Source organism: Notolepis coatsorum, assembly GCF_963971535.1.
Source record: "Notolepis coatsorum genome assembly, chromosome: 1".
In the NCBI taxonomy this organism is placed as follows: Eukaryota; Metazoa; Chordata; class Actinopteri; order Aulopiformes; family Paralepididae; genus Notolepis; species Notolepis coatsorum.
In genome coordinates, this window is record NC_140165.1 from 307,250,243 (window position 1) to 307,317,555 (window position 67,313).

The following is a 67,313-nucleotide window of genomic DNA, read 5'->3' on the forward strand; positions in this document are numbered from 1 at the left end:
ATTTGTTTGGCTTTTCTTTTAGACATTGCAGCAATTCTCAGACCGGTCATGGTGCATTTGTATACATGGCCAATTAGTATTTGGTATGTTAGCAAAGACATCGTTTGTAAGGCCAAACCACTCTGGTTGCACTCTAGCGCACACACACACACACACACACACACACACACACACACACACACACACACACACACACACACACACACACACACACACACACACACACACTACTATACACTTAGCACATGACCAGATGTTTACGGATATTCCAGCAGAATATGAGATGATGCAACCAGAATATTATTATAGTGTAATTACTAATAATTATATTATTAATAAAAAATATCCTGTAGGGGAGACAGTGGCTCAGGAGGTAGAGCGGTCGTCTGGTAGTTGGAAGGTTCCCGGTTCGATTCCCGAGCAGCATGTCAAAGTGTCCTTGAGCAAGAAACATTTTTTTTGATCCCATTTTCTATATTTTCTCCCATCCCAATTTCGTATCATCCAATTCAACCCTCCCCTGTCACGAACGCTGTTTCTTGCCTCCCACAAGCCGGCTGCAATGTGGACTAAGTCATACATAGCACAAGTCCCCTCCGGTACTTGAGGTAACAGCAGTCACATCTTTTCACCTGCGCAGCTCGATCTCTCAGTGGCGAGGAGTAACGCGTGGGAGGCTCACGCTGCCCCCGACACTTCCTGATTCTACTGCGCAGGCGCACCAACCGACCTGTAGGAGTCGCTGTCCACAACGCCCGATCCCCACCCATCAGTTTCCCACCCCCTAATACGGCCAATGTGTATTAGTACGGACGACCAGCTAAACTGAAAGCAAATGTGGAGCGCTGGGCTCGAACAGGCAAGCCCAGCGTCTACAGATTTCGTGGCGAGCGCCTTGCCCACTACGCCACGTAGCCGCCCGCCTTGAGCAAGACACTTAAGCCCTAATTGCTCCCGTTGAGCAAGTTGGCACCTTGCATGGTCTCCTCTGCCGTCGGTGTGTGAATGTGTGAGGGAATTTGTGAATGTCAGAAATGTTAAAGCGCTTTGGATAAAAGAGAATATAAAATGCAGTCCATTTACCCCCCAAAAATATAGAACTGCTGCGTTATCTTCAAAACACAACTGTTACGATTGCAGGTAGGTTTAGAGTTCCAATGGTCGAAGAAGAAAGAGACGGAGAAGTGGTTTGCTCTTCAAAACATGTGTCCTCTTTATTGCGAGAACACAGAGCAGGATAGCAGAAGGACGCAAGGCGTCAACTGAGAACAGAACTAATAGGATCAGCACTCGTTCTGGGAAGTCTGCACGTAGGGATATCTGAAGCTCCAGCAGGGAGAAAGAGAACAAACCCAAACCCAACAACAGCGTGTAGTACTCCAGAAAGACAGGATTCCTAGTCCTAAGGTAGGACAGAAACCCAGAACGTTACAGTACCTCCCCCCGACGAACGGCACCTGACGTTCACCTAGGGGCCTCGGAATGCAGCCGCCGGAAATCATCGATCAGGCTGGGGTCTTAAGATATCCCTTTGAGGCACCCAAGAACGCTCTTCTACCCCGTATCCCTCCCAATCCACGAAGAACTGAAACCCCCTACCCCTCCGCCTACAACTCAGGATCCTCTGCACCGTATAGACAGGCTGACCATCAATAATGCGAGGCGGAGGGACCGCAGGAAGTGGCGGGGACAAGGGCGATGAGAGGAATGGCTTCAACAGGGACACATGAAACGTCGGATGAACCCTCATAGAGGCCGGAAGCCGCAGCCTGAAAGCCACAGGGTTCACCCGACAAACCACTTTAAAGCGGCCTATGAAGTGAGGAGCCAGCTTCCTGGATTCCACCCGGAGAGGGAGATCACGGGTGGAAAGCCAAACCCGCTGTCCAGGACGGAAAACCGGAGACGGATGACGCCAGTGGTTAGCCTGCCGCTGAGCCTTAACCGAGGCCTGCTGCAGCGTTGCACACACCCTGTTCCACGTCCTGCGACAGCAAGCCACATGTGCCTGGGCTGATGGCACCTCAGCCTCCTGCTCCTGTTCGGGAAACAGAGGAGGTTGAAAACCATATTGACACTGAAAGGGAGACATACCAGTAGAGGAGGAGAGGAGGGTATTATGCGCGTACTCAGCCCAGGCCAACCTCCTACTCCACGTCGCCGGACACCCAGCAACGTACTGTAGCACCTCAGGACACCCTCCAGATCCTGGTTGATGCGCTCCATCTGCCCGTTCGACTGCGGATGGAACCCAGACGACAGGCTGATGGAGGTGCCGAGGCCGGAGGCAAATGCCTTCCAGAACCTGGAGGCGAACTGAGGACCCCGGTTGGACACAATATCCACTGGAAGCCCGTGGACCCAAAAGACGTGCTGCACCACCAGGTCAGCCGTCTCCCGAGCCGAGGGAAGCTTGGGAAGGGGAATGAAGTGGGCCGCCTTGGAGAATCGGTCCACTACCACCAAGATGGCAGTGAACCCATCCGACAGGGGAAGGCCGGAGATAAAATCGCGGACACCGGGCAGGCCGCCACAAAGGAGCGCGTATCCCCCTCCTCTGTTGGCCACCAAAACCTCCTACGGATAAACTCCAGGGTCCTGGCGGCCCCAGGGTGGCCGGTGAGTGAAGAGGTATGTGCCCACTGCAGCAGGCGCAAGCGTGCAGCCTTGGGCACATACATTTGCCCCGGAGGACCCCCACTGGGATCGGGCTCCCGTGTCGGAGCCGATCTTACCACCCTATCTATGCCCCATGACACGGGTGCCAAAATCAAGGCCTGTGGAACAATAGGGTGGGGCTTCTCCTCTCGACCCGGAAGGTCAAACTGGCGTGACAGGGCGTCAGGTTAGACGTTCTTGGAACCGGGCCGAAAATGGAAATCGAGTGAAGAATAACGCCCACCTGGCCTCGCGAGCGTTAAGGCATTTAGCCCCTTGGATGTAAGCCAAGTTCTTATGATCAGTCCAAACAATGAAAGGATGTGCCGCACCCTCTAACCAATGTCTCCATTCCTCCAGTGCCAACTTGATCGCCAACAACTCCCGATTACCCACGTCGTAGTTACGCTCTGCCGAAGACAGCCAGCGTGAAAAAAAGGCGCAAGGATGCACCTTACCGTCCTTTAAAAAACTCTGAGAGATCACCCCTCCCACCGCGGTGTCAGAGGCATCCACCTCCACAATGAACGGAGTCTCTGCATCGTGGCGGATCAGTACAGGGGCGGAGGTAAATCGACGTTTGAGGTTGCAGAAGGCCGACTCTGCCCTAGGCGACCATTCAAAGCCAGGGAGAGAGGACTTAGTGAGAGCTGTTAAAGGATTGACTAAGGCGCTAAAATTGCTAATAAAACGCATGTAAAAATGTGCAAAGCCCAAAAACCGTTGGAACTCCTTGAGCGACGAAGGCCGTGGCCAATCCAAGACTGCACTCACCTTGGCTGGATCCATGCGAAGATCACCCTTCGTCAACACAAAGCCCAGGAAGGAAACGGTGTCAGTGTGAAACACACACTTCTCTGCCTTAACAAATAGTTGATGCTTAACACTTTAATCGCCGATGACGTGTTTAGACGTCATTCCTAGCCATGCTCATTCTGCCGAAGACGCCGTAACTCGTCTTTGATGTCAATATTTCAAAAATCTGTGATCGAAATCATATTTCTCCACTCAACTCTCTAGCGGTTCAAGAGCGCCATCTGGTGGCCGATCGGCAGATCGCCAACAGGAAGTGACTCGTCAAACAGGAAGTGCTCATCCATAAATCGTCCGGGCACTCGCGATCATTAGCAGGACTCTATCTCAACACACTGGATAATCAATCGCTCGCCCTAACTCAATAAACATCGTTATTTGGATGTATATAGTATTATACAACCTGGAAATGGTTCATCAGGATCAACATCCCATAATCGAAAACTGTCTACTCCACGCTGATCGTCCAACGGCGCGAGGAAGATACGGTGAGTTTCAACGTTATTTTCTAACGTATTCTATACTAACTGATCTGATGATCATATGACCCACACTAGATGAATGGTATAACGTTGCCCACGGAATTATAAACGCCCCCTCGCCCATCCGGTCAATATCAGATGATACGTAGTAACTTCTAGAAGTACCTCCAGTTGAAATTTTTCATCTGGCAACGATCGCTACCAAACTGTATTTGATCATCAATATAATGCATTTGGAGCTATAAATCAAGTTCTGGAGAAAGCTGCAGAAAACGATAAAAACATACTTATACTTTAGACCATATTTTAGTATGAATATGTGAATGAAAAAGTATATCGTTGCTACACCCTGAACAATGGATATAGGACATTGAATGGGCCATAATAATGGCAATTTAGCAATAGAATTTAAAAAGTTATAGCCCTGCAAAGAAGGGGAACTTCTCCATAGACAAATAGAGCTGGCTAGGGATGGTAAATTATGAATTTAACCATGGCGATCAAAGTGTTAAGGAGACATTGAAGCACCTCACGAACGTGCAGTTGGTGTTGCACCATATCGCGAGAAAAAATTTGGATGTCATCTAAGTACACAAAAACGGACACCCCAATTAAATCCTGCAGCACGTCGTTGACCAGGGCTTGGAAAACTGCCGAAGCATTAGCTAAACCAAAAGGCATGACTAAATACTCATAATGCCCGTTAGGCGTGTTAAATGCAGTTTTCCACTCGTCCCCCTCCCTAATCCTGACCAAATTGTATGCATTACGTAAGTCAAGTTTAGAAAAGACCTGTGCCCCCTGTAAGCACTCAAAGGCGGTGTCCATGAGAGGCAAAGGGTATCGGTTCTTGATGGAAACGTCGTTTAATCCCCTATAATCTATGCACGGCCGCTGACTCCCATCCTTCTTAGCAACAAAAAAGAAGCCAGCGCCTGCAGGGGATGTGGATGGTTGAATATGCCACGCGGACAGTGCCTCTCGAATATAAGTGTTCATGGACAGTCTCAGGGCGAGAGAGAGAAGTACCAGGTAGAAGATTAATGGGGAAGTCGTAAGGTCTATAAGGCGGTAGTGCATTAGCACGCGTCTTACTAAAAACGTCTGCCAGGTCAAAATAGACCGCAGGTACTCCTGCTAAATCGGGGTTGGGAGATAAGACAGAGTCTGCAACGTTCACCGTCATCCTGGAGAGAGACAAAAGAGGGGGGGGGGAGGGGCGGGTGAACTCTCGCCATCGTCAGTCTTGGCGCCGCTTCCCATGGAGAGTTCACCCGTAGCCCAATTAATATGAGGGTTATGCACAACAAGCCAAGGGTGATCTAGCACAATTACAGAGTGAGGAGACATGACAACATAAAATTGTAAACACTCCCACCCGCTACCTGCCACCTGAACACGCAGCTGCCCGGTGTGCTGGGTAATAATCCCATTACCAAGTGGTTGACCGTCCAAAGACCGAACTGGAATTGGTACCTCCAGTGTCTCCAACGGGACCCCCCACTCCAATGCCAAACCCACATGAATTTAATTGCCCGCTGCTCCTGAATCCACCAAAGCCCTGGTCGTCTTAAGAGAATGCCCCCACCCAAAAAAGTATGTGTGTCATCCATGACCGGAGAGAAATGCCCACCAGCTAACACTTTCCCTAGGTCTAGTGGGCCCCTCCGTTTCCCGAGAATCCCTGACAGTTAGCGAAGCGATGCCCCGTGTGGCCGCAGCGAAAGCAGCGTTTCTTGCTGACACGCCTCTGCCTCTCCGCGTCAGAGGCTCAGAGCGCCCAGTTGTATCGGCTCCTCAACTAGGCTCTCTCTCGTGTGATGGTATGCTGGTGGTTCGACACCAGAAGAAGGGCGGAAGAGTACCTGTGACGAAGCCTCCCTCTCGCGCTCCCTCTCCCGGTGCCAATTGCCAACTTTATGGCCAGGTTGATCAGATGGTCCAGGCGCTCGGGTAGCTCCCGTGTGGATAACTTGTCCTGCATCCGCACAGAGAGCCCCTGCAGAAAGAACACAGCAGGGAATCTCTGGCCAGGCCGCCTCTCGAGCTACAATTCAAAAATCAATGGCGTAATCTGCCACAGAGTGAATGCCCTGCCGGCAGGACGTAAGTCGACCGCCGACTTCATAAATGAAAATCACCCTGGAGGTATCGAATATGTGGCGCAACTCCAGGGTGAAGGCATCCACACTGCGGCAGATTACTGACACATTCTCCCACTCTGCTGTAGCCCAACTGAGAGCACAACCTGTGAGGAGGGTGATGATATAAGCTACCCGAGACACATCGGTGGGAAAAGTACAAGGCTGAAGTTGAAACACGAGAGAGCACTGAGTGACAAACTCACGACACCCCCCTGGAGCCCCTCCATATCGATCAGGCGTAGGCAGTAGTGGCTCTCGGGTTTCCTCACGACCCACAGGATACATCAGCCCTCCTTCCCCGCCGACCGGCGAGGCTCCCGACACCGATCCCATCGAAGATGCCGCACCGGCGGCTGTAGAGCGGGCGTCCTTAGCCGCAGCTAACGCTGAAGCAGCTGTCTCTTGCGAGACGACGGACAGGTCTCTCAAACGACTCAGCTCGATGCCTACAGCCATCTGGCGTTCGAGGAGAACCCTCAGCTGGTTCCGCTGAGCCACCATCTCCTCCCGAATTTCCTCTGTGGAACTCATCATTGGCTGGAGCTTCTGTTACGATTGCAGGTAGGTTTAGAGTTCCAATGGTCGAGGAAGAAAGAGATGGAGAAGTGGTTTGCTCTTCAAAACATGTGTGTCCTCTTTATTGCGAGAACACATAGAGCAGGATAGCAGAATACACAAAGGACGCAAGGCGTCAACTGAGAACAGAACTAATAGGATCAGCACTCGTTCTGGGAAGTCTGCATGTAGGGATATCTGAAGCTCCAGCAGGGAGAAAGAGAACAGGAGTCATTATAAGGCCACATTCCTGACATACGAAGGTATCAATTAGTGACAGCCAGAATGACAGCCAGTGACAGCATCCAGAGGTGACAGTCAATCAGTGCGAGACAGCAAACCAGAGGTGACATACAATTAGTGCAAAACCCAACAGGGTGTAGTACTCCAGAAAGACAGTAGGACAGAAACCCTGAATGTTACACACAACAACATCTCTTTAATAGTATATTGTAGTGATTGTACATAATTCACACAGATAACTGTTGTTGGGAACCTTGGTACCCCCCGAACGTTTTACCCGGTGGCACTTCCTACCACCGGAGCTATGCTCGAGTAACGTACTGTATGTAGCATGTTGTTTTACTAATGAATATTAAAGGTGTTACGTTCTGCTTTGAGACCGCCTCCGACTCCCATCTCTCAGCACAACAGTGGTGACCCTGACATTACTCTCGAAGAAGTTTCCGAGACCGATACGACGAACATGGCAAACGACGCCGTTTTTCTGAGACTGCCAGAGTTTTGGGAGCAGGCGGCAGCAGCGTGGTTTGCTCAAACGGAGGTCGCAATTCGCCCTGCGTGGAATTGTTGATGACGCCACAAAATATTTTCACGTAGTCTCGAGCCTTGACAGCACTATGGCGGCGAGGACGGTAGGGTTCATTACAGCTCCACCTGCCCAGAATAAGTATGAGGCGTTTAAGACGCACCTTCTCAACATTTTCGAGCTGTCGCAGTCAGAGTGGGCCCGACGCTTGTTAGCTATACGAGGCTTGGGGGACAGCAAGCCTTCGGAGCTCATGGAGATGATGCTAAACCTACTGGGCGCCGAACAGCCTAATTTCTTGTTTATAGAGCTGTTCCTCAGGCACATGCCGCCACAGGTGCAGACGGCACTCGCCAATACGGCGATTACTGATCCCCGTGCTTTGGCAAAGGAGGCGGACCGCTTCTACCTAGCCACTCGACGCGAGGATGGAGAGAGGCGCCCACCTTGCACTTTTGTCAGAGCGGGAAACGCCAACACCTGCGCCCAGTAGCGGCCGTGAGTGCAGGTACGTCAAACAGGCTACTGTTTATTAAGGACACACTCTCCGGTCGAAAATGTCTCTGCGACACCGGAGCGCAACGATAACCCTATACGAGGACCGTGGAACTGTGTTTTGGGGGCCAGCGGTTTAACTGTCAACGAGTCGGGCATGTTGCGGCGGTGTGTAGGGGAAAGAAGCGGTGTGTAAGGTGCGGTGAGGAACATGGATATGAGGAGTGTAACAATGGTGGGAACTTGAGGTGTTGTAATTGTGGGGGGGGCTCACAGTGCCGCGTTCGGTGGTTGTACAGTGCAGAAGCAGGCTCAGGAGGTGCTAAGGATTAGGGCGGTCCGCAATGTAACGTATGCCGAAGCATTGAAGTTGGTTCCTAGGGAGCAGGGGCCTGTGGGAGAGTTGAAGGAGGTGGGGGCTGGTTCTTCAGGGGGTGGGGTTGTTCATTGTAACCATAAGTGTGCTGCTGTGGCTCCTGATATGGTGCTGATAAATACATTTGATTTAGTGGCTTTTGTGGCGGCTGCCATAAATTGTATGGCCAATATTGAAAGGAAGGGGAAGAAGCTGGGCATTGTATTGGAAATGGCAGTAGAATATCTGGGAGTCACAGGCATTACAGTTGACGCCCTGACTGAAAGACTGAGTAGGCAGGATGGGGATATGGTGACGCAGCAGGCAGCTGATTAGCCTCGGGTATGTCCTTTATAATCCTTCAGTGGAATGCCCGGAGCCTTATTGCAAATGGACAGGAGTTGAAGAGAATTGTGGGGGAAACTAAAGTTAAGCCTGAGATCATTTACATACAAGAGACGTGGCTTAAACCGTGTCTTGATTTTGTAATCCCAGAGTATGAGTGTGTAAGAGAAGACCGTAAAGAAGGGACAGGAGGGGGATGTGCAATATTTGTTCGGGCAGGGGTGCAATATCAACGGGTGGCACTTACAACTCCACTGGAGTGTATGGCGGTGAGGGTGTGGGGGGAGCACGGTAGGTTGAATGTGGTTAATTTTTATAACCCATGTGTGGCACTTAGTGTGAGGGAATTGGAAAATGTAGTGGATGAGGTGGGGACTCCAGTGATATGGGTCGGGGATTTTAATGCACATAACCCACTGTGGGGGAGCAAAGACAGGGATACAAATGGGGAGGTGGTAGAAGAACTAATGGAGAGACGTGGGTTGGTGTGTATGAATGATGGGAGGCCAACTAGGTTTGATATCAGAACAGGGAGGGTGTCATGTATAGATTTAGTTATAGCATCGCCAGAGTTGGCGGAGCATCGCCAGAGTTGGCGGGGAAAGGGGGGTGGGGAACCATTGAAGATAATACATTAGGAACTGACCACTTTTTGATAGTGGTGGGCTTTGGTCAGGCATTGTTGGTAGAGGAAGATATGAGGCCAAGGCCACTAGATTATAGAAAAGCTAAATGGGACGAGTTTGCTGAGGGGTGTATAAGGGGACGGTTAATGGGGACAATAGACGAGTGGAACAATAGCCTATGTGGAATGATAAGGGATAATGTGAACCACTGTATCCCTAGGAAAAAAGCTGTAAAGGCGAAAGAGTGTTCCATGTTGGAATAAGGGGTGTGATGAGGCAGTGAGGGAAAGAAATAGAGCCTATAGGGTGCTAAGAAAGTTCCCAGGGACGGAGAATGCTATTACTGTACATGCAAGTACAACCGGTTGAGAGCAGTGGCCCGGAGAACCATAAAATCAGCTAAGAGAGAGTGTTGGAGGAGATACTGTGGAAGGCTGGGGAGGATACAACAGTAGGGGAGGTGTGGGCAGTAGTCCGGCGAATGTCAGGGGTTGTTAAGCGGAGAAGGGTATTAGGAAGAGGAACGAGGTATTAAAAGAGCAAATGTACAAGCTTGAGGTGAGCCAGGATAATGTGGATGCCAGTAATTTGTTCTTTTCATTGGATGAACTACGCAGAGCAATACAGAGGGGGGGTAAAACAGCGCCAGGGAAAGATGGCCTAGGGTATGAGGTGTATAAAAAATTGGGTGATGTTGGAAGAGATACTAGCGCTCATAAATACAGTGTGGGAGGAAGGAGTTATCCCGGTGGAATGGAAGCATGCTGTAGTCATCCCTATCCTTAAGTCAGGGAAGGAAGCCACTAAACCAGGTTCCTATAGGCCAATTGCACTCACGGCTGTTTTGTGTAAAATTATGGAGAGGATGGTGACAGATCGGCTTACATATAAGCTGGAGAAGCAGGGAAGGTTCACACCATTCCAGAGTGGATTTAGGGTAGGGAGGGGTACAATGGACGCTGTGCTGGCTCTTGACCTGGACATAAGGAAAGCTAAGTCTAACAAGGAAGGAGTAGTAGCTGTTTTTCTTGATATAGAAAAAGCGTATGACATGCTGTGGAAAGAGGGGTTGGGGGTTAAGTTGTTTAATGCTGGAATACGAGGGCGGATGCTGAACTGGATCAGAGCGTTCCTGCAAAACAGGATCATACAGGTCAGAGTAGGGGGAGCATATTCTCAGTTAGTGGGGATAGATAATGGTACTCCTCAAGGGAGTGTTATTAGCGCAGTGCTATTCAACATTATGATCAACGATATATATTCAAGTGTCACACTCCCAGGTCAGGTCAGACCCCGGAGAGAGAACGCCACAGCACTCCCAGGTCAGGTCAGACCTGGGAGAGAGAACAATGACATGATGTGAACATTGGTCCCCTACCTGCTGACATTGGTCCCATACCTCCTGACATTGGTTCCCTGCCTCCCTTGCCTCCCTCTAGTGGCCAGACTAGCCTGTTGGTACAGGCGGCCATCTTATTTTGGTTCCAAGTTATTGAATTAGTGTTTAATTATTTATTATCTTGGGCCATCCCTGTCTGTGTGTGATGTCGTCTCCCTGTCTGGTTGTTGTGTGATTAGGTTTTCATAGTGTGTTTATTTTGGTATTCTAGGTTTGCTCGTCACAATTAGTCAGTGTATTTAAGTGTGGATTTGTCATCACCTCCCTGTGGCGTCATTGTCTCATGTACCCTCCTTGCTTCCTCCAAGTCCTCGGTGTCCCCCTGCCCGTCGTGTCTCCTGTCGTCTCCCTTGCTTTGTTGTTTTGTATTGAGAAGTGTTTGTAAGTAGATTCAGTATTTTATTTGTATTGCACTTGGTTCTCAAGTAAACGTCCCTTCTCCAAGCATCGTTCCCTGTCTGCAATTGCGTTTTCACCCTCACAGCATGTCTAATCGTAACATTCAAGAGGTGGGCGCAGGGTTTGGGCTATTGTTGTTCGCTGATGATGGGGCAATTTGGAAAAGAGGGGGGGATTATTACGTTTTTAACAAGAAAGATACAACGGGCACAAGTGGTAGACTGGGCTGAGAAATGGGGGTTCAAAATGTCTGTGAAAAAGTCCAAGTTTGTTATTTTTACAAATAAAAGAAAGACTGGATGTCTGGGGCTCTCTATGTATGGCAAGCCAGTAGAGAGAGTCAAGGAGTTTAAGTTTCTAGGAGTGATTTTTGAAGAGAAGGTAACATGGAGGAAGCATATAGAAAAAACGGTGACTAAGTGTGAGAAGATTATAAATGTTATGCGATGTCTTGCTGGGAGCTCATGGGGAGCAGACAGAGACACTCAGCTAATGGTGTACAGAGCCATGATCCGTTCAGCCTTGGATTATGGGTGCTTGGCATATGGAGCTGCAGCCAAAACCAACCTGGCAAGGCTAGATAGGGTACAGGCAAAGGCTTTGAGAGTGTGTGGCGGGGCCTTTTGCTCAACTCCAATCCCAGCCTTACTGGTGGAGATGGGAGAGACCACATTAGCATTAAGGAGAAGGAAGCTAGCCTTGCACTATATAGCCAAGCTAAATGGGCATGAACAAGTTCACCCGGGCAGGCAGTTGTTGGAGGAGTGCTGGGAGTGGGGAGGAGGGGGTGGGAAAAGTGGGAGTTTTGTTTTCAGGATAAGAGTGGAGGAGGAGGAGGAGCTGGGATTGAGTGGGGTGAGGAGGGGGCACTGCGGTGGTATGGCCTGCTGTTCCACCATGGCTGCTACCAAAAGTGGAGGTGGACTTTATTATATCTGAGAGAATGAGGGAGGAGGGTGGAGGAGACCCAGAGGATTTGGTGAGGGAGAGGATGCAGGAGAACTGGGCAGGTCACTTGCAAATAATTATACACAGATGGGTCCATGGATCCAAACAGTAAAAGGGTTGGGTTCGCAATCCACATTCCCGCTCTGCGGGTCACCCAGAGCAGACGGCTGTCAAATGGGGTGTCAGTGTTTACATCAGAGGTAGTGGCCTTATTATGGGCAGTCAATTGGGTGGAAGAGGTGAGGCCGCAGCACTGCGCAGCAGGTGGTTATCTGCTCGGACTCGATGGCTGCACTGATGGCTCTGCAGGGTGGGAGGTCACGAGTTAGGCCGGATCTCATCTGCAAACTACTAACTGCGCTCTATAGAGCAGAACGGGCAGGAATTGAAGTGGGGTTTGCGGATTTTCTTTTAACATTAGTTAACTGTATGAGTTGTCAGGTTAGGCGTTTTTATACACATTTTTAGGATGTATCCTGTCTAGTGTACATGTCCATTTGTGTTTCTGTGCCTTTTTATGTTCCATGTATGGACCACAATGGAAACAAGCCTTGGCTTTATTGTGTTTTATCCATTTTTGACCAGCGTTGTTGACACTGTTATTGTCTTGTCTTTTAAAAATGTTTTTTTTTGTCCTACGATTTGTGTCAAAATAAAGTATTCAATCAATCAATCAATGGGTTCCAGCCCATGTGGGGGTGGAGGGCAACGAGGCAGCTGATTTGGCAGCCAAAGAGGCTCTGAGGAGGGAGGAGGTGGATGTGGGCTTAGCCTTGGGGGTATCAGAATACCGCAGTAAAATAAAGGCGGAGGTTACCAGGAGGTGGCAGAAGGAATGGGGAGGGAGAAAAGAGAGGACGGTTTTATTACAGCCTACAGAATAATGTTAGGGGAGGGAACGTCACCCTGGGGAATAACAGAAGAGAGCAGGTGATAATGACAAGGTTGAGGTTTGGACACTGTGGACTAGCGGGGGGACTGGCCCGCATTGGGAAGCATGGAAATGGACTGTGTGAATGTGGGGCAGAAGAAACGGTGCAACATGTGTTTATGGAATGTGCCAAATACGCATCAAAGAGGAGGGGGCTGTTCGCTGCAGTACTGGATGCAGGGCTGCCTTGCATCTCACTGAGGAGTATATTAGGACCTGAGGAACAGCAAAGGGCAGTGGTGAAAGCTGTCATGGAATTTCTTGTGGACACAGGCCTTCATCTTAAGGCCTCAGAATTAGTTTGGGGGGGTAGGATTTGAATTTATTTTCTTTTGTTGTGTTTAGGTTGTAGGTTTAATTTGATTAGGTTGGGTAGGGTGGTGATGTTAGGGTTGGGTATTTGGTTTTGTTTATTCTGGGGTTTATTGGTTTTTCTTTATTGTTTTCTTTTATTTGCCGGGTTCTTGCTTGATCTGCTCCAGTTGCTGGGTTGTACAGGAGGTGGCAGTATGCGCCTTCCTGTGGTTGCGACCCGCAATTAATTCCAAAGGAGAAGAAGAAGAAGATTGTAAAATAGATTGTGCAGTTAGGCAGCAATACGCCGACGGGCATCTAGTCTGCCGGAAAGCCACAAGAAGAAGAAGAAGAAGAAGAAGAAGAAGGTATCAGGGCAGCGAGGGGCGCTGAGAATCACACGCAGGTAGTGGCAGGAAGCGAAGAGCCTTCTTGTTACTACTAGCCGAGGAATCTGTGGCTAGTATCTGTTTCACCTAACACTATTGCTCCGTGATCATAGCCATTTATCTCTAAAGCTAACCACTATTTGTAAAAGCCACAACCACGTTACCATATTTGTAAATACTAATGTAAATCATTGTGTCGTTGTACATAGTGTATATAACGTTATAGCTAGCTTGCTAGCCGGCATTCTCGAAACTCCTAACTCCTGTATACGTTTGTCCTCACAAACAAAGTATTCTGCCAGGGAATTTATGGACACGACAGTAGTAGTAGTAGTAGTAGAAGAGGACCTGCCCATTTTACTCGTTCCCGAAACTCCTCTACATGCCCCGATTTAAAATGGTTCACGACAGTAGATGTAAGGGCCTAACTTGATTTTAACAAAAACAATAAATCTATAAAGCCCTGAAGGCTGATACCGACTAGAACATAATAGTTGACGCGTCTGATCCAAAGATAGAATGTCCACAAGGTCCGTTGCAATAACACCCCAAAATGGGTTTATTTACACTAAACAATAATTGATGCACAATTTTCATATAATATATGAAGTGAACGATACTACCTTGTACAACAACACATTACTATCTACAAACAAAATGAATTCACCAAACAATGGCTAAAAGGGTGAGTATATGAGTATATATATATATATGAGTATAAAAAGGATGAAACCATAATATGATGTCACTAATGGCTGTTTCGTCTACAAATAAATCTCTCCCTGCGCAGGACCATTTTTTAATTGAACTCAGCTCTGTCGTCTTTGTAAGTATCACGAATAACTTGAAACCTATAGATGATGTGATAATTACCTACACTCAGGCACGTGCACACATAGAGGCCAAGGGGTGCTTGAGCACCTGCCTTTTTGAGCCTCATCAAAAAAGTGCCCTTTTTGATTTTTTTTTTTTTTTTTTTTTTTTTGCCGTTACGCATATAGACTGCCCTTTCAACTGAAAACATTTCAGGATAGAATCAAAATATTAGGTAAAGAGAGAGAGATGCCCCATATTCCATTGCAGTTTGCACTGTGCCTCACTGGACCTATATATTTTATGCATAGCGTGGGTGGTGATGATGATGATGATGATGATGATAGAAACCGCTGTGGCCCATACAGTTGAATGCTGGTATTACACTCATTGAGGGACACGAAGAAGTCAAGTCCGATGGGATTTGGGAATCTCAAATACAAATCGGGATTGGAATAAAAAATGCATTTATATTAAACAATACAGAATATACAGCACTTCTTGGGGTCTGTAGGGTAAGCACTTATTCCCTCCCCCCTGAACATTTATGTGTCCTTCAAGGATAAGTGAGCTCCTGCACTGCTTATTATAGTTCAATATTCAATATTTGATCACCAAAACCCCCCAAAAAGCATAAAAAGGGGCCCCCCCACCCGAAGAGGGCCCTTAAAAAACGTGCTTGCGCGCTACGTGCGCTCGGTTAAGTGTAGTGCCCTTTTCAGCCTTTGAGCACCTGCCCCTCTAAAGTCCTGTGCACGTCCCTGCCTACACTCTCAGACTGCCAAAACAAATCCGGATTTACAAATTGAATTTTCTCAAATAAAGCCCTCCTCAAATCGGTGTACAAGGGGCAATAAAAAACAAAATTATATTCATCTTCCACCACTCCCAGATCACAGAGAACACACAACCGCTCCTCCTCAGGTTTACCTTGGAATCTACCCACTTCCACAGCCAATGGCAGGGTGCCAGACCTCAACTGGGCACACAGAGACCTCCGTCTTCTCTTTAAGTTTAACATTACATAAGGTTCAGTAAAATACTCATCTTTAATAACATATTTTCTAAGTTTAGGTTTTTTCCATATCTCCACCTTCCACTTATCCTGATGGATTGTTGATAATTCTGTTTTAATTATGTGAACCTTACACTGCAGATTGAATACTTAAGTCAGCAGAATAAAAAATGGGCATCTCTCTTGACCAGGGATGACCGTGTGCTCTGTCCCAGTTAAATATATTTTGCCATTTGGCAGCTGGACCAGGCGGTTCCATAACCTAACCATTTCACCTTTTTGCTTGACCAAGCATGAGTCCCAAGTAACCCATGTCCCCTTCTATAGCCCCTTTTGCTGTATATTTATGGACTCCCAAGAAGTATCTCATGGCACGGTTCTGGATAGCATTACATTCAGGTGCATCATCAAAACCCCATACTCCAGCAGCATAAAATAAAACAGAACCAACCATTGAATTAAATAGTTGTGTAAATGTTGAAAACCCAAGGTCAGTGCACACTTTCATTTGACTCAACACACCCCCTAGTGCCCTTCCTGCTGACTCAGACTGACAGTATTTTACTTCCTTCTATGAAGCTCATGTACTCATTAAAGATAAAACCAAGATATTTATAAGAATGTGTAAATCAGGGGCGTTGGTCCAAATTGAACCTTATCGTTACTCTGCTGTTCATGTTTTTTCCTGAAGTGCATAATCTGTGTTTTTTCTCTGCGCAAGTCTCCATTTCCTGCACCAAGAACTCATAATATTCAACATGTTTTGTAAATTTGCTTACTTTTCTGCAAACAGAACAATGTCATCAGCGTACAATAAAATACTTGGGATTATATTATCAATTGGAATACCAAGATTGGCTTGCTTAATTTCTTGCGCCAGGTCATTAACATAAAGGGCGAACAAAGTGGAAGAAAGCACATCTCCCTGTTTTACACCGAATGGGGTGGGGAACCAGCCGGTCCTAACATCATTCAGCTGCAGACAGGCAGATGGGGCCTTATACAGGCTTTTGATAGCCTTATAAAACAGACCATCAATACCAGAACAAATTCATTTATAATCCAAAAGCTCTCTATTAATCCAATCAAAGTCAACGAAACAAACAAATGTATTCTTGCCCTCGTCCAATCTGGCTCTCACCACCGATGATAAAACAAAGACATGATCAATACAAGCTCTCTTAGCCCTAAACCCATTCTGCTCATCCACCAACATTTCATTATATTCTAAGTATTTATTTAATCTATTACACTTTAGTATAATTTATAAACAGTATGTTCATGCAATCATGCTCTGCCCTCATTCCCTGTGCCTCTGTCCTACAATCCGATTGGTTCATTCGGTTGTGACCGTCTCATGATGTGTGAAATCAAGCAAGGCTAATGGTTTTTATAAAGTAAGCCATCGACCTGTTGAAGACTTGTTGGAAGGACATCCTCTCCAACACACACACACACACACACTCTCACACTCACTCCTTCATTCACATGCACCTTCCACTTGATGTCAGTCTTATAATAATAATAACTTTATTTATATATAGCACCATTCATACAGATTGCAGCTCAAAGTGCTTTACACAAAAAACGAAACAAAAGGATAAAAAATTAATTAAAAAATGATAATAAAATACAAGTACAAATAATAGAAATAAAGAAAAATAAGACAATAAAATAAAGATAATAATTAGTTTAAAAAGGTACATTTTGAGCTTTAATTTTCAGCCAGGTAAGATCTCCAAAATGCCTCCGACTGTAGGTTCTAACTTGTCTTTTGGAAGTCCCTTCCCACCCTCCGTCTCCGTGGGGTCCGTGTGGACACTGTGCCCTGCAGCGCCGGTGAGGACTTTCTCCTGGACGTCTCTAAGCCTCCTCATACTTCTGTCCTCTCACCTGCCGCAAAGCACAGCGGACAGGGCCGAGGAGAGGACGGACGCCGGGGACAGGGCGGCGTCTGACTCCGGCCCGCTGCGGTGTGCGAGTCTGGAAGACGCCGAGCTCCCGGCCCTCCGGTCGGAGGGGGACGTGGTGATAGGAGGGCTCTTCCCACTGCACTTCCTGACCTCTGAGCCGCAGAACAGCTACAGCAGAAAGCCCCGGCAGATGCCCTGCGGCGGGTGAGTGTGTTGATACAGAGTGGGATATCGGTTCTTATTAAAGCTACTGATATCATAGTCAACAGAAACTATAGCTCCTCCAGTTCTTTTGATGCCTGTGGCTCCAAAAAAAGGTATTGTGTTATCATCATGGTATCCGCCCGATTTGTGTGTTGGCTTATTTTGAAGGTATGAACCTGTAATTTCATATCGTGTACAATTATTTTTGAAGATCGCTCAATAAGACCTAAAGTCTTTGCCTGGTCACACATTTGCCACAACAGAAATAGCTTTTCCACTGATTATTCATTTAGTTTTTTTCTTGTTGTTTTCAAGCTGCACACATTCATACCATTAGCATACACTTCTTTTTGGTTAGCTTTTTTTTATCAAGGGGACCCCTCACCTTGGCAGTTTTAGTGCTACGTTCTACCCATTGACCCTATACAGGGTCACATATTGCCACATGTCCGTGACCTAAAATAGTTTCTTGCGACAGGTCACAGGATTGATCTGCATGAGTATTCCCATTCAATCTTGTTTGCTGCAGCTCAAAATGTATCTCCTTGCCCCACTTTGCCTTTTATGTTTTTATCCGTGTTTGTGTCTTGTATGTTTGTTTTTGTTTTGGTGCCATTTTGGCCAAGGTCTTGCTCGAAAAAGAGATCATTGATCTCAAGTGACTACCTGGTAAAATAAAGGTAAAATAATTCCATCCTGTTTGATTATGTATATCTCTATGTAAATGTGTTCAAGTTCAAGTTCTTTATTTGTCAAATACACAACAATACAGGGGCATTGCAGGTAATGACATTCATGTGTTTCAAGCTCAGACTCAACAGTGTACAATTAAGAAACAACAATGAATACAAGAATGGTAACAATAAGGAGTAGTAGTAAGATAAAATGAAATATAAAATGAGGTAAGATAAAATGATTTACAGAAAGTGTCTTGCGTATCGTGTATGTGCATTCACATGTTTATGTTTATGTTTATTAAAGGATCCCCATTAGAGACTCATAAAAGAGCCTCTAGTCTTCCTGGGGTCCTAGACAAAAAAAATACAATACAAATGTACAACAAAGAATACAAATAAAAATGTTAACAAAACACAAATTAAAAATTAATACAAATATACAAATTCACATTATAAAATCTAACATTCCAGTCAAACAAAAAAAAGATAAAATACACAGATAACAGTTACATACTTGACAAAACACAAATTAAAAATTAATACAAATATACAAATTCACATTATAAAATCTAACATTCCCGTCAAAAAAAAAAATATATATATATAATACACAATATATATATAATACACAGATAACAGTTACATACTTGACATGTTTGCAAGATATCTCTTAATATTTGTTTTGAAAGAAATTTTATTATGTATTGTGGATGAGATGTTTTTCGGCAGAGCATTCTAGAGTGCTATTGACCTATATATGCCAGTGAGTGAGAAAATTTGATTTTGGTGCTGATTTTGTTCTGATGTTACCAGAAGCGGCATGTGTTTGTGCAGGGCAGGGCAGGGCAGGGTGCAGGAGTGCAGGGTATGTTTGTGTGTGTGTGTGTGTTCCTCGGCTTGCTGTCCACCTCAGCCTCGAGCAATATCCATTCGACACTCATCACAGTATCCTTTATGAGAAGGTTGGTTGGTCTTCGCTGATGGAGAGGCGCAACACACACTGGTATTTGTTCATCGATTGTTAAGCTACCTCTACATCGTTATTGGAATGGAATTTTGGAACCTATGGTATGGAACCTGTTCTAATGACTGGCTGGTCCCCTGAGTTCGCTCGGAACAGGGTAAATCTGCATTTTGCTATGATGCCCCTCTAGCTCATGGAATGAACTCTCACTCCTTAACCCTCTGTTGTAGAATTTAAAACCTTGATCTCCAACCATTGGCAATCAAGTTGTATGTGTTTTAATTGATTTGTTATTCTTACTTTTGTCTCGCCTTGTCGTCTTATTACTATGATGTTATATGCTGTGTGATTTTATATGCCTTTTTCTGCTAATTGCTGTATGCACACCTGGTGTGACTGTAAATGAGGGAAACCTCAAGTTTCAAGTTTTGTTTTATTTGTCACATATAAGGTACAAGTGAAATGCTTGGTTCTGTATGACCCTCCTAAATGTGTGCTTCATACAGTAAAAAGTAAAAGAATAGACTAAACACTGTACAAAATATAGAATATACTAAATGTAAATGTACAAAATGAGGTTGAGAGGAAGTGCAAATCTTTTAGTAATAACGTGAATGTTAAAGGTGAATGTTTAAAGTGAGTGTGTGCATGTGGAGGTTGTGTGCAATGAGTATAGAATGGATGGGTTAGTGTTGCATAGAGTCCGCATTGAGCATCCTGATCGCCTGGGGATAGAAGCTCCTTTTGAGTCTCTCTATACCGGCCATGAGACTCCGGTAATGCTTCCCTGACCGTAGCAGTGCAAAGAGGGAGTTGTTTGGGTGGCTAGAGTCTTTTTTTTTGTTTTTTATCTTTCTTCCCCTCCTTTTTCCCGATTTTATCCCATCCCACCCTTCCTGGTTGTTGCGTACTTTCCCCTACTGTTGGTCCGGGAGACCGGAGACTGTCACATGCTTTCCTCCGACGCATTTGCAGCCTGGGGCAGGCCAACCTGACCGCGCAGGTTCTCACCAGGGAGAGTGTAGCGTGTGGGAGGCCACACTATCTCTCCTCAGTTCCAACCCTCGCTGAGCAGGCGCCCCGACCGAACTGTAGGGGTCGCTGTCCACAACGCCCAGGACCCACCCTTCAGCTTTCCCACCCCCTGATACAGCCAATTGTATCAGTGTGAGAGGCCAGCCAAGCTGATAGCAACGCCGGGAGCTGGATTCGAACAGGCGAATCCTAGTGTCTCCCGGTGTTGGTGACGAACGTAATCTCCGTGCGCCACCTGCCCCCCCCCTGGGTGGCTAGAGTCTTTGACTATTCTCTTAGCCTTGGCCCTGCAATGCCTGGTGTAAATGGAAGCTCACCTCCGACGGTGCGTTTGGCTCTCTGCAGTCTGCTGCGGTCGTGTGCGGTGCTATTCCCAAACCAGGAGGTGATGTTACCAGTCAGGATGCTCTCTATTGTGAGTAGAAGTTCTTTAGGATCTTCTGACTCACTTTGAACTTCCTTAGACGCCTAAGGAAGTAGAGGCGCTGCCGTGCCTTCTTCACCACACTGTCTATGTGTGTGTACTTGAAATTGTACCTCAGTTGCCTTTCGAGTTCAAATAAAGACTTGAAATTAAATGAAATCTGTTTATTGTACATTAATAACTGAATCTAATGACATCTTTTTCGTTTGCCATTTCCTCTCGTCCAGTTTCGACTACAGGGCCTTCCGCTGGATGATGACCATGGTGTTCGCGGTGGAGGAGATCAACAGCAACTCTAGCCTGCTGCCCGGTGTCAAACTGGGCTACCGGATCCTGGACAGCTGTGACCACGTCCACACGAGCCTGAGGGCCGCTCTCTCCTTGGTCACGAGCTCCACAGACGGGCGCGGCGAGGTGGAGGGAGGAAGGCAGGAGACAAAGGGGAGAACAGCTACACCCGAGTGTCTCAGGAGTCAGACGGAGGGGCGAGCCTCGAGGTCGGTAGGAGCCGAGACACGGACAAATAAAACCTGTCCGTGGGAGATGAAGGACAATAGAACGGTAACAGAACATGTGAGGATGACTGAGGACAGGACGGAGGAGTCTCCAGACGCTGGGACGCTCCCCTGGTGTCTGGCCGGTGCTCCTGTACCCGCTGTCATCGGCCTGGCCTCCTCTTCCCCTACGAGAGCCGTGGCTCACACTCTGGGCCCCTTCTATATCCCTGTGGTAAGGAAGTGATGGAGGGCCTGAATTCTCTTTAACTATGTGTTAAAAGTGGATTAATATGATATCCTCTCCCTGTGTTTCACTTTGGTCTCGTATTTAAAGCTTATATTTTTCTGGATACTTATTCAAAACACATCTAGATTACATTTGATTAGAATAGATTCAAATGTATTGTCATTACACAGCACAGTATACAGTACAGTACAACGAAAATAAGTTTGGCATCCAACCAGAGTGCAAATGTAGCAGTAAAGTGCAACAGTAATATACAATGTACAGGTGGTTAAACTGGGTACAAAATATACAAGTTAGTGAGTGTAGTGCTAAACAGATGTGTACAGGGTCGTAGTTTAATAAATAAAGACAGTATGACTACTACTGGCCAGCAGCGTAACTAGTAAGCAGGCACGTGCACACATAGAGACCAAGGGGTGCTTGAGCACCTGCCCTTTTGAGCCTCATAAAAAAAGTGCCATTTAAAAAAGAAAAAAAATATTTTTTATTTTATTTTATTTTTACCGTTACGCATATAGACTGCCCTTCCAAATGAAAAATTTCAGGATAGAATCAACATATTAGGTAAAGAGAGAGAGATGCCCCATATTCCATTGCAGTTTGCATGGCCTCCTCAGCGTGCCTCTCCGCGGACCTATATATTTTATGCATAGCGTGGGTGGTGATGATGATAGAAACCGCTGTGGTGCATACAGTTGAATGCTGGTATTACACTCATTGAGGGACACAAAGAAGTCAAGTCCGATGGGATTTGGGAATCTCAAATACAAATCGGGATTGGAATAAAAAATTTATTTATTAAACAATACAGAATATACAGTACTTCTTGGTCTGTAGGGTAAGCACTTATTCTCTCCCCCCTGAACATTTATGGAGATGTATGGGCCTTTTAAGTCAGTGATAAAAGTGTCTTTCAAGGATAAGTGAGCTCCTGCACTGATTATTATAGTTCAATATTTGATCACCAAAAGCCCCAAAAAAGCATAAAAAGGGGGCCCCCCCGCCCAAAAAGAGCCCTTAAAAATCGGGTTTGCACGCTACGCGTGCTCGTTTAAAACACACAGGTATAGTGCCCTTTTCAGCCTTTGAGCACCTGCCCCTCTAAAGTCCTGTGCACGTCCCTGCTAGTAAGTATAGGATATGTACAGATATATCTAGATGCACTAAGATCTTGAGTTGAAGGCTGTGTGTAAACTCAAACACGCACTTATGTGGGAATAAGCAGGTAATAGTGGTCAAGTGAATCGCTACGGTGAAACGATGAGGACTGTGGACATTTACGGTGTTTATTCACAGATAATTGTGTGTTTGGTTTTAGTCCATTGTTCTCTAGGCTGAATTTCACTATTTTGGTCTAGAAGTGCCAGTGAGATAAGTCTTAGACATTACAACTTGCAAAGAAAAAAGAATCCTTGAAAAAATGTCTGAATTTATATACGCGATTGGTCCATTCAGTTGTGACCATCTTATGGCCGAAGAGCAAAACCTCCTACAGTATCCTACGTTGTCACTCAGCTGAAAGAGTTGTACCCTTCCTGCTGTCATATGGACAGACAGACAGACAGACAGACAGACAGACAGACAGACAGACAGACAGACAGACAGACAGACAGACAGACAGACAGACAACGTGTAAGTCGCTTTGGATAAAAGCATCATCTAAATGACTAAAATCATGTTTTTTTAGGCAGATACATTTACATGAACATTTTAGTAAAATGTTCATGTAAATGTATCTGCCTAAAAAAACATCCTATCTGCACTTTGCAAGGCACTAATACCTGGTTGATATTGTTAACACATAACGAAAAACCCCATAAAAAACAGCGTATAATATCTTTAAAGAATTGCATTCTGCAAGAAAACAACCCTTTTTTTCCAGATAGGAGGTTTTGCTATTCGGCCGTCAATATGAAAGGAAAGCCATGCTTAATGTTTTTACAAGTATAATGTTTCCCTCCACCCTCAGGTGAGTTACTTTGCCACCTGCGCCTGTCTAACCGAAAAGCGCATCCACCCGTCGTTCTTGCGCACCGTCCCGAGCGACCTGTTTCAAGTACGGGGTCTCGTCGAGCTGGTCACCTACTTTGGCTGGCAGTGGGTGGGCACAGTAGGCACCCCGGTGAGACTGAAGATAACGTTGTGCTCGCTTTATAAAAAAAAAAATCAACCAAGCGTATTGATACGACGTACGTGGAAACATTTTATGTGTGTGTGTGTTTTTTTTTCAGGATGACTACAGCCGCTTTGCCATTCAGGCATTCTCCCAACAGTTAAGACAACATGGTGGCTGCCTGGCGTTCCATTTGACCATCCCCAAGTCGCCCACCGCCGCTGGGATACAAGACCTGGCTGACACGCTACAGAGCTCCAGGGCGCGGGTGGTGGTAGCCTTCGCCACGGAGGGACAGCTGCTGGGGTTGCTTGTAGAGGTGATCTCAAGTTTCAAGTTCATGTTCATGTTTTATTTGTCACATATAAGGTACAGTACATGTACATTACAGTGACACGCTTGGTTCTGTATGAGCCCCCTAAGATTGTGCTTCATACGGTAAAAAAATAAATAAAGACCAAACATACTGTAGCATCTGCTACTAACGACTCACCAACTCGGTTGTTGTTTGTCTCTCACTTATTTGTTTATTCAAACGTCTCAGGTATGGGTCTCAGGTACATAGACTGGGTGCATCACCTCTGCTTGCATTCGTAGACTGAACTTGAACTCCCCACAGGTCAGCCCTTGCGTGACCAATCACCTGCCAGCCCCAGGTTGGTAGAGCACAGAGTGACAGCCCGGCTGACCAATCACCTCGACCCTAGGGTCGCTACAACACTAACCTCGTTCCCAGTTTTATCTCCTCCGTGAGATAAAGCCTGGTAAATAACTACGGCCAAAAGTGTGTATGGGGTAGAATTTCCGGTGTATGTACTTCCCCTGGAAGCTGCCTCCGAACGGACCAAACTTTTCCCGAATCCTGTCGGCAAACAAGCTAGAACGTCCCGGTCATGTAGTAAGTTCTTCAGGCAAAGCCGTTGCAGTGGCTTAAATGAGGAAATATTGTGCACTTCACATGTTTCTATAATTGTTTTGTCGAAACCGGAAAGAATGTAGCCTGTACTTCCGTTTACACACTTTAGGAGGCATATCTTTACCAGCCTACTACAACACAAACTAAAGAACAAAATGCAACAAATACAATTTTTTTTAAATGAGATACTATACTGTCTTGTCTTTTACTAGCATGCACTTTGCTACTAATTAATCTTCCTTGCCTATATTACTACCTACACTACTATACTAATTATGTCTTTACTACTATGCACTCAAGACTGCATCACTCACGTTTCAACACTGTTTGACGAACATTGTTACTCAGCTGAAAGAGTTGTACCCTTCCTGTTTGACTTACAGAACTTTGGATAAAAGCGTCAGCTACAGTAAACGACTGAATGTAAATGTACTGGAATATCTCCATGATGAAAGTAATAAAGCGCACACGAGATGTTCAAATTAACTTTTTTTTTATTAATGTAAGTAGTACAAAACATACGTCTTCTTCAGGTTCAATCCTCTGAGAAATCTTGCATTGTTCTATGTTTTATATGACTTAAATACATTTAACACATTCCCGCCCGACCACGTATATATCCGTGTTTCGAATCCATCCGCTGAGGACCGACCACGGACATGTCCGTGGGAAGCTTGTTTTGGCTTTTATTCCATTTTAATAACATATTCAAGGTCGCCGAGCGGCACTGCAGATGTACCCTACTCTTTGAATTCGAAAAAGTGCATTACCGGCCAGATCCTCTTAGGGGCGCTATCTCGATAATGCAGTGTGCCAGAACGGTGCATTATTATTTTTTTTACTTTCAATGGAGTTTCCAGTTAGCTGGATCCTATATGTGCAGCCTGTAGCTTGGAATACCTTTTGGGACGCGGATTTCACTATGCAGTAAGGGAATATATCATCAGCCAATGGACATATCGATCTACCAGATGGCGATCGATAACTGGGAAATGTTCTGGGGGATCCAACCGGCTCACGGTAAGATCTTTTTCACGTAAATTACACGCTGATCAGGCCTTGTTATCATACTCAACCAGCCGATCAATGAATGTGGCTACTGAGGCTAACACGGTTATTGGTAATCAATAATCAGAAACGACCCCCCCCCCCCCCCTTTCATGCATTCATGGTTGATGATCGTACGGATCATATGCACTTTGAGTTTTAACTGTAGCTTCTGTATAACCGAAATGCCATTGGATATAACGTTAGTAGCTATTAGCCCTTTATCCAGCCTTCCAGGAAATATCCTAGCCGGAATCCCTTATAACGCTTATATTCAAGACGCTATAAAATGAGAACGAATTGATGAAAAAATTATTTTTTTAAGCCATTTTGAAGGGACGGTTTATGGTCTCAATTGACATGAGAATGGACAGATAGCAATACTATAAAATATAGATTTAGCTCTACAAACAGCCCCACGGAGTGATATTAGACGCATCCAAGTGGCCGGGAAAGTGTTAAAAAGTAAAATCTGAACACTGATGACTTTGATCTCGAGCACTATATTATTGGGAGACAGTACAGGAGAAACAGAAACTCTATATTATGCTTTTGGCCTTTGTACTCGCATGTCAGTGCTCTTTTGCCCAGCGGTGAAATATTTTGCCCAAAGAAAGCAACTAGTTTGCATTTGCTCACCCTGAGTCTGACTCTAACGTCTAGTTCATTCAGTGTTTTCACTGACATGGTGTTGCAGTCAGCGCCCGGATTCAGTTTGAAATTCACTGCTTTTCTGTTTATCCTCACTGTTTCATTCCATGGATTTTCCTTGAAGTTAGTCTCCATCAGTCTGATGTTTTTCCTGCTCCACTTGGACTGTGCCGATGAACATGTCCTCCTCATCACTCTCACTCTGCTCAATTGCATGCAGCTTTTTTTTTTATATTGGTGCTGTGGTGGGCCCTGCGCTCTACACACCTTGGCAAAGTGATTTTTCTTGTGGCATGATTTACATGTTTGCCCAATTACCGGACATGTCCTTGTTCCATGTCTGTAACCACATCTGTAGCAACTTGACTCATCTGGTTCAGTATGACCTGTGCTGCTATCTGCAACTTTAATGCCTTTTGGCCTGACTGTTGTCAGTCTGTTCACATCCACCTCTTCTGTCAGTGCTTTCACTTGACTGGTTGTGATCTCCCTCGCACGGCAAATATCCAAGGCTTTTGCTAGTGTCAGATCTGCTTCTCTTAACAGTCTGCCTCTTACTTGGTCATTAGTTATGCCACACACTATCCTGTCTCTTATCAGGGATTCGTTCAACTGACCAAATTCACAATCCTTGGCTTTATACTTTAAATCCGTGACATAGGCATCTATTGTTTCTGACTGTTTCTGTGCTCGTGTGGTGCTCGTGTGAAGAATGTGCCTTATATATGGCAAGTTTTTTCGGGGCTCACAATAGTCCTGAAATGTCTTCTTCAGTATGTCTATTTTGTCTTTTTCTTCTGCAGTAAAGACAAAAGTATTGCATACTTTAATCGCCTCTTCTCCGGCGACATGAAGAAACGTTGCACATAGCCTTGCAGACTCAATGGTATCGGAGGTTGAAACTGCGCCATCCTCTTATTCCAGTTTTACTTCTGACACCATGTTATATTGACAAGGCGTAACCCGAGGTTCAATAACATCCATTTATTGACTTGTTCGTATATCTGCATCCAGGCATGCGGCTTACGTATCTCTCACGTTACAACTCGTGTGTCGCCTTCCTGGTGCCACATCACAATAACTACGACATCACAGTGCAGAATTGCTGTGTAAATGCCCCCCATCACTTATGAATACGTATGAATACAATTACATATCATGAATAACAATCAAATTGTGCAAGTGACATTTATTTATTAGAATGCATTTTATATAAATATCATGGGTGTGTAAATTACATGTCTATGTTGTAATGTGTGCTATGAATAAAGACTTCTTCAAGCCCAGTTTAACGTCAATCTGTCCTTTTTTAAAACCGTTTCTCTGTTTTGTTGAATCCATTCCCCCTGTTTGTTTACCAGCTGGCTGAGAGGAACGTGACAGGGATCCAGTGGGTGGCCAGTGAAGCCTGGGTGACCGCCAGCCTGCTGACCTCTCCTCGCTTCCACCCTCTCCTGGAGGGAACACTCGGGTTCTCCTTCCCCGGAGTTAGGATTCCCGGTCTGAGAGAGTTCCTGTTGGGGGTCCGCCCCTCTTCGGGATCTGGGTTTGAGTTTATCAACATGTTCTGGGAAGAGCTTTTTGGCTGTAGGCTCGAATTCGGGGAAGGCAGTGAAGACACCACAAACCCTTTTGAAGCCAGCGGTGTATCCAAACCTGACCCCCGAACCATCTCTCAGTCCCGGCTTCCTCCTAACGGGGATGGAAACGGGACAATCCAGGAGCCAGCCAGTATACCTCTTGAGGGTGCCGGTCAAAGGCCTGTATGCACGGGCGCAGAGGATCTAAAGGTCACCAATAGCAGCTACACGGATGTGTCCCTGGTCAGAATCTCCTATAACGTATACAAGGCTGTGTACGCCATTGCCCATGCTCTGCACCAACAGCTGGAGTGTGATTTCTCAGGACCTAACCCAGGCGAGGGGAGGTGTAGAAAGAGCAATCCGTTTACACCCAGACAGGTTAGTTCATTAGGGCGACAGTGGCGCCAGACAGTGGCTAAGGAGGTAGAGCGGTTGTCTGGTAATCGGAAGGTTCCCGGGTTGGATTCCCGCTCCTCCCGGGTAGCATATTGTAGTGTCCTTGAGCAAGACAGGTTGGCACCTTGTATGGTTGCCTCCGCCGTCGGTGTGCGAATGTGAGGTACTAAATTGTAAAGTGCTTTGGATAAAAGCACTATATATACTGTAAATGCACCATTTAACATTTAATCAGTTTTCTTCATGCATGTCCTTTGAATGTTTTAGATTATTTATTCATCTGAATGTTTTAGATTATTTATTCATCTATTTCTTGACTTTATGACAGCTGTTTTGCTCTTCTCGACCTCCTCTCTTTTCAGTTGCTACACCAGCTGAAGCGGGTGCATTTCACCAACCAGTTTGGGGAGAAAGTGTACTTCGACTCCAACGGAGAGCCCGTGCCCCTCTACGACATCGTTAACTGGCAGAAGGACAGCGAGGGTGTCATCAGGTGGGATTCTATTCACTTATTTTAGACAATGACAAAAGTGTTATTGACCATATTTATTTGTAACATAATATAACTGATCGGGCATATAGACCCTCATGATTGCACCTTTGATCACACTGCCTACTTGCTCATATGCGTATATTCAGAGTTAATTAGATTGTTTACACTGCCTATTTAAACTTTCTACTGTACTATAATTGTATTGCCTTCTACTATTACCATGCCCATACCTGTACCTCCCCTCCCCCATGCTGCCTGCATTTCCCCAAGGGGATCAATAAAGGAATATCTTATCTTATCTGATTATTTATGATGCACCAATAATGTTGTGCTCTGGCTTATTGACGATTAAAGAGTTGATCTCAAATCCAGGTTCATCAAAGTGGGCGACTACGACGGCTCAGTGCCTTCGGGAGAACAGCTGCACATGGAGGAAGGCGCCATTGTTTGGACAGGAGGTTGTTCACAGGTGGGCCGTAGATCGTCCCCAGGCGCAAAGTTGTGATTATTAATTAACCGTCTGGTAGTGTGGCAGTGAAAGGGTTAATTAACTAGAGGTCCAAACATGCAGGGATGAGCCCCGATGGGGGGGGTGTAGGACACGGGTGTAGGACACGCATGCAGACACACACAAAAGAGGGGAATCTTAGTAACCACTAGAATCGCAGAGCGATGAGATACGGTCGGGGAAAACACAAGCACAAACAAAATAAAAAAAGCTATAGAAAACACAAAACACAAGGATAAAAGAAATGGGGAAAAATTATAATAACCACCACTGCCTAGCAGTTGAAAACAACCAAGAAACCAAAAGCACTACAGGAAGAGAAAACCCTAGAAACAATACTTGGGACACTCCTCTACTACTGAGGGCAAACATGATATGGACAAGCGTCATAACGCAGGAAACCAAGCCTACTTAAAGGCACTGCACACCTGACACCAATCAGGTTGCAATCAAGCCCACACACCTGCCATGCCGCATGGCAATTAACTGACAGCTCACCAGAGATAACCCAAAATACATCCAAAGCACACAGGAATAAACTAAAACCAAACCCACATAGACCATGGTCCATCACACATACACTTTGCCCAGATTGGGTTCCTTTCCACCCTGTTCCCAAAGGAACCCAACCTGAACACGACATACGAGTTAATTATGGTCAATTGTTTTTGGTTTCATTGTTGTTCTTCCTCTTTTTTTCCTTCTTCTCAGCTTTGATTTGATTTGATTTTTATTTGGAAATTACAAAACACATAAAAACAATATTATCGTGACCAATTTGTATTCCTGAGGATAAGACCTAAAAGCATTAATTAAAACTGATTTCCAATTAAACATAAAAACACAGCACATACTGTATAGCCTACTAGGAAGCACTAGAGTTTCAGTACCCTCCGTCTACTCTAGCCCTAGCATCTGATTTCCTGTCCTATGGCTACTGAGCCATTTGCTCTTCCCATAGTTGAGCCTTTACCTTTGTTTTAAAAACGCTTTTAGTTTTACTTTGCTTGGTAGGCAGAAGTAGTTAATTCATTCCAAAGTGCAATACCCGTGTAGAAAAAGGGTAAAGAGATAGTCGACCGCATTTTAAAAGTTTGTCCTTTCAGTCCATCCCAGAAGCACTTGGTCATCTGGAGCTCAGTCCCCAAAGTTGACTCAATCTCAAGTCACACAGAATACACGCTGCTTTTGGGTGGAGGTCATTTTGTGAAACAAATCCACCTCAGTGCACCGATCTACCAGTAACTGGTCTCTGTCCAGGTGCCCGTCTCCTTGTGTAGCGTGCCCTGTCCCCCTGGCAGCAGGCAGTCCACACGTCCAGGAGAGCCACCCTGCTGCTTCGACTGCTTGCCCTGCGCTGAGGGGGAGGTCAGCAACCACACTGGTAATCTACACACATGTTTTAATTTTTTATTTCCATTTGTATATTCACCACTTTCTGTGAGGTCTGCGGGTGTTTTGGGTCACTAGCAAATAATAGGGACTCTTTTACGTTATTCGTATAAGGAATAGGTAACCACTAAACTGCTAAGCAGACATTAAGGAAAAGGGGAAAAATAAACAACAAAAAAACAACCTTTACAGGTGGAAGCCTCAAAATTAGTCGATAAGAAAATAAATCAAGTCTAAAAAACAGGACAACACTCAATAATGAGGAATTATAGAAAAAACTAAATAAGCAACAAAGGCACCTCCTAATAGAGTTTATACAAATAACTTAAATAACAATACACCTCCACTAAGGGAGTTTGTGTGCAGTAGTGGACAAATTACATTTTTAAAGAAACAAAAGAAAACTCATTAAAAAGAAGAAAAAGAACCCTACAATAAAAGGCTCAGCTTCTAGAAAACAAAGTAAATGAAGCCTCTGTAGCCTAAAACAAGAATGGCTACCAAAAAAGGCTAAATGCTGAACAGGGCAGAGAACAGTACTACAGTAATATAATATAAGAAAGCCTGACTGGAAGGATAGCCAACACAAAAGGGAATGAGAAAGCACCTAACCCTGCAAGATTCAAACTTAAATTAGACACAGCTGCACTGAATCAGGTGCAATCAAGTCCACACACCTGCCCTACCAAGGGGCAATTAACCAGAGTCCAGTGATTGACAGCTGTCCATCACAGGAATACTAAACAAAGCAAAAACCATGACACTTTCATCACATTGCAGCATTCATTACATTGAATGGTATCCGTTCACTCAGGCTATAGACCCCATCCTGACCCAGGAAATAGGCAAAACGTGAAATAGGCACCTAATGTGGCGTCTACACGGGTGTCGTTGTCTGCCGCGGTGAGCAATAGAGTAATGAACCAAAGGAGAATATCAATTATCATTACATGGCGTTTTCACATTCGCCGAAATGCTTGCTTGTGATTGGTCAATAGCGCGCGTCAGAGGTCAGTTATCAGACAATAATGACCGCTGTGGGACAATAATGACCGCTGTGCGCAGCTGTTCGCAATCAAGCCCACAATAATGACCGCTGTGCGCAGCTGTTCGCAATCAAGCCCACTGACATCAGTGCAAACTGCCGGCTGCCGGGGAAGCTGCTGGGGGGCGGAGCAACGAGCACTCAGCGGAGCCAGAACCAGTGTTACTGTTGCGAGTCGATGTAAAATTAATTAGGTATATTGTTAGTAAGTTAGCCATGTAATAAGCGGGATAATGTATAGCTATACTCGATCATTGTCGCAAAATAATTGACCTTCACTGACGTTTAAAACACCTCGCCGAGGCGGCTCGGTATTTTAAACTCCGTGTCGGTCAATTATTTTGCGACAATGACCTCGTAGCTATACATTATCCCTTACTCATTACTAAAAGAAAATGCATGACGGTGAATAACACCATGCTAACATTGACCAGGGGTGAACAACATTCAGCACCTTCTTGAGATCAAGTGTACAAAAAAATATAAGCAAATGAATAAAGGGCAGATGATTTACAGATACAGTACAGAATTTTGCCATCCGGACACATGCAATTTGAAATATTAATATAGAAAACGCAACTGAGGTTTCCCTAATTTACAGTCACGTCGAGTGTACATACAGTGTTAAGCAAAAACAAAAAAAGGCATATAAAATCACAACAATAAGACAAGTAAGGATAACAATCAATTACAACATGTACAACTTGATTGACAATGGTTGGAGATCAAATCAAGAGAAATCAAGGTTTTAAACTGCAACAGAGGGGAGAATCTCAAGCTTTAACACATTGGGCGCCATGCATTGTGCCCATCATTATGCCCTCTCTGCCACCGCTGTAAGTAAGTAAGTAAGTAAGTAAGTAAGTAAGTAAGTAAGTAAGTAAGTAAGTAAGTAAGTAAGTAAGTAAGTAAGTAAGTAAGTAAGTAAGTAAGTAAGTAAGTAAGTAAGTAAGTAAGTAAGTAAGTAAGTAAGTATTTATAAAGCACCTTTCATACATGTCATGTAGCTCAAAGTGCTGTTTACCTTCTTTGCAGGGCTATAACTTTTAAAATATTATAGCTATATCTGCATTACTATGGCCCATTCAACATCTGGTATCTATCGTTCCGGATGTGGGAACGTTATATTTTTTCATTCATACATTGTTGTGTTAATACCGTCGAGAATATAAGTTATATGTTTTTAAGCTTTTCTGCTGTAATTCCAAAAACGCTAGTTATAGGCCCTGAAGCATTATGATAGATTATCGATTGGCGTTTCTTTCCTATACACGCTATATTAAAAAATTCAAATGTATATGATCGGTATACATTATGCTTCATCATGCGTGAAGGAAAGGGGGGGGGGGTCGTTTATAATTCCTTGATTGTCAGTAACTTTATTTAGTATGGGTTGATATATTGATCAGACTGATTGCAAACAAAGAAATGGACAATCAAGCTGAAAGTAACATTAGTTTCCTCTTACCGTTCGCAGATGAGACTGGAGGAAAAATATCCCAATTATTTGACGTCCATCTGCTAGATCCATTTCCGGTTTGTATGACGCAATAAACGCCGAAATCATATCGATTATTGCGTTTCGAAAGCGATCCAAATGCACTCGAGTGTGCATATTGATCCACACCACAATATATCTCTGGCGGAGGAATTTCCTCGATGCACCGATCGCCACTTCCGGTTTGGCGTGAGTGTAACTTGCCCGACCATCCACCAGACGGCGGTATTGAGGCGTTGCAATATCAGAACAGGGTCCGGCTGCGATCCGGAGGGAGACTGGATGAATTATGAATGCCATGGCGAAAAAATTTAATATTGATCCAAACACGTGATACGCCGTTGTTGGCGTTCAACGTATGGCGGGCAATAACTATTTACGCCGGTCTTGGCGCACAATGTGTTAAGGACAGGAGTTCTGGAGTTCATTCCATGAGCTAGAGATAACAAAATTCATGGACAGTCAGGGATAAGTCGACAGACGTCATGTGGTTTCATCCAGACTGTCCCTGGAGACTTCCGTTTCCAAATTGTGTGCACATCCCAAAGATCTCATCACTATAAACAGTACAAGGGTCAATATAGCGTTTTGTGAGTAGATTCAGATTCAGATACCTTTACTGAGCCATATGTGTAAACACATTGGTAATTGTTACGGCAATTACAGTATATGCATTTTTACATAGATCTTTTTTCCACATAACAAACAGCAACAGACACAGGACAAAGACAGTGCAGTGAAGGATTAATAATTTTAATAAATATATCTATATATAAAGTGTATACAGTGTAAACTAAAGTGCAGAGTTCCAGGGCAGTCCCAGTGCAGTATTTTTGCCAGAGTCATTGTTATTGTGCCAGATGCTTGTGTGCTTATGTTTATGCTCTGTGTGTGTGTGTGCGTGTGCGTGTGTGTGTGCGTGTGCGCAGGTTCAACAGAGTGCACTAAGTGTCCTGAATACTACTGGTCGGACAGAGACAGGGTGACGTGTGTGGCTGGAGTGGACGACTTCCTGTCCTTCCATGACACCATGGGCATCATCCTGGTCACGGTCACCCTGCTGGGCGTCGCCACGACAACCGCCATCACCGCCGTCTTCCACCGCTTCCGCTCCACGCCCGTTGTCAAGGCCAACAACTCCGAGATAAGCTTCCTGCTTCTCATGTCACTCAAGCTCTGCTTCCTGTGCTCGCTGGTGTTCATTGGCCGGCCGACCGTGTGGACGTGTCGGCTCCGCCTGGCGGTGTTTGGCGTCAGCTTCGTCCTCTGTCTCTCCTGCCTCCTGGTCAAGACCATTGTGGTTCTCCTGGCCTTCTGGGCCACCGGGCCGGGCTCCAGGGCCGTGAAGCGGTTCGGTCCGTCCCACCAGAGGGCGCTCATCGTCTGCACCATGGCCCCCCAGGTGGCGCCGCCTTGAATTATCACTGCCTTGAATTCTGTCACGAATTCCTCCTCTAACCTCCTTGTCTGTTAAAGGAACACGCCAACATTATGGGAAATGTGCTTACCGTCTTCTCCGGCATTAGGCAAGAAGATGGATACCAATTTCCATCCCTCTGTGCGTTAAGTAGGAAGCTATCCGGACGCAAGCTAGCCTAGCTTAGCGCAAATGAATGGAAGGGGATACCGACCAGGCTAGTGGTCGGTATCCGCTTCCATTAATTTGTGCTAAGCTAGGCTAGCTTGCAGCCGGATAGCCTTCTACTGAACGCACAGAGAGAGGACATCTATCTATCTTCTTGTCTGACTCTGGAGAAGACGGTAAGCGCATTTCCCATAATGTTGGCATCTTCCTTTAAATTAGTGACAATTTTAAGCATGTTTTGCATTGGATGATTAAAGCAATTTTGGTGGTAGGTTGATGAGCCACAGATAATGGTACTGATGGCTCCTCCCCCCCTGCCTGCTCCCAGGTGTGTCTCTGTACTGGTTGGCTCTTGGGGTCGCCCCCCTTCCCCTTCCGAAATCCCTCCTACCAAGCCACTACCGGAAAGGTAAGAGTGCCATTACTCAAGTATTTTGGTATAACAAATGGAATTCAATTAAATCTGTGCTCTCGTGTCTCAAGTGGAAATTTTTTTTGACCGCTGCCAGCGATTGTGACCACATGTCTTCATCGGAATTTTCCAGATTTGTACCATGCGAACATTCTAAATAAACAACTAGTCAACAATAGTCAACAACTTACCCATAAAGAAAGCAGAACGTTGCACGACAGACCACGATGTCGTGGAACCCTCCGAGGCGATTAACAAAGTCCAATATGTACTCATTCATTAAATCCGATGGATCAACTGCTGTTGCAGCGCCGAGCATCTGGGCGTCCATCGTGAGAAGCAGTTCATCAAATAATAACAACGTCATGTGCGTTGTTCATGGCCGTCGATCGAAACCCAAAGAAGCACTCGCCTTGATTCGCATACAAATTTAACTCCGCCCCCACGCAATGAGGAAAAACAGCCTGAAAACAGCCTTTTTTTAAACAAAGAAATGTTACTATAACTGTTTCTCCCATCCCAATTTCGCTGTGCCAATTCTCCCCTGTCTTGAACGTTGCTCGCATATGCCCCCCACTGGCCGGTTGTAGGGAGGATAGAAGCCTCCCCTCCGATACACGAGGAGGCAGCCTGTCACATATTTTCACCTGCCAGACCTCTCATTGGCGAGGTCACAAGTTACACATAGTTGTGTCCCAATGTCAGTGATTACGTGTTGGTATGATTTGACAAACTGTTTGAGCTCATGCCGTCTGGTAGACGGTACTGCAGTCTCAGGTGCACATCCAAGAGAACACTGAACAGCTACTTCCACCAGGCAAAATACTACTGACGGACAGACTCTGAATTATCACACAAGCATACACACAAATGCACCTCAAGTGACTTACACACTACACAAGCACACGTATCACATGCACACACTGATGCTGGGGTTAGTGAGCTGTGGATGACACAGAGAAAAACCAGAATAAGGGCCCGCGTCCACCTGCCTCATATTTATGACCGCACGCGTCTTTTTTCAATGTATCCCAATGGGGAGAGAACGTACAGTATGCGGCCGCATGCGCCGCCTATCGGAAATGCGCTGCAGTCGGCTTCTTTTTTCAGCTTTTTTGTGCGGCCGAAAGTTGAAACTTTCTGAACTTTCAGAGCGATGCGCTGAGCTCATTTTCAGACAACCAATCACAGCCATTCATATCTACCACTCTGTTTGTAACCTGACACCGGAGCTGCCTGCCTGTCTTGGCTGTCTCCCACAGTAGACGGGCCATTGAGATTCGCAACAAAACACAAATACACTAATAATAATAACTACACGAATACACTACTAAAAAGCTTGTAGTGTCTTGTAAGCCCATATGGGCTGGGCATACATCTGTATGTAAGACACGAAAATAAAAAATATCAAATCAAATCAAATCAACTAAAAAGCTAATAAAAAGCAAAGGGCGAACTGTGGTGTCAGGCAATAACTATATATATAATTAATATACAATAAAGTTATTAAAATATGCTATTGCCTCTTTGAACTGCTGCGGTCAGGCAAGCGATACCGGAGTCTTAAGGCGAGCACAGAAAGACTCAGAAGAAGCTTCTATCCCCAGGCCATCAGGCTGCTAAACGAACAATAAACAATATGCAACAACCATCAAATGCACACAGCACACACACCCACACGCACACACTCACTTAAACAAACAACACACTGCAGCACCCACTCTCCACACTTTAGATCACACAAACACACTTTATATTTATTGATAAAGGATTTGCACTACAACACGTACACCTACTGTAAATTGTACCTAAATTGCACCTCATCCCATCTCTGCCTTGCACTATATAGTATTGTATATTAGTACACTGCATAGTATTGTGTATTGTATATTATATGGTAACTCAGTTACGTCTATTCTGCATCGAACATTGTACATTATGTCTATACTGAACACTGTGACCTCATTTTTTTTACCTCATTTTTTACTTCTAATTTACATACTATACTATGTTATTTTATTCCATACTTATCTTATCTTGTCTTGCACAGTCTCTGGAGCGTAACAGTAAGAAGCATTTTGTATAAAAGTATTCTGTACTTCTGTATGACAACTATTAAAGAAACTTGAAACTTGAACTTGAAACTATAATATGTGCAAAACCGCGGCAGGAAAAAACGATAAAAGGATGGCTGTAGATTTCTTTCTGTCATCTACAAGATGCGCTTCATGCCAGCACTGCCGGCGCACTGCCAGTGTTCTTGTGAGATTGGTGGACGCGGGCCCTAAGTCTTCACGCTGAAAAAATATAGCACACAGGGAAAAACACGACAAAAAACACGATAGAACGGAACGTCAAAAATTACGGGAGGGTTGTATACAGAGAAATACAACGGCAAGAGAATTCACACAATATAGACACGAGTATAGTCGAGTTTTAATCGTCATTTCTTTTATTAGCGATATCCATTCATTTTCATCCATCCAACCTGATATCATTGGGAATGGGTCTGAGCTTGCAAAAGGGCAAATACCGCAGCCTATCGTCTCCCGGATGGTATTGCACATCATTGGATTGGCTGGGACTGTGCATCACAAAAATAAGTCCGGTCCAGGTTTTACTTCTCGGGCATGCAGCTGCCTACCATTGCATTGAGTCCCCCCACTGGGAGCATCGTGGGTCATTGTGTTTTGGACTATAACATTGGATCAATGGATGCGATCGATATTTGGAATGGCGATCAGGAATTGGATTAATCTTTTTGCATGACATCAGATGTGAGGTAAGGCCTTTATGTTACGAATCTTGGGGTAATCAGATGTTCCTATCATTGGAGCGCGCGTGTGTGTGCGTGCCGTTAGTGCCGACCAAAGTACTTAGAAGCGATTTTTCAGACCCCGCTTCTCTTCGTACATGAGGACACATATACTATCGATAATCTAGCGTTTATTTGAAAACTATTCATAAATCAGCCGAAAAATGACCACGTGTTTTGTGTATTCCACTAAAGGGCTATTATTGCGGATTTCTCTGGAATTACTAGAAATCTCAAACTATACTCGTATTCAAAACGGTATAAAACGGAAATGTACAGATGAAAAAACAATCCGTTTCGTACATGTTGACTGCAAGCAAGTCATTGATAAGCTGTTGGCCCGGAATGAGTTAACACAGTTATTGGGCACCGACGGTTGAGTGCCAAAAACGTAAAAAGTCATTTTTGGATCATTTGATCTTTTTACTTTGATCCCCGCTCTACAGACTTGCCTAGAGCGATCTGCATAATTTTCGACCATCCCCACACATTAGAACTGCAATGCCGATCGACTATCACCAGGTGGCGGTATCGTCCGTGTCTGAACTGCGATGGCTTCGGTTGAATCACACTCTAACCTTAATTTCTGCTTGGCCAGTGGCCACTCCTCCTGCAGGGACATAGATTCACATTGAGCGCCTAGAAATTCCGTCACCTAAGCGTATTTGACCATCGGAACGTGCATAGACATATGCTAATCGTGATGGTGATGCGATCACTTGGAATCATTCTTCTTGAAATACTTTCTGGCTAAGGTAAGGTACATTCTATGTCTATCTTACCGAATCTGAAACGTGTTTTTCTAGCGATCACAGTTCTGTGTTTCACCCGACGAAAAACATGCTCTGCAAACGCGATCATAGTTTTGAGTTAAAACGCCCCCCCCCCCCCCCCCCCCCCCCCCCCCCCATACCATTTTGTGATGGTATATATATAAATAGCATATTCCTTTGATTTGGGAGTATTTGGGGTTTCAGGGGATCAGCCAGAACGGTTTGGGCTTATTGCACATACCGCGTTTTATCTCGCAATCTATGAAAAAATACTATTATCTTGGAAATGCGCAATGTTTAGCGTGTAATAAACTACAAACTACAGCATGTGGAAACAAACTATTATTCCCATGCTGGACTACAAGTAATGTTTGTCAAAATGAGCCACACCGTGTCTCTACACTACAGCTATAATACAGAACACAAACACAGCTTCGCAAACATAGTGCAACGACCACGGAAACGACTAGAAGGCTGGCATTCTAAGGGTAATGATAACTGAATAGCGTGGCAGCCAAAGTGTTAAGGAAGATCTGACACTGATGAACGGAGACCCAGGTTTTTTGTAGTGTAGAGTGATGATTAGGAAACAGGTGCGGAGCCTCCATCCATCAGCGTGATTTCTTTCACCTGTGCCGATTGTGCGCCCATAAAGAGCGCGCTCAAGTGCAGATGGTGTGTGAGACGGGCACGGAGGATTGAGCTGACGTGAAGGGGGTGTGTGCAGATGGTATGGAGTGTTGTGAAGGCGAGACCGTAACAGATTGTTGTGTATTATGTTTACAAATCTACTACGGTTGAGGATTTGGGAATAACAAGCATCTCATGCAGAGACTCTGGGATCGAATCCAGCTATCAGTGGTACCTCCAGCTTGGTCAGTCGTCCCTACTAACACAATTGGCAGTGTTAGTGGGTGAGAAGCCAGTGGGGTATGTGTCCTGGTCGTTGTAAACTGCGACTCCTATTGGTAGGTTGGGGCGCCTGTTCAGCAGGGAGGGGATCTCGGGGAAATAGCGTGAACCTCTGCGCGCGTTACGTTCCCCCAGTGAAACTCCTCGCTGTCAGGTGAAAAGAAGCGGCTGGCGACTCCACATGTATCGGAGGAGGCATGTGGTAGTTCTGCACCCTCCCCAGGCAGACAGTAAGGGAATGTGCGCAACGACCAGGAAGGGTATTGGCATAACGACTAAATTGGGATGGGTGGAAAATACAGAAAGCCCCCCTCCCCCTGTGAGCTGTGACAATAAAAATTATCTGAATCTGAACAGATTGTGGTGGAGTGTCGGCAGCCATGGCCTCCTGGGTTCTACCTGATCCTGGGCTACATCGGCCTGCTGGCCTCCCTCTGTCTCCTCCTGGCCTTCCTGGGACGCAAGCTCCCCGACGCTTTCAACGAGGCCAAGCTCATCACCTTCAGCATGTTGATCTTCTGCGCCGTGTGGGTCTCCTTCATCCCGGCGTACGTCAGCTCCCCGGGAAAGTTCACCGTAGCCGTCGAGATATTTGCCATCCTGGCCTCTAGTTTTGGGCTGTTGCTGTGTCTCTTCGTGCCCAAGTGTTACATCATTCTACTGAGGCCCGAGAGGAACTCGAAGAAAGGCATGATCGTAAAACCTTCCAGATGAACTCGACGTGTATCTCATTCGAACCATTAAGACCACTGTATTGCAATAGAACTTGGCTGCAATATTAATTAGAACAATGAGGAATTGGAATGAATTATGTCAAGACTATTTGTGTGTGATGATTACAGTTGATATGCTGTGTGGTTTTATATGCCTTTTTTTTTTTGCTTGACTCTGTATGATTTGCTTAACTCTGTATGTACACTCGACGTGACTGTACATGAGGGAAACCTCAGTTGCCTTTCGAGTTTAAATAAAGGTTTGAAATTTTATTAAATGGATGTACTATCGTATTAAAACAGTGTAAATGCGAAGCAGGGATATGTGATGATACAGTATGTTGCTATGAATGTATCTCATTTGATAAATTATACCGTTTACTATCTGCACATCTCACATTTATTTATTTTGCAAAGGCTGGGGAGCAGTGGCGGACTGGGACCATAATTCCTACCGGGAATTTGACTGAGGCAGGCCAGGCCAGTATCTCGCTGTGTTGTATCACATGGTGGCACTGTAGAGGCGCTGTATACACTAGTATAAATGCGACCTTCAGCACCATGGACAGCACCGTTGTCACAAAACACGACCATACTAGTTTTATAAACTACACCAACCTTTAGAATAACTACTTTCCAAATAATGGATTCTCCAAACGTCGGGTTATAATACGAAAGTGTCCTTTACAGTATATAGAAGTTTACCGGTGCATGTTACATTTCTCTACTTCACTGGCGCTCTCTCTCTGTGATCTAGTTGATTCATAGTATCACTCACCCTCTGCGATGCTGCCATCAGTTCAACATAAGGACGCGTTCCTTACATCTCTGCGGCTTCAATATCAGCATCCAAATCATCCGTCAGAGTTATAGCTGTTCTATTTCACGGTCAGGTTCCAACAAACTGTCTTCTTTAACTCCCAGTACATCCAATAAAGTGCTCAAGTGATCAACATTTGGAGTTTCCTTGTCAATTTCAATGTCCATCTGATTCAAAACTTGCGTAATAACACCTCTGATTGCGCCCTGCTTTCATTTCATTCTTTAAATTTCAGTCCGACGTTCATCTTCACCCATTCTAGAGCTATCCAAAACGTTCATATCTCTGGGTTTCGGCAGTCGATTTCCTCATGATTTAAATCAATAGACTTGTTTGAGATTGGCGAGGCCTGCGCAGGCCCGCTCAGGCGCGCTGCCTCACGCTGGGTTGTGAATGAAAAGTTAACTCATTCCTGCCTGCTTGCCTGAACTTATATAGAGAGCACATCTCCGCACAAATAGAAACACGTATATGCTGACCTGGCCTCCTTCGGAGTGCAGTGGCCTGACTGTGGGCACAAACAAATAATAATAAAAAAAAGCCTTTTCCAGTCTGTCAGGGCAGCCAGGCCATGCCAGTCTGCCAGGCCACCGGGAAAACTCCCAGTGCTCCCGATGGCCAGTCCGCTAGTGCTGGGGAGGGTCCAAACCCCAGTGGAACATACTGTAAATCAGAAAAAGAGGACAGATAAATACTGTATTATAGTACACTGCATTAGACACAGTATGTAACAGTCTCTCTAAGAGTTAATTTTATATAATACCCTCAAAGTACAAATTGGAGAAAAAGGTTGTACAAATAAAAGATCATCAAATCATTAAATGTGTTTTGTATTCATTTTTTTTTACGAGTGATAAAAAAAACAAGATCACTCTTATCAAGGTGTGTTTTTGTAAACTTTACGTGTGCATCTTAATAAGCTGCAATCATGCTCATGAGTGTGTTATTACAAATATATTTGAGCAGCATGGTGGTGTGTAGTGGTTCTGGGTTGTGGTATCTCCCGGGCCTTTCTGTGTGGAGTTTGCATGTTCTCCCCGTGCTCGCAAGGGTTTCCCCTCCCGATAAGCTAAACCCAAGGGAAAAACATGCACAACAGATCGCTAACGTTGTCGCGTCCCTGACGAAGACGGACAGAAGCACTTGGATTGGTCCCCGGGGCGCGCCGCGCACGCTCCAGCCCTTGTCTGCTCCCGGCTGCCCTTGGGGGGAAAGGACGACGGGATGGGAAGTGCAGAGAACATTTCATCAGTGACTCAGTGCATGTATGTGTGTGTGTGTGTTCCTGTGGGTCGCCCATCACATGTGTGTGTTAAAATCTGCATGACAAATAAACACTTCTTCTTCTTGTACGTTGGTTTACATTCAAGGGGTACGTTCAGAATCTAGGATCCCTAGCCCTAATTCCTGCCTACCAATGATATTCTTGATTTGTAGAGTTCTTTCTCAGCACAGTCCATGCTTTTAGTTTTGGGTGCACTTTTGAGTACATTGTAAGTTTTCCATTGATTTCCATTAGTTCTGTGGCTAACCAAGGAGGAGATGGGTACCCAGTATGGTGCTGAGAACATCAGGGTTAGGGGTCAACCATGCCAAACTTAGCCTGGATGGTTAGGTGCTTTATGCACACTTCATTAACTCATTGGGCGGCATTCATGAGAAAAGTCGGGTTAACTCGCCATCGCTTGAGCACCAATCACGAGAAAAGTCGGGTTTTAATCGTTATTTCTTTTATTCGCTATTGCCATTCATAATTCATCGGGGCAGCCTGTGCTTTGAAACGATGTAGTTTGTTTTCTGGGCCGAGCTGAGCCGTGCGGGCGGGGTTTAAATACTCCGGCAGGACGAGCGCTTACAACGATGCATCAACTAGCCTCCGGACCTCCGCGACCAGTACTTGGAATGGCGATCAGATAATTGGATATATTTTTTTGCATTACATCAGAGACAAGGTAAGGACGGGGCGCTCCAGTAGCACACCACATAGCGTGCTGAGTCGCGAAGTGGTCGTCCCGGGTTCGTTTCCCACACCCGGTGACCATATGCCGCATGTCTTGCCTTCTTCTCCTCCCGTTTCTCCCTCTCTCCTCTGTCGGTCCTGCGTGGCCAAGAAAAAGCTGTCGGTCCTGCGTGACCAGGAAAAAGATAATAAAGATAATAAAACATAAATAAAGAGACAAGGTAAGGACACTATATATCCAATCTTGCGTTGATTTTTTTCTCCCGCGATCGAAGCTGTCTGTGTGGAATCTGTGTGTGCTGTTTACCGTTGGTGGCGGTGGGGGAGCGCCCCACTACAAGCCCCATTTCATGCGTGCATGAGGAAGGATAATAACCATAATCTAGCATTGATTTCAGGAAGATTCGATAATCAGGCGAAAAATGACAACGTGATAACTGGATTTCACTAAAGGGCTATTTTCCCGTCTTTTCCTGGGATTACTAAGAATCACCCAAACTATACTCATATTCAAAACGGTATAAAACGGAAATGTACGGATGAAAAAACAATCTGTTTTTTGCATGTTGACCAGAAGCAACTCACTGACATTGGATGGTGTTATTAGATCCATAGCTATAATATTTCATATATTTTAAGCACTCACAAGTTTGGCTTTCTCCCCATTGAACAAAGCGATGACATTCTAGCAGAAGGTAAACAACGACCCCTAGCGCTGAATGAGTTACGCTCTGTGGTTAAATGCCTGTTGTGTGGTAGTGAAAGCATTAACCCTTTGTAGTGTGGAAGTGAAAGGGTTAACCTTCTGTAGTGTGGTAGTGAAAGGTTAACCTTCTGTAGTGTGGCAGTGAAAGGTTAACCCTTTGTAGTGTTGTAGTGAAAGGGTTAACCTTCGTGTGGTAATCAAATCAAATCAAATGTATTTGTAAGGCCCGACAACACACGTTAATGTCCCCATGGGCCGGACACGTCTTCTTTAAACAAGTTATATTTCGTATTGGCATCGCGTCCCGCTCTTAAGCCATACCGAGATATACCTCATCTCATGTACCTATTGTACTCCATCAACGAATAAAACCAAAATACACCCATCACCTGCCAGGCCCCGCCCCTTTAGTGGCGTACTATATTAGTACTGGGCATGGCCACCACTCACTCTTCCTCAATTTTCGTTTCCATCATAGCGGATGCAAGACGCCCTATGCAACTAGTTGTTATGAAAAGTTTAGAGAAATTAGGTTTGAGTGCTTACCGAAGATTTGCCTACCCCTGAAATCTTCGCGGCATGTCCTGGCGGTTCTGCGACTCTGCAGCGGGATGCATTTTCGATGCATCTCAGCGTCGAGTTCTGTGGTCTCCTTGTCTTGTTGACGGCAGACAGAGGGACAGCGTGTGAGGTGTAGCTATCGAGCTACCTCGCACAAGGTAGGACTTACGCCACTAGGCATTATCGCTGGTGTTAGTAAATGCTGCTTGTTGTGAGTTGTATTTTGCGCCAGGGGCAGGATGTTTGGGTAAAAGTCCCTCTAAGAGGTGGACGTTTCCCAGGCTGTCCTGGAGCGCGCTGCTAATACTAAATGCTATAAATGCTGGGTCAATGTTCTACTGTTCCCCGCTGTGGGATGTCACTAGGCATGACAAATGCTGGCGTTTGTGATGTGCTCGAGTTGTCCCGAGAGACAACCGAGTGTGTATTGGCGCAAGCGGCGGGATATCTGGGTAAACGTTGTTGTTTTCGCCCGTTATCCTGGAGCGCGCGGCTAACGCTATGCTATATTGGGCTACTGTTTTCTGTTCTGTCTCTCTGCTATGGGAAGGTCTGTCTGTACTACGGTCTTCCCTCCTCTCAACCATTCATGCTGACGGTCAATCGGTGTCTACTGGGGGAGTAGTGCGGGGTGGGCTTTGTTTACCTTCATGGGTAAATGGGCTGAGGTCTAGGGCTGGTGTGCTGTTGTGAATATTATGAATTAATGCAGGACTGGTTCTCTCTGGTCCGCCTCCCCTTAACGTTGTGTGCAATGGGCTTGCCCATTCTACAGTATGTTCGTGGTGTTAGTTCATTTATTCATTAACCCCTTCATGGTGCACACCACAGAGGAGGTTGCTGTTTGCAACCACCACTGGTGCTCCGTGTTAGCATCAGTCCTTTGCTTTTGACATGTTGAAACAGTGCCCCGCCCGGCCGACACCATGAGGTGGGTCGGCCCGGCGAGTGGCTGGTGGGCTGCTAAAGCCTGTACTGCCACGGTATGGAATTGGCAGCGATTAGTAACTGTGTTCGAATTGCTGTTTTTTCTATCAAAAAATGGTGTCTGGTGGCGGGGCCTTGAGGGCCAGCCGACATCGACACATCGCGCGAGGTTGTTGACGTTATTAGCTTTGACCTAGCCGCAAGCTATAACCGCTCAGGGCTCCCCTCTCCGCAGAGGATTTTGGTCTTCTGCTGGAGCGCGGGCGGTATTGTCCTAGGCCCCACACCGCCTCACACCGCGCAGCCAGAAGAAGAGAGAGCACGGCCTCGTCAGCGGCGATGACGAGGCCCTCGACAGGCGGCCATGTTTTCCCCCGCCAGAGGTATCCTGGGCGTTGAATCGACAGGTGTCCACAAGGCCGACAGCCTTGGCGGCCGAGGGATCGGCCATGTTGGATGGGCTCGGCTTGGAATATACAAGCCGTCCTGCCGCGAGCAGCCCGCTCTCCGATCACTCCCTCCCCCAACACCAGCGGAAAAAGGGGGCTCTGATTGTTTCCTTTGGCTGCGGGCCGCATGCCTTCGTTGAAGCGCGGGCGGCCCCACTTTTCGCTTCTCATGGGGACAGGGGCTGACACCCAGTTGATGGCTGAGCCTGGGTCTGTCCGTGAGAATGTTGTGCTGTCAAGCGGCTCCCACACCATAAGCTGTGTTGGTTGAGCCTGGTGTTACGTCTGTCAACTATAAGTGTTGTCAGCAGGGGGGCTCGAAACCTTTTGAGGCACACAGTGCGGGCTTCCCCGGCCTCACCTTCGCCAGGCCAGGTATCATGTTGGTGCCTCCCACTCCCGCGAGATCGGCAGTGGTCTGAAAAGAAGAGGTGCGCGTGATTTAGGTGGTAGTAATATCACTGCAGGGCTACGGTGTGTAGGAACCCATGGGGTCCTCACGCCTTGCATGTCCGGCTGCAGAACAACTCCTCAGCATGTTCTGGAGGGGTGTTCAGTGGGGGGGCTTTTGTCACCTAGATTGATGTCAGCTTCCCCCGTATCAAACCGGCCCTTTCTGTCGGGGTCCCCCCCTTGGGTGCGATTGCCTCGTGGGTAGTGTCAGGTTCCGACCCGACTCCACGGAACGCTCTGCTCGCACGGGTCCAGGGTTGGCTACGCACAGCGGGTGGGACCGGGCCGACTATCTACAGTTCCTGGCGGACCCACATGGCGGCGGGTGCGTTGGGAGTGTCATCACATATGGCTACGGCAGTACCATATGTCGAGGTGGATGGAGAGAACGCTGAGGCGGGGACTTGTATTTACACAACCCCACCCGTTTTCGGGTTTGGTACAGACCCTATTCTCAGGGTCACCAGCAGTGACAGCTCTGGTCAACGAGATCCAATCTCTGTGGACGAAGCAAGCCATCGTCGTGGCGTTTTCCTCCCGGTGTTCTCTGGTGTCTGAGAAATCGGGAGGGGGGGTGTCAGACCCATGCTGGACCTGTCCCATGGGAAGGTTCAGCATTTTTTGGATCGTCTCCTACCTGTTGAACACTGTCAGGTGGGGGTCTGGTTCTCCTCCATAGACCTGTAGGATGCATATTTGCATCTCCGATCTTCCATCCTAGGGCTTACCTACGCTTCCTTTGAAGGGTTAGCGTATGAGTACCAGAGGCTGCCTTTCGGTTTTATCTGGCTCCCCGCATCTTCACCAAGTGCGTGGAGGCCGCACTGGGGCCTCTGCGTCGTCAGGGGTTACGAAGTGTATTCTGCCCTGACGACGTTCTGGTCCTTGGCGGTCAAGGTGGATCGTCAGGTCTCGTACCAGGCAGGTTCCTACCAGCCTGGGGTTTGCTGTAGACTGGAAGTAGAGTACTCCTCTTCCCAGTCAACGGTTGGAGTGCTATGGGCATCCCTCTCAGAGCGTGTTGTCGACACGCTCGGGAGGTTCCATCCTAGGACGGTTACGGCGCTGTCCGTGATACGCCTGCTCGGTATGATGGCATCTGCTCATTCCGTGGTCCCTCTTGGCCTCCTCTTCACCCCAGGAGGGGGTTACGGAGGTGGGTTTTCCAGTATGGAAATAGACCCGGTGAGAGGCAAGTGGAAGCGGCTAAGGTTCCCGTGTCAGTACTGGGGGACCTCGCCCCTGGGGAGGGCCTGGGGTCCTCACCAGGGGGGTCCCCATGGGCAGTAGGCTGTCACACGTCACGTTTTTCACCGACGCCTCCCTCGCTGGAGACGCGTCGGGCCAACGCAGTAGGGGGCAGCTGGCAAACCGTGCTGCCCGGTCTGCGCTACGTTCAATGTGTTGGTATTGAAAGCGGTCCTTCTGGTCCTCAAACGGTGTTGATCAGGACGAACAATACGACGTCAGTGTCGTATATCGACAGACAGGGAGGAGTACGCTCCCCCCGTCTGCACCGGGCGGCGGGCTATGGGCGTTCTCCATCTGCACGGCATGAGGGCTCTCCACATCCCCGGCAGGGTGAATGTGGGTACAGGTGTAATGTCGCGGGGCGGTCCTCACCCTGACTGGTGGGGAAAACGTCCGGACATAATCAGGCAGGTCTGGGACCGATGCCGTGCCGCCTGGGATTCTTTCCCCCATACATCTGTTAGGTCAGTTGTTGGGGCGGGTACGTTGAGGAGCGCAGGTCCTTGATCCTGATTGCGTCGGACCGGGGCGCAGCTGTGTGGTTCCCGGTCCTGATCCAGCTCTTGGTATCCCGTCATGGCCTGTTCCTTGGTCATCGCGGGCCCTCTCTCAAGCGCACGGGTCTCTGTGTTAGTTCCCTGTGCTGGGCCAGCTGCTGGTGGGTTGGCTGGTGAGAGGGTGAGTCTGGAGAGGATGGATCCTTCTGTGGTTGGTACCATCCGGAACGCGCATGCTCCCTCCACTATCGCGGGTTACGCAGGTAAGTGGCGTATTTTCCAAGAGTGGTGTAAGGCCACCCTCTTGTGAAGCGTTTCCTGCTTGGTGTTGACGCCTTAAGCCGGTGAAACGCTCTTTGGCTCCGAGCTGGGATCTTCAATTGGTCCTCGGTCGGTTGTCCTTGGCCCCGTTTGAGCCTCTTGAGCAAGCGCTGTTGGAACGGCTGTCGTTCGAAGACTGCGTTCTTGCTGGCCATCACCTCCTGTTACAAAGGGTCAGATTAAACCGAATATATATATTTATTGCTTGAGATCCCATGTATAATATTTGTATATCGTTTGATATCCCTTGTATATTCTTTGTACATATACACGGAATATCCCTTTACCTAGGTACAGGCCAGACCATAATATTCGTTCTCCTATTGGACAGCGATCCCCTGGGCGCCAACGGCCATACCCCCAATGTCTAGTTCAAAGTCACCGCTAAGACATGTCTCAACATGCCCAGATTTGCGCAGTAATACGAGACAGAACTGAGGTTGGCACTAGATTATTCACCTTACGTATAAATACGTCGCAGGTGGATACAGCAGTTAGTTACCCTCAAACGTTAAAGCCTTCACCACGAGTCAACGACCAAGTGAAGTGAGCAACCTTGCATCTAAATAGAGCACTTAGAACCGCGTGCGAATAGGATAGTAAAAGTGTCAGAGCTTAGTGAAATAACGTCAAGTTCGACCTAGTTAATGTGAAGTACCGTGCACAGGAGAATCTACACCGGTGAATGCAGAGCCTTTTCCGGCTGGATTATATTGATTTTGGTACCTTGGTTGCTGGAGCAGAGAACCGTCTACCCCGCTGCTGTGTGGGATTTACCCGTGAGGAGCATCACTCGAGCCCGTCTCTAGGAGAGGCTGGCTGGCTTTCACCTATGCTGTCGCGCATACTTGGATTATAGCTGCTGCTTTTGTCTGCCGATCAAGGGGAGTATATGTACCGCCTCCCGTAGCTGGAGCTTATTGATTCCTCGTTGATCCAGACTTTTGCTCCCGAACATTCCTCTCCCCTGCTGGCTTACAACCGGAGGGAACCCCCCTTAGTATCTCCAGCTGACCTACGAGTGTACCTTACATAATTCTTATGCTACAGGTGGTATTAATTATCCCCTTCGTAATATGCTCATGGACTTACGCTCTTGACCTATTCATGCACATTCTTTGCCTTACAAGCGCAACTCTAATTCTTAATAAATGTAAGATAATCTTGGTGCTCTTCTAATAAATATTACAAACAGTACTTTCCTTGTTAAGCCGTGTTATTGTGGGGGTGTTCATCACATATACTTGTGTACTGTATGGCCAGTAGTAATGTACATAACGCAGTAGTGGTTTAATGATACCATACTTATTCAATACAGTCAGGGAATTGTACCCCTCAGTTACAATTGGTCCTTCGAGCCGGAGGGTAATTAGCGTAATATTAATATAATATTAATATTGACATGGCCAGCGGTGAACACTCCACAAACGGTTCTCCTAAGCTAGATCGCCCGCAGCGCAGACGGCAGCCACCTCCTTACCTAGAGGACTACGCTGCCAGTCTACTACCTAGCTTTATACAGACGTTAACTGCGGATAAAATAAATAAAGCGGATAGTCAAAGCATGTCAAAACCTACCGACCAGGCGACCCTGCCAGTAGAGACCCCAGTGGGTTCTAACGAAACTGACCAAGCCCACGGGGGGGACCAGGAGGGACATGACATGACTATACCCCCAGACAACGTCAACGAGACGGTCCCCGGAGAGCTCCAGGATAAAGAAAGCGCTCCAGGGACAGAACCCGACCCACTACCAGAAGAGAAGCGCGCCCAGGAGACGGACCTCGGGGCGCGCCCAGAGAACAGATCTCCAACGAGCACTGCCAGAAGCCGATCACCTCCGTCAGTGTCTTCCCCCAGCGAAGCGGACAAGATGCTGGCGCAGGCATTCATCGCCACCCTGGCAGCCTCCACAGAACGCGATCGACTTCAAGCGCAACAACTAAGTGAGCGCGAACATTCTACCATGGAAGAAGAACGCCTCCAGGCTCAACAGACGAGCGAGTGCGAACACGCTGCAATCGAGCGAGAGCGCTTCCAGGCGCAACAAAGGAGTGAAGACGACGCATAAGACTGGAGACCAGACGCATTCAGACGGAAGAGAACATTGAAAGAAGCCGCGCCGATGCGCAGCACGCCGCCGCCAATGCACAGCACGCCGCCGCCAATGCACAGCGCGATGCCGCCAATGCACAGCTCCACGCCGCCCATGCCAGCGCCAATGCACAGCGCGACGCCGCCAATGCCCAGCGTGAAGCAGTGCGCGACGCCGCCCATGCCCAGCGCGAAGCAGAGCGCGACCGGCTGCAGGCGCAGATGGTAGAACAATTGATCGCCATGGCGACACCCCCTCGACTATCCGCACGGAGCTCCCGGAGATCATCACGACAAGGGTCTAGGGCACATTCCCCTACCCGACCAAGCGACCCGGGACCCCGCCAACAGGAGGATCCTGTCCACGTCTCCGAACCCCCTCCCCGGCCGGTCCATACGAGACCCAGCAACCGGGAAGAACCGGCCTACGTCGCCGAGAGACTGAACAGAAGACTCCAGGACCTAGCAGAGGAAGAGGAAGAGGAAGAGGAGGAATGTCAAGCCGACCAGCAGCAACGTACTCTGGACCAGGAGGCCCAGTACAGCCCCGACTTGCAGCAACGTACTCTGGACCAGGAGGCCCAGTACAGCCCCGACGTCAGCCCCGAGGCCCTGCGTTACAGACCCCCGACTCAACTCAAGGGTGAGTTTGACGCACCGCCAGCCCCGAGGAACAGCACCTGGGTACCCGGGCCTTGGTACCCACCGAGTACCAGCCCACGACGACACGTACGGGGAGACTCGCCCAGGAGACCTCTCCCCCAACGCTCACCGATGTGCCAGCCATCCATGGCATCGTACCTTGGCACACCGACGTTCCCGGATTTTACACGCAAGGACAGAGCACAGTACACGGAGCTACGGATGTGCTTAGAGACTATGATGTCCGACGTCCCAGACGAGACGTACAAATATGCTATCCTCCTCAAGCACCTGAAGGTGCCCAGAGCGCATAATATAGCGCTGGCATATTCCAACTCAAGTACCCCATACACAGCGGCTCTAGTAGCCCTCGACCAGCATTATGGACGCATATGGGACTACGTGATACAAGAGATAAGAGACATCGACCGTCTCCCCCCAGCCAGAGACAACAGAGCATTGGATGACCTCTCTATCAAGGTACAGTCCCTGGTAGGGATGCTGGGGTCCCAAAGGGAAAAAGGGATATACGAACTGTACGCTAACTCTAATGTAGAAAGGATATTAGAGAAGCTCCCTCCCGCCCGACAAGAGCGTTTTCGGCGGCAGAGAGACCACCGTGACCCCAACAGCCCAGAGGCATCCCTCCTAGACTTATCTGATTTCCTCGCCAGGGAGGTCAGCAGCCTACGACTGGACACGTTCGTGTGGAGTGGACCAAGCCCAAGACCAGGACCTCGGGGATCAAATGATAACCGCCGGTCGGTGACCGTTATGCACCAAGCCGAATCAGTACCGCAGCACAATAACCACAACACCCCCTCGACGAAAGAGGAGTGGAAGATTGAATGCCAGTACTGTGAAGGGGAACATCGGCTGTATCAATGCGACACTTTTGGGAAGCTGACCACGGACGAGGTGAGTCAGTGGATCAAAGACCACCGCCGCTGCTTCCGCTGCGCGCGCAGCCATATGGCAGCTGAGTGCCGCTTGAAGAAGAAGTGCAGCAGGTGCGGCGGCGCCCACTTGGAGGTCCTGCATGACATCAACAGGCGTCCGCCAGGACAACAAAGTGGGCCCGTCACGGTAATGTACCAGGCCGAGGCGGTGGCACCAGTACCGAAGACCCACCAGACCACCCCCTGGTGTCCCGACTGCTACAGCAGACACTGGGAGTCACGGTGCCACTCGGACGACCGCGAGTCGGCACCACTCCAGAAGATCCAAGGCAACCGACCAACAGGAGTGCTCCATATAGACCAGCATAGCGGGACCCCCCGAGTGCTCATCAAAGTGGTCAGAGTGCTCCTGAGCTACGAGGACAAGGTCCTGGACACTTACGCCGTCCTAGACGATGGGTCTGAAAAGACTCTCCTCCTCGCTTCCGCCGCAGCCCAGCTGGGTCTGCGGGGTGCCAAAGGAACAATGACCATACGTACCATCAGAAGAGACCAGAAGACCATAAAGGGTAAAAATGTCTCCTTCAAGATAGCAGCGGTGGACCAGCCAGAGAAGCAGTATAGTATTACCAACGTCTTCACCAGCCACGACATAGGCCTATCACAGTACACCTACCCCATCCCACAGCTGATGGCGAAGTATGTGCACCTACGTCAACTACCTATACTGCTTATCGACGGCGCCACACCGACCCTGCTTATCGGCTCCGACCACGCGGACCTCATTCTCCCAATTGAGGCGGCCCACATCGGACCCAAAGGATGCCCAGTCGCGGTTCAGACCCGACTGGGGTGGACGCTCCAGGGCCCCCTCTACGGACTTGACAGTCAACCCACGTCTACACGCTGCCTACACACAAAGGTGAGCGACACCGGCCACTCTCTCGTACAGCCCGTTGAGAGGCTATTGACATTAGGCGAGAGGCCTGTGAGAGAACCGTGGGCACAAGAGGGAGTTCGGAACTCCACCCCCCTCAGCTGCGCTCCAGACGTAGCTGACCTCGAACCCAGCACCCCAAGCGACTCCTTGATGGGGCGGCCGGAATCGGCCCCTCCTCAGACGGGGTACAGACCAAACAAGAGAAACAGACGGAGGAGGTGGAGGCACAGCCAAGCACAGATCAAAGCAGTCTCAGGCCCGCTTCCTCCTAACCCCCCTACCATCCCTTCCAGCCAGTCAGAAGCGGGTCAAGGACGGGGACAACTTAAAAGTGGAAACAGTCGTCATGATCATAGACCAGTCACTACCCCGAGCTGCGTGGCCGGCCGGCCGCGTAAGCAAAGTGATCACTGGTGCCGACGGAAAGGTCAGAGCGGCAGAAGTGCTCGTCCAGGGGCGGACATACACCCGACTCGTGGCGAGGCTGATCGAGTTGCCAAGGCTCCCCGACTCTCTTAATGATGACCATGACCCCCTGACTTTGTGAATTGCCCTACTCCTCACAACGGACATTGAGTAGTGGACAAGGCGGTTAATCTGTCTCTGCTTATCTAATTAGGTGCGGACTAATTAGGAGGCGGCTGTTACAAAGGGTCAGATTAAACCGAATATATATATTTATTGCTTGAGATCCCATGTATAATATTTGTACATCGTTTGATATCCCTCGTATATTCTTTGTACATATACACGGAATATCCCTTTACCTAGGTACAGGCCAGACCATAATATTCGTTCTCCTATTGGACAGCGATCCCCTAGGCGCCAACGGCCAAACCCCCAATGTCTAGTTCAAAGTCACCGCTAAGACATGTCTCAACATGCCCAGATTTGCGCAGTAATACGAGACAGAACTGAGGTTGGCACTAGATTATTCACCTTACGTATAAATACGTCGCAGGTGGATACAGCAGTTAGTTACCCTCAAACGTTAAAGCCTTCACCACGAGTCAACGACCAAGTGAAGTGAGCAACCTTGCATCTAAATAGAGCACTTAGAACCGCGTGCGAATAGGATAGTAAAAGTGTCAGAGCTTAGTGAAATAACGTCAAGTTCGACCTAGTTAATGTGAAGTACCGTGCACAGGAGAATCTACACCGGTGAATGCAGAGCCTTTTCCGGCTGGATTATATTGATTTTGGTACCTTGGTTGCTGGAGCAGAGAACCGTCTACCCCGCTGCTGTGTGGGATTTACCCGTGAGGAGCATCACTCGAGCCCGTCTCTAGGAGAGGCTGGCTGGCTTTCACCTATGCTGTCGCGCATACTTGGATTATAGCTGCTGCTTTTGTCTGCCGATCAAGGGGAGTATATGTACCGCCTCCCGTAGCTGGAGCTTATTGATTCCTCGTTGATCCAGACTTTTGCTCCCGAACATTCCTCTCCCCTGCTGGCTTACAACCGGAGGGAACCCCCCTTAGTATCTCCAGCTGACCTACGAGTGTACCTTACATAATTCTTATGCTACAGGTGGTATTAATTATCCCCTTCGTAATATGCTCATGGACTTACGCTCTTGACCTATTCATGCACATTCTTCGCCTTACAAGCGCAACTCTAATTCTTAATAAATGTAAGATAATCTTGGTGCTCTTCTAATAAATATTACAAACAGTACTTTCCTTGTTAAGCCGTGTTATTGTGGGGGTGTTCATCACATATACTTGTGTACTGTATGGCCAGTAGTAATGTACATAACGCAGTAGTGGTTTAATGATACCATACTTATTCAATACAGTCAGGGAATTGTACCCCTCAGTTACACCTCCGCTAAAGGCGTGGGTGTGCTTTGTGCTCTCTCGGTACGGCCAGAGTGCCTGTCTTTTCGTTCCGATAGCGGTGCCACTCTGCGGCCTAATCCAGCCTTCGTGCCTAAAAATATCCGGAGTGTTTTCTGCTCCAGGGATATTATGGTTCAGGCGTTTCATCCGCCTACTCACGCTAGTGAGTTGGAGGCGGGCCTTCACCTGTCATGTCCGGTCCGGGCTTGGGGGTTACCTCAGCCGTACTCAGGGCCTCAGGGCTACCGTTCAGTTGTCTGTTATGGCGGTTCTCGTGCTGGTAAGGCACTATCGAAACAGCGCCTGTCCCATTGGTTGTGCGAGGGCATTGCCCTTTGCTACACGTTGGCCGGGCTGGCTCCCCCTGGGGGCGTCAGGGCGCACTCCACTCGTGGGGTGGCAGCCTCTGCCGCTCTGCTGGGTGGGGCCTCGGTGGAGGACATCTGTGCTGCAGCTTCATGGTCCTCCCCGGGTCCCTTCGTAAGGTTTTACCTCATGGACATGACCGGGGGTTCTGTCTCCCAGGCGGTTCTGAGGTCTGTGGCCTCTCCTGCTTCCCGTCCTTTGGTGGGGTAGTAGGGGTGTGTGGGTATGGGCCACAGTGTGTTGTGTCACACGTGGTTCCGCCTGTGCTGTGTGTTCAAGGGGTTCTAGTTCCCTTTTGTTCGCACTCGGGTGGAGTTGACTGCGCCCCCTCTTCATTAGGAAGGATGGGGTGACGGGACTCCCCTCCCCCTTGATGTGGGCTTACGGGTCCTCAGGGGGTGCATCTGTCGGGCCTCGCGTCCGCTCTACCCCATATCTCGGTATGGCTTAAGAGCGGGACGTGATGCCAATACGAAAAATAACGACAGGTTATGAATATAACCTAGTTATATGAGTACTGGCTAAGCGTCCCGCTCTTAGTGTGCCCTGAGTTCCCTTGGGGAAACTTTTCTTTGGAAATGATTTTTTCTGAGGAAGAGTGAGTGGTGGCCATGCCCAGTACTAATATAGTACGCCACTAAAGGGGCGGGGCCTGGCAGGTGATGGGTGTATTTTGGTTTTATTCGTTGATGGAGTACAATAGGTACATGAGATGAGGTATATCTCGGTATGGCTTAAGAGCGGGACGTTTAGCCAATACTCATATAACTAGGTTATATACATAACCTGTCGTCAAGAAGAAACATCACAATAAGTCAAGAACAAAACGAAAACACCATAAAGTCCAACTTTTTTTTTAATAAATGCAAAATAAATGCAACACTCCCAGACATACCCCAAGCGAAGGTAAAGAGAAACTCACTAAAACCTAGCAATAGGAAAAAATGCACCACAGGCAATGTGGAGGAGAGAAACCTTAGAAGGGCCATTCAAGGGGGGGATCTCCCTTCTTAGATGTCAAGTGAAAGTGAAAGGTTAACCTTTTGTAGTGTGGTAGTGAAAGGATTAACTGTCTGTAGTGGTAGTGAAAGGATTAACCTTCTGTAGTGTGGTAGTGAAAGGGTTAACCGGTTGTAGTATGGTAGTTAAAGGTTAACCTTCTGTAATGTGGTAGTGAAAGGTTAACCTTCTGTAGTGTGGTAGTGAAAGGGTTAACCTTCTGTATTGTGGTAGTGAAAGGTTACCCATCTGTAGTGTGGCAGTGAAAGGTTAACCTTCTGTATTGTGGTAGTGAAAGGTTAACCATCTGTAGTGTGGTAGTGAAAGGTTAACCTTCTGTAGCGTGGTAGTGAAAGGTTAACCTGTAGTGTGGTAGTGAAAGGTTAACTTTCTGTAGTGTGGTAGTGAAAGGGTTAATGGGCACCATACAAAATTATCGTAAACTCTGGGTTTACGCAGTAAGTGTGACAATTTTCAAATGGTACATTGCTTGACAATAAGTGGCAAATGACATCACTTTATTATAATTCCTTGTTGATGATAGAAAAATGTTGCACACCACACGATTATATATTATATATTTGACTGTTTATTTTCTGGCATATATCATAATAACATCTTCATGTTAGGTATTATGCTAGATATGTAGAATAAAATTAGGTCTCAGTCCACAAGGTTTGGATAAATGTGATTTAAATAAACAAACACACAGAAATCGCATTCAAAGTCATTCTTCAACCACGCTTGTAAATCCTAACATTTCTACGAGTTGATGTATCGCGTATCACTTCTTTCCCATCAGAAGCTGTTTAGTATTCCTCTCTGGCTTCAACAGAATGATGTAACACTTTGGCGCGAACAGACACAGCAACAGGCCAAACCCAGAGGCCAGAATGGCGAACGTCTCCACTGCATCCGCGTAGTTTCCAGGCGAGCTAACGTACGCCGGGACAAAGGCCAGCCACACGGCGCAGAAGATGAGCATGCTGAAGGTGATGAACTTGACCTCGTTGAAGTTCCCCGGCAGCTTGCGGGCCAGAAAGGCAAGGACAAAGCATAGGCAGGCCAGGAAGCCGATGTACCCCAGGACGCACCAGAAGGCCAGGCTGGAGCCCACGCTGCACTCCAGGATGATCTTGGAGTGTTCGTACTGCGTGTTCCTGGAGGGGAAAGGAGGGTCGTCGACGAGCCACGCCACGCAGATGACCACCTGGATCAGAGTGCAGCTGGAGATGATGACCCTCTGCTGCCGGGGCCCCAGCCACTTCATGAGGTTGGCCCCGGGTCTGGTGGCCGTGAAGGCGGCCAGGACCACCAGCGTCTTGCCCAGGATGCAGGAAATGCAGAGGGAGAACGTGATGCCGAACGCGGTGTGCCGCAGCATGCAGGACCAGGGCGTGGGCTCCCCGACGAACACCAGCGCGCACAGGAAACACAGGGTGAGGGAGAGCAGGACGAAGAAGCTCAGCTCGGAGTTGTTCACGCGGACGATGGGCGTGTGTCGGTGACGTAGGAAGACGGCGAGGACGGCGGCGGTGAGGCAGGCGCCCACCACGGCGGTGACCGTCAGGGCTATGCCCAAGGCGTCGTAGGCCAAGAACTCCACCTTCTTGGGGATGCACACTGTTCCCTGTATGTTTGACCAGAAGTCTTCAGGGCAAGCTGTGCAGTCTATGGAATCTAACGAGTGGGCGAAATAAGAGTGATATTAGTTTTAAATTAATTATATCAGATCGTACGTGTGAACGCGATAACTTGAATAGCTTTCATTCAAATATAAAAAAAATGGGTGGTGCACATCCATGACCCCTAGATGATGAACCCTTTTAATTTAGCTGACCCCATAACCTTTACCCTAGCACCACCATCAGGCCAAACTGTACATTTTCGAATAAGTGTATCTCAAATAACTTTCATTAGTATTTTTTTTTTATTGCTGTACATATTCATGATCTCAAATAAGTATCTCAAATAACATTCATTTGTATTTTTTCCAATTTGCTGTACACATTCATGATCTCTAGAGGATGATGCCTATTGATTTTGGCGACGCCATGACCTTTCCTAATGCCAAACCATCAATTTTCAAACAAGTTTATTTCCGTATCCGTTAGTCATACAGTGAAACTTACATACAGAGATGTGTAACTACTTCTCAATGGCTCGGATAAGGGTCATGGTCAAAAGGTGGCCAGCAACAGCACATGTCAAGTTTAGTTCCTTCAAATGCAAATGTTAACTACTAACGAGTTGGTCGCAGTCAACCAGCACCTGCTAACGGGTCTGACCCTTTAGCTCAGTTGGTCAGTGCGGCCGCTTGTGGATCCTATGGTGGGATCTCACTGCCCTGTGAATCTGTATTCAGGTCAGGTTCATGTAGCAATGAGGGTGGGATCTCAGTGCCTTAACCCTGAGAAAAAGTGTGCGCATGGATGAAAGAACGTGCGAGAACGCACTTCTCAGAGGAGAGGATGACTGTAAACTACTAACAAGTCGGTCGCAGTCAACCAGCCCCTGCTAACAGGTCACACCTTTTAGCTCAGCTGGCCAGTGTGGTCGCCTGTGGATCCTACTGTATGGTCCCAGGTTTAAATCCACTCGGTTTCTCAAATAATTATGGTTAATGCCATCTGGCACGGTGAATTTGACTATTGCCATTTTTGGCGGTGAACATTTAAAATCGTTTAAACCCTTCTCCTTTTACCTGTCTCATTGCTAATTTTGCCGCTGTCACATGGTACACAATCAAAGCAGCACACAGGCTCCCCACGACGGACAGCCTTCCTGGATCCTGGACCACAGCTGGCACTGCACACGGACACCAGCACCTGGAGAGACACAGACAGACACAGGAGGGTATATAGCCTACAGAGCACAGTCATGACAACCACACCAGTGGTGTGCACAGATAGGGCCAAAGGGGGGCTTGAGCCCCTGCCCTTTTGCCCCAAGTGCCCCCCCCCCCAAAAGTGCCCTTTTTGTAGCTAGAGCCCCTGCCCCCCAAATTGTCTGTGCACAATTGGACCACACTCATGCTTCATCATGTCTTCATGATATCTGTATTCAGTGTGATAAACTGTCGAACCTTTATCCCGAAGGAAGCGGCGGTCGTATTGGAGGATTAAGAAAAGAGGGCGTGCTTGAGATAGGTCCATTGAATTATGTACCCCTGATTATGGCTTATGGCTAATGATCACTGTGGAAGTATTGCTGTTTAAATTATTATATATTTTTTAGATGTAGCCCCATTGCAATGGCTTTGCCAATACATTAATACATTAATTCAAAATAAATCCCGATAGAATGTGAATCATCATATCATGAGCCTTTTACGATTGTGCTACTGTAACCCCTTACAAAGAAGCCTTTACCATTTCTAGTACAGTACACGTATGTGGGAATACAAAAAAAAACTGCCTAATCAAGATCATATGATGACAAACATTTACATGTGGGGCAAATGTAATGAAGATCTTGCAGGAATTTAAGCATGAATCCAGATTGCCCCTCCCACCGGACTCACCTCCACTTCACCCTACAGAACTTCAACAGCTGGCCCCTGATGGAGGTAAACACACAGTGTGAGCAGCTTGCCTGGCTCCGGTGCCCCGCCCACACGATCCTCTCCTCCTGGATCACCAGCTCCTGCCCGGCACCCTTGGTCCCGTCAAACATCCCCACGTTGATGAACTCGATGTTCCCCCTGCTGCCTCTCTGCCAGTTGATGATGTCATAGTAAGGCACGGAGTCTCCCTTCAGGTCAAAGTTCACCTCGTCGCCGCCCATGCTGAATGCCACCTCCTGGAGATAGTGCTGGAGCTGGGAAACAACATAAAGAATATAAAGTGGCAACCTTTTTTGTAAACCCTGAATTTGAAACTGAAATTCACAATATAGGCCCTTTTCACGGTGGCTATTTTGGCTTGTTCATACTTCACTGTTCATTATTTTTGGACATTACTGCTCAATTGCACAGCCCTGGCCTATTTTATAATTCTATTCTATTGTACTTCTTATTTTAATTTAGTTTATATTCCATTTAATCTTATTCTACCCTTTATTGTATTCTACCGTAATTGTCTGTCCGTTAATGTCGCACCAAGTGACCAAATCAAATTCCTTGTGCGTGAAAACTACTTGGCAATAAAGACCTTTCTGATTCTGATTCTGATGCCATCGCAGGGTAAACACAGGTGTAGTTTTAAAAAAAGGGCGGCTTAAAGATGGTAATTTGGTAAGGGTCATACCTGCCACGGATGAATGTTGTCGCTCTGAGCACACGAGTTGTTCGGGAAGGGCCCTCTGCCTGGTCGACACGAGAGGAGGTTGTGCAAAGAGTGCGCGATGGCGTATACAGCCTTGTATACATTATAGGCCACCCTGGGGCTGGACGTGTTCATATAGGCCGCGTGTTGCTCCAAGAGAGACTCCCGCCCTGAGCAGCGAGGCAGTGGGGAGTCGAAGGACACAGAGGGCGAGCAGCCGTACAGAGCCCCCCACAGCTCCTGCACCAGGGGGTTAGAGGGGTACCGCGGGGGGTCCACGGTCCGCAGGTAGTCCCTGAGCCGCGGGATGCGACCCCGCTTGATGCCGAAGCCGACGGTGCCTCCCAGGTAGGGGTAGAACTCGCTCCCCGTGAAGACGGAGGCCGTGACCCAGGCCTCGCTGGCCACCCACTGGATCCCCGTGATGTTCTGCTCCATGTAGTCCCTCAGGAAGGGCGTCATCTCCCCCTCGGCTGAGAACACCACGACCACCTTCGCCCCGGAGCGGCGCATCACCTTCACGGCGCGAGAGAGAGAGAGCAAGGAGAGATTAGAGAATTAATATAATTAATATGAAGGGAAGAGGCAGTTAACCATCATACAATGCTATACTCGACTATATATAAAAAGTATATAGAAACTAGATAGAAATTGTATGGAAAGTATATTATGTAATGTAAAAGTATATTCTATAATATGACAAATATGAAAACTGCTCTCTGTGTGCGACATATTTCTATCATTATTTTAAAGACTCTTCCTTCCTCTGTGTTACAGTACAATGCATTATGAATGAAAATAGGTAATGCCAGCATACATACTCCAAGCCACAAGAGTTTAATAATGGCAGCTAGTGTTTCGATCCTGCTCGTATCAGGTCAAAATGAAGCTCCAAGTACAGTAGGATGGAAAACGTTGTCAGTGTGTGCTGGCGTTACCTTACCGATTCCTGACACGGTGGAAAGCAAGTAATAATAACATGTTCTCTCCACTTCCTGACACGGTGGAAAGCAAGTAATAATAACATGTTCTCTCCACTTCCTGACACGGTGGAAAGCAAGTAATAATAACATGTTCTCTCCACTTCCTGACACGGTGGAAAGCAAGTAATAATAACATGTTCTCTCCACTTCCTGACACGGTGGAAAGCAAGACGGGATGGGTTAATCGCAGATACGCATTGTATGCATGGTTCGCATGTGTGCCAAATGGTGACCTCGGAGCAGGTCCTAAATTATATTATTATTATTTATTAAGTATAATAACATGTTCTCTCCACTTCCTGACACGGTGGAATGAATGAATGAATGAATGAATGAATGAATGAATGAATGAATGAATGAATGAATGAATGAATGAATGAATGAATGAATGAAATGAATGAATGAATGAATGAATGGATGAATGAATGAATGAATGAATGAACACTTTATTTAACAGATTGCAGAATGGGTACAATACAGTACGGCTCAATACACACAATTGTTAAGGGGATGCAGACCAGAGAAAGACGTTTGTCTTGTTTACATCAGGGTCCCCCATTTTCAATTCATAATGAAAAGCAAGTAAAGGTTGAGCTGAGTTGAGTTTATTTTTATCTCGAACAATCAACCATATAAAAAACACAATAAAAAGGATGAACTAAAGAAAAAAATATAAAATCTTACATTCTTCATTAAATAATAAAGAAATTAGTTCGAGAAGGAGCAGAAGGAAACAAATGCTTATCTAGTCACGCCCCTTCCTCACAATATCATCAGTGATGGGCAAGCTACTTGGAAAATGTAGTAAGCTACACTACAAGTTACTCTCGATTAAATATAGCTCAACTACAATGGAAGCTATCCCCAGATAAATGTAGCAAGCTACACTACAAGAACATGGCAAAAATAGCTAACTACATCGGCACTACTTTTAATTTATATTTTTTTTACTTCATGATCAAGTTTCCACCAAACAAATAGGCAGGCAAAAAAAAGGTTCAGTTTGATTGTTTATTATAAAACTGAAACAAGCCCTCGGTCTGGCTTTTTGTTCTCAAGTTAGTGCTGGACGTGTGGGAAGTTGAGAGCAGCTTCGTTTTTGGCTGACACAATAAACACCTAAACACATATGTTTTAGACGTTTTTTCAGTCAAACTCATAAATTTTTCCAGATAGGGCCATGGAGAGGCATTGTTGTTATTGACATCATCTTCATCAATGCCATCAGCCCTGGAAACATTGAATCCCTCTGCCATTTCGCGCGGACTGGTTCATGTAATCTGTTTCATTCATTCAGTGGTCTGTGTTTTGATTTTCACTTCCTGATTTGCGGAGCTGGAGCGGCATGTCCCGCCCTATCCTGCCTCTGATTGGCCTACCCGTAATGTTTTGGCCTAACCTTACCCAATCGTGAGTCGTCATACTCATATCTAAACCAACCTATTTTCTTGCTCATTTTAGTTTCTTCATCTAAGCCATTCCACAGGATTAGGTATTTTAGGTTTAGGCCGCTGAGTGGATCTTATTTAATCACCACAGTGCATTATCACCCGTTCAGTTCACCTGCATGATCTCCAGGGCCCTCTGGCGGTTGTAGAGCAGGGGGATCATCTCTTGGTAGGCGACACACACCTTGGTTCCCCTCAACTCCCTCAGCAGACCCTGGATGGCGAAGCGTCCGTACGCATGGTCCCCGCGCACCAGCCCCACCCACGTCCATCTGAAGTGGAGGAGCAGCTGGGCGATGGCCTTCACCTGCAACACCGTGGTTGACCCAAAATGGCGTCATGGTAAATGGACTGCATTTATATACTGTAGCGCTTTTATCCAAGGTGCTTTACCATTTGTTTGTTCCTCACATTCACGCATTCACTCACACATTCACACACTAATGGCGGAGGCAACCATGCAAGGTGCCAACTGCTCATCGGGAGCAGTTTAGGGGTTACGCATCTGGCTCAAGGACACTTCGACACGCTGCCCGGGAGGGGCAGGAATTGAACCGGGAACCTTTCTGATTACCAGGCGACCGCTCTAGCTCCTGAGTCACTGTCGCACCCCCATCATAGTGTGATTTTAATGACACAGTGATTTTGAACAAAGATGAAGATATTGTGTATTTTAACAAAACAAGACAAACATGTTCTGTTTCTTATGCTGAATTATTATTATTATTTATTTTCTTTTATTTTTTTACACAAGCATCACAACCAGTTGGACAGGTGTCTGGATGTAAATAGGCCTTTGAGAATCTCCAACCACGACTTTGGTAATGACATAATGGTGACTTTATTCAAACCTATAGGTTCAGATTCTCACCTGATAGTCATCATTGGGGATGACTCTGAAGAAGGTGGGATACTTCCTTCTGTCGCTGAGACACGCACAAGACGAGAAATAACTGATCTACGACAGAGGAAAAGGACTTATCACTTTAAGAAGCACTTCTTAAAACAAGAAATGCCATGCTGAGTATTCACTACCACACTACTGAAGGTTAACCCTTTCACTACATAAGGCCCTTTCACTACCACACTACATAATGTTAACCCTTTCACTACCACACCACTGAAAGTTAATCCTTTCACTACCACACTACAGAAGGTTAACTCTTTCACTACCACACTACAAAGGGTTAACACTTTCACTACCACACTACAGAAGGTTAACCCTTTCACTACCACACTACAAAGGGTTAACACTTTCACACTACATACGGTTAACCCTTTCACTACCATACTACAGAAGGTTAACCCTTTCACTACCACACAACAAAGGGTTAACACTTTCACACTACATACGGTTAACCCTTTCACTACCATACTACAGAAGGTTAATCCTTTCACTACCACACTACAAAGGGTTAACCCTTTCACTACCACACTACAGAAGGTTAACCCTTTCACTACAACACTAAAGAAGGTTAACGCTTTCACTACCACACTACAGGTTAACCTTTCACTACAACACTAAAGAAGGTTAACGCTTTCACTACTACACTACAGAAGGTTAACCTTTCACTACCACACTACAGAAGGTTAACGCTTTCACTACCACACTACAGAAGGTTAACCCTTTCACTACCACACTACAGAAGGTTAACCTTTCACACATTCATAAAGCCTGGTTTGATATTCCTTTGCCACTGTTCACGTTCTTTCTCCCGGTACAACGAGAACGAGGCATACCATTGGGATTCGGAAAGGCTGCAGGATTCCGGACACCACAATGGACTGAGCGGAACCGGATTCACCGACCACAGCCAGGAGCGGAGAGGCGCCGGAGCACGTGGGAGAGTGGGCCTGGCTCGGCCCGTTCAGCACGGCCAGCGCCGCCCTCTGGCCCGTCAGGGGATAGGCACACGAGTCAAAGATCTTGTAACCGAGGGTGTGGTTAGGCAAAAGTTGCTCACTCTGGTTGATCTCCTCCACCGCCAGCCTCATGGTCTGAGCCCAGCGGAACGCTCTGGGATCAAACCTACGGTACACACACGCGCGCACACAGACACAGACACACACACACACACACACACACACACACACACACACACACACACACACACACACACACACACACACACACACACACACACACACACACACACACACACACACACATTTCGGCAAAACAGAGAGAGGAAAGAAGGGGGTAGAATGAGAGGAAAGTATTTTTTTCAGTTGGTTTGTTCAACATTAGTTGTACTCGTGCTTTGATATGGCCTGACATACTTAGTAGTGATGGGAATTCCATCTTTTTTTAGGGAGTCGGTTAATTTTGCTCGGCTCACTAAAAAAGAGCCTGCTCTTTCTTTGTCCCTTAAATACATTTATTACCAAAGATTATGTAAAATGATGTGTAAAAAAAGAAAAAAAAACATATATTAGTTAGTTAGTTACCAAATTGTTGTCTTTCAGCAGAGTCTTTTTCATTTCAATCTCCTCCCCACCTACCAAAAGGCTTTTTTGGCAGGCTGTCGTTGTTGATAACAATCTGACTCCCCTCACTACTTTGAAGGACTCTATCGCAGAGTTGTTTACTTTGCACACACCTGCAACTGTCACCGAGCCTTTTTTAACTGTGATTTGTCTGTTCTGCCTCATGTATTACACATACCTTATGTCATTTCATTTGGTTGTTTGTTTGACGAGTCTTTTAATTATTCCCCTTATCTCTCTGTGATGTATGTATCGTCTGTCTCTCTCTTCCCTGTTACCCATGGAGAGGCCCTTTTGTCCTCTCGCCAGGCTGTCATTGTAAATCTAAGCTGCTTGGTTAAATAAATGTTGAACACTGCACACAACATCCACATGCACACACTCACTTTAAACATTACACCATATTTTAGCTATTTATTCTTCCAAATTTCCAAACTCTATTTAATTCTTTTGCATTTTGTACATTTGAGTTGGGTATATTCTATATTTTGTATAGTGTTTGGTGTTTACTCTTTAACTTTTAAACTTTTTTTTACTGTATGAAGCACAATATCAGGAGGCTCATACAGAACCAAGCATTTCACTGTAATGTACATGTACCTTGTATGTGATGAATAAAACAAAACTTGAACTTGAATAAAGAATATCTTAATATCAATCAGCAGTTAATATCAGTTTCCATAGAAGACAATATGAAACAGCCACATGGAAACAACGTGTATGGCAGGCTGTGGTTAATGCGACAAAAGCAGTGCTGTAGAATCTGTCACAGTGATTTGAATTCCCTCCCAGTCAATCGTCCTGTGTGTTATGATTATTTCCCTTACCTCTGTGATGTATATGTACCATCTGTCTCTTTTCTATTTTATTAATTTATAAAAAAAATTGTCCTCTTTCCCTGTTACCCTTCAAGGGGACCTTTCATCCTCTCACCAGGCCGTCATTGAAAATAAGAATTTGTTCTTAATTGACCTGCCTGGTTAAATAAAGGTTAAATAAAGGTTAAATAAAATGAATACAAATGACAGGCCTTGTTTGATCAAAGTTGAATAAAGAATATCAGGAATATCAAGCATCAGTTCATATCAGTTTCCATAGAAGACAATAAACAACCACATCGATGCAGGCCGTGGGTTTTTCGAGACGAATGCAGTTCCGTAGAATCACAGTGATTTTAAATCCCCCCCCGTCGTTCCATAAACTACCTAAATCTCACCCGTTGCACCTGACGGCTGGGGGTCTGTAGGTGTAGTGGCGGTCCGGCATCTCCTGGTTGTAGTGGAGGGGGAAGATCCCCCCGATGACATAGTCACCTTCAGCCACGAAGCCGGGTTCGAAGCTGCTCTGCAGTGAGCACACTTCGGCAGGAGACGGCGACAGGTCAGAGGCCTGGCTGTGGGTATCAAGGAGGGTGTGAGTCAAGGAGAGGGCACAGGCAGGGTACACTAGATGGAGTAAGTACAGAGGGGTCATTTTGTTACACCGCCCATCCCCAGACAGAGCAGGAGGAGGTCGAGAGGGAAGTTATATGTGTTGCCAGCTCCACCCTGCATCTCATTACTCACACAGAGCGCCACTGGATTGGATGTTGTTTTAACGTTCATGATTGAATAATTAGATAGAAGTGAATGAAGTAATTGGGGTCACTGATACTTATAGTAATGTAGAATTTACTGTACTAAAAACAAATACATTGTATCAAATGTGGATTCAAGTATATTTCCACTCATATGATCGTGATAGAATTAAATCAGTTTTGCGATAGTACTATACTATCTATTAGCGATAGTACTACTGTATACTATCTGTAGGAGCCATTAACTCATTCCCCGCCAACAACGATTATACTCGTTATTGGGTGGCATCCTTTGAACGACAACGAGTATACTCGTTATTTTATCGCTTTTAGTTTTTTTCGATTTTAATATTTTATTCAATGTCAGGGACCCGTATGTTGCTGTTAGAAGGCATACTGCGAACCCGAGGCTGCAGTACCGGCCAGATCCTCCCAGGTGGCAGTATCGAGAGTGCAGTAAACCCTGTTCCAGACCCTGTGTTACACTCAAATGTCTCCGGGCGCAGTTTTCTGGGTCAGGCGAGTCGAGCGGTTCTCGCGATTGCATTGAAGCATGTCAAATGCCCCCAATCCATATGTTGTGGT

The 67,313-nt window shown here is 46.7% G+C and overlaps 2 protein-coding genes across 2 annotated transcripts in view; one reads left to right on the top strand and one right to left on the bottom strand.

Annotated features, from left to right (window-relative positions):
- Positions 1–20,902: 20,902 nt before the first annotated feature.
- Positions 20,903–40,244, top strand: LOC311225763 (extracellular calcium-sensing receptor-like; the record flags this gene model as incomplete). Its single annotated transcript, XM_084311157.1, has 9 exons — positions 20,903–21,376; positions 23,623–23,823; positions 27,480–28,079; positions 28,460–28,590; positions 28,963–29,059; positions 30,359–30,482; positions 33,963–34,435; positions 34,947–35,027; positions 39,888–40,244. The coding sequence occupies 9 exons, from the start codon at positions 20,903–20,905 to the stop codon at positions 40,242–40,244; spliced, it is 2,538 nt and encodes an 845-aa protein (XP_084167283.1).
- A 16,509-nt stretch (positions 40,245–56,753) lies between these two features.
- The window catches only part of LOC311225774 (extracellular calcium-sensing receptor-like), a gene marked incomplete at both ends in the record, with an annotated part of 12,122 nt that continues 1,562 nt past the window's right edge, over positions 56,754–67,313 (bottom strand). The window contains 8 exons of the mRNA XM_084311168.1: positions 56,754–57,649; positions 58,674–58,797; positions 59,564–59,788; positions 60,217–60,750; positions 62,781–62,972; positions 63,537–63,623; positions 64,406–64,694; positions 66,369–66,545. Of these exons, the coding sequence (XP_084167294.1) occupies positions 56,754–57,649; positions 58,674–58,797; positions 59,564–59,788; positions 60,217–60,750; positions 62,781–62,972; positions 63,537–63,623; positions 64,406–64,694; positions 66,369–66,545 (2,524 nt within the window). The remainder of the gene's footprint in view (positions 57,650–58,673; positions 58,798–59,563; positions 59,789–60,216; positions 60,751–62,780; positions 62,973–63,536; positions 63,624–64,405; positions 64,695–66,368; positions 66,546–67,313) is intronic.